The sequence below is a fragment of the Micrasema longulum genome, unplaced genomic scaffold (assembly GCF_059751315.1).
Source record: "Micrasema longulum isolate JH-2025_06_02 unplaced genomic scaffold, ASM5975131v1 h1tg000747l, whole genome shotgun sequence".
Lineage (NCBI taxonomy): Eukaryota > Metazoa > Arthropoda > Insecta > Trichoptera > Brachycentridae > Micrasema > Micrasema longulum.
In genome coordinates, this window is record NW_028277941.1 from 372,636 (window position 1) to 444,724 (window position 72,089).

At 31.1% G+C, this 72,089-nt stretch overlaps 1 protein-coding gene across 1 annotated transcript; it reads right to left on the reverse strand.

Moving 5' to 3' along the window:
- Positions 1-4,050: 4,050 nt before the first annotated feature.
- Positions 4,051-59,216, reverse strand: LOC148279172 (protein still life, isoform SIF type 1-like). Its single transcript, XM_088230334.1, has 16 exons — positions 59,106-59,216; positions 52,127-52,274; positions 49,411-49,595; positions 41,021-41,139; positions 37,539-37,666; positions 33,733-33,800; positions 32,445-32,639; positions 31,491-31,630; positions 29,474-29,683; positions 26,588-26,690; positions 23,331-23,495; positions 18,616-18,832; positions 16,857-17,022; positions 13,310-13,366; positions 7,907-8,024; positions 4,051-4,095 (listed from the first exon to the last, which is right to left on the reverse strand). Exons 2-13 carry the CDS (start codon positions 52,231-52,233, stop codon positions 16,857-16,859), a joined length of 1,803 nt encoding a protein of 600 aa, XP_088086460.1. The 5' UTR covers positions 52,234-52,274; positions 59,106-59,216; the 3' UTR covers positions 4,051-4,095; positions 7,907-8,024; positions 13,310-13,366.
- Between the last annotated feature and the right edge of the window lie 12,873 nt (positions 59,217-72,089).

Consider the following 72,089-nt stretch of genomic DNA (forward strand, 5'->3'; position numbering starts at 1 on the left):
GTTTAATAAATGGAAAAATATTTAAAATAAGATGATGAAAAAATTCATTGTACATTTTCTTGTAAATAGTTATTCACGCAGCCTACCTTGAATTATGGTCACTCATGTAACCTTGGTCACGTTCTCTCGTTCGATCCCTGTTAACAATGAAAATTAAGAATAATTATTTGCTCAACCATTATGCTAGCAAAATGTTCTCTTGAAATTAAATAAAACCGTAATGGGAATCAGTATAAATATTTTTCGAACTACAAAATAAATGACATTTAGCAATGATGTAAAAATATTTAAATCTTGAAAATACGTAACCAGCGCTACATACTCAGTAGTAGCAAAGTCAAAACCGTAGCTCAATCACAAATAACTATCGACGTGCTTAAAAATATGCTAAGCATTTGAGCGATCACAATGAACAATAATGAACGTGCTTAAGTTATCGCAGTCATAAGTTAACGCGTGTGTAATCTCTAAGTCAACGCTTGTGTCGGTTTGTTTTTTGTTTTCCTCGTAAATAAATACAGTTTATCGGTGAGAAATCGGCATTTATAAAAAATAATACAATATATTGCATTTGCAAAATAGTAAGTCTAGTACAAAAAAGTGGTAAAAAATTTAATAACAATTACAATGGCGACTGCTTTTCTTGACTTGGCTTGTCAACCGCCGGCAAAACGCAATAAATAGCATGATAAATAATTAAATAAAAATAGAAATTTTTGAATATTTTCGATATTTAGATCAGTTAAATCTAAATATGTAATTGCGCAGCAGGATTATGCGTCGCGAAACGTAAATATTTTGACATTTAATACGGATGTTCATTGTGATCGCGAATACGATAAACAACCACGGTGAGAAATTGTTAGCACGTCGCTTACTAGCACGTCAATAGTTATTTGTGATTGAGCTTCTGATGTAATTCATTGTGGTCATTCTCAAACTTTAAATTATCAGAAATATTACACCTTTATACATATAGTTCCTCTGTACGTGTGATGTCCCTGAACTTCTTCTAAGCGGTTTAACCGATTAACGTGCGGTTTTCAGGGAAATATAGATCTTTGCACTGTGCGTGTTTGTAAATATTAAAATCTTCAATCTAATTAGTAAAAAAGAAGTAAGGAGTATAAATGTTTTATTCATCGATTTACTAAGGTTGCATTCGAGGAGAATGCATTTACTAAAAAATGAAAATATTTTTTTTTGTGTGTATAGAAAAAGTTTGTTTTTGAATGTTTACAAACAACATTTGTTTTTTGTGGATCTCAATTAGATTCTTTCCTTAAATTCCTTATAATTTCAACCCATTTTTTTATTTCTATTGGATTTTTGGTAAGACTAAACTTATATTAAATTTAATACATTTTTTTAAATCGTATTCCTACATAAGTACACCCCTTTGTTGGTGAGACGACCGGAGTTTGACGTTTGCAAACATAATACCATATTTGAAAAAATATTTATTTTATGTTTTGGGATTCAACCATAAACAAGTACCTATGTAGGTATCTATTTAAATTCAATATTTGAATATAGACAAAAAATAGTTTTGGAATTTAATCACAAACAAGTACCTAGGTACCTACTTATCAATGAAAACTCTTTTGCAAACGCTAAGGCAGGACAACGTCTGTCGGGTCCGCTAGTTTAATATAATTTCAAATTGTAAAAACAGGTTTTCTGAATGTACATATATTTTATTTGTAAGATTTTTTAACATACATTGTATTACTTTAATAAAAAAAATAGTAATCGTTTAAGTTTATTTTAAACTAGTAAGTTCCCAAATGTTTTAAACAATTTTAATTAAAATATGTTTGTTGTACATGAGTGTTTATGCACTTTGTTGTTAATCTAAGTAATGTTTCTCTCTGAATCTCCAAAAATTATGTTTAATGTTAAATCTTGAATTTTAGTTTTAACAGGCGTATCTTTTCCTTTGCCAAAAACTTCTCGGGAATATAATATTGTTGGCATACCTACGTAGTAAAAGGGAATATTATACTTTGTGTAGACATATCATGTTTTTTTTTTAAAGTGGATTATGCAGAAAGATGAAATAATATGTGAATTATTTTCTTACATGCATATTCGGAATATAATGAATTGTTTTCTCTTTCGTTTCGCATTCGTGTGCGATTCGATATTATATTTATTTTGATGTAAATAATTTAATGATTATTTTGCAAATTTCTTGTTTATTTTTCAAATTAAAAAAACGTTCCCTCATGAGAGTATCCCGTGTCGAGGGAGACATCTTACATTATTTTGAAAGGTGCCCTAAATACATAAACATGATGAAATAAAATGCACAATAAAATGCCTAAAATTAATCTCACCGGCATAAATGAAGGTTTTAGCTCCTTAACTTCACAAACATCAAAAGATGAAAGAATTGAAGGAATCAAATAATTTTATTTTTTTTTAATATGGGCAGAATGCTGAATGTTAAACCAGCCAATGACGGGTCATAAGCACCGTAGATGCCTATACTTCTAGATTTCCTTCTCTACAATATTCTTTATATCTGTTGTAATATGTTAAGAAATAAAATGCATAGAGAAATTAGGAAACTGGATGGCTGAAAAAGACCAACATTAAACCCATTTAAAACGGAACGGATGGCTTCAGCCTGACGACAGAAGTTGATTCAGGATACGTCTCTACCCGACGTAAGGAGTACCGCTTTATCCACAGTGAAACTACGGGGAGTATTTCTTAACTCTGACCTTAGTAGAACGATAAGTTTATGTTCTACTTGCTAAGACAAATTAAATGCATTCGCAAAAATTTGGCGGTTGATATCGCCGTCAATTTTTTTTACAAAGTAAAAAAAAACATTTGCGTTCTTAAGATTTGCTCAAATTTTTAGGGCCATTTCCAACGATTTGTAAACAACCCACTATTAGAAAATAAGAATCAAGTTATGGTAACGTGGGGTTTGATCTACAAACCTCTGATCCGTGATTCCGAGATACTAGCCACGGAACCACAACCCGTTTCAAATTAACAAATGCGTTTGGAGTGTCTAGAGCCGTAATATCTAAGAGAATTATGCATTCCAGATGAACTAGCTGACATAATTCTTACGCTTAGATCAGCTACATCTACGGTGAGAGGAAAAGTTATTTTACCTCTACGCCACCAGCGCAATAAATTCAGTGAACGCGGATTTGCGTTCGCAGACCCTATGGCATGGGATGGTCTCCGTGTAGAAGTGCGAAGCTATGAGAGTTAAGTGATGTTTCAAAATATCTAAAAATCCACTCGTTCTCTAAATCATTTGAATAAATGCGAAGCATGCGATAACAAAGTAAATTGTTTTACTTGCATTACAAATTAAAAATTATTTTTATTATTAATTTGTAGAATTACTTATGTAACCACTTTGTAAAGCGCCCCAGAGGTAATACTCTCGCGTCCGATAATACCATTCTCTCTTCGCAGCTACTACTACAACCATAGACAGAGTGGTTTAAAGTGTAGAACCTGCCGGCGGAACACTGTATATTTATGTTTTAATGGCGGAAAGCCTATATGGGTTTGTAATATAAATTTAATAGTCATTAAGTAAACATTATGTACAGGTATCTTTCATTTCATGGAACCTCTTTTAAAACGTGGGATGCGTTACACACAGTAGCTTGTAAAAAAAGCATATTAAAAATATAGATTGCTGGGTAGGTTTCGTTGTAATTTATAGGGATTAAAAAAAAACCTTTCTTGTAAATTGTACCATATTTTTTCTCATAAATATAACTTGACATCAAAATACTTTCAAAATGGTTATTCAGTAGCGCATATTATACGCCAAGGAAAATAGCGATGCAAGGTTTCAATGACAAATTAATAATATAATAATTATATTACCATTTGGTATATTAAAATTACTGTTTAATTTTTTATATTATTAAAACTTTTAGAGAGTGTTATTTCGAAACCGTGTAAAACGTAATTTCAATATATATTGCATATTTTGTTTTATTAAAATATTTGAATATTTACCTGGTATTGTGATCGCTTAAATATCCCCTCTCCCTCTCTCTTTCCTTTTCTCGTTCTCTTTCTCTATCTCTCATCAATTCGTTTCGATCGCTGAAAAAAATATTTCACAATATTTAGCGAAAAATTATTCACGGTTAATTACTACATTGTTTAATAAAGTACATCACATAGATATTATGTACTTATTTAATTAAAATATGAATATTAGGTTCATTTCATATTTTTCAAAAATTAAAAAACTAAAATGAAATTTATTGAATGACGGATAGATAAAAGTATGTGCATGAGATGTACGTTGTACAAATATTTTATGATAGTATGGTTTTGTACTTTCTTAGAACGTTGTGTAAATCCATAGGCCGCTTTTACAGTAAATGTCCACCCAACCCGATAAAATAACAAAGAATGGATTGTCTTTTATCGTATAAAAATCCATTTTTTAGATATATGTATTAATTAATTGGCAAGTAAACGCATGAACCAGTACACCATAAGGCCGACTAATCACCATTTGATTTACTTTAGTAAAATTTCACCCGCGAGCAGAAACTAAAGAAATGAAACGAAAAAATAAAATAATGAATAAATTTATACTTATAATTATAAAAATCAAACACTGATTTGAGAAACTTCATTTTATTTTTACAATTATAAAAATATAAAAATAAAAACTTTGTGACAATTGTTTATTCGTTTATTCTTATTTTGTTATTTGTTTATTCTTCACTTTGTTCCTTTTTGTACACGCTTATATGACGCGTAATTAAAATATGAATCATGTTACAGTTGCATTTATATATTTTGATAAGAAATTCTTAAAAATAGAAATATTGTATGATGATACATTTATGTTTATATAAATTTCTTCGTAATATTTCAATCATGTTTTAAATGAACAGCAACCTATTATAATATTTTTGATATTTTTTTGACAGCCATTATCTAACTTTACAAAACTATAAAGCTTCATTAATCATCTCACAATACATACTTGTATGTCAGTAAATACTTACTTTGTTATATTTTTCCCGAAATTCAAATATAAATACTTAAATTCCCCATTACCTATTAAACACTTAGCCTCGCCCTTAACCATTGGTTTTTCCCTCAATTATGATTAATATACATGCTATAGTTCATAAGATTATTTTTATTTTCTACTTCAGTATCTTGAATTATATAACTATATAAGAACATTCAATCCATATAATCTTCACATTAGTTGGAAAATGCCCTAACAAGGCGAAACAATAGTCACGAAGTTTTTATATTTATATTTTTATATTTGTAAAAATAAAATAAAGTGTTCAGTAGACTCAAATCAGTGTTTGATTTCTAGTATTGTAAGTTAAAATATGGATTTCTACAAAATAAACACCAAATCAATCAATAATACATAAGTATCCACCCACTGTGATTTTACCGATACGATACGTATTGTGAAATGGGCCATATAGTACTTTATTTCCAAAATGTTCGCCTAAGAATTCTGAGGTATGTGCTGTTTTTCAAATTGAATTGAATTTGCATATGTGAAAATATTGAGCAATATGTGTATTTAGGTTCAACAATAGATTGTAACTTTAAATAGGATGTGCACATAAGAAAATTTGGTAAGCGATTTAGAGAAATAAAGAAAATAATGTACATAATTAAATGTTATATCCCTGTTAATACTTTACGAATTATTTATTTATCTCTCTCAGAATTAATTTAACGATATGCTTTAACTTCTTGGAGGTTACCAAGCAAAACTAATATTAATTTTATTCAAAATTTGCGAAATTCAATGATCAAATTGTAACTACATAAATATGTATACCGCTAGAGACAAAAACTCAATTTCATTTATATGCAAAAAAAATATCTACTTTGGTACAACTTTATTTGTCGCACTCTGAATATAAACACAAATTAATACACAATGACGAGACCAGCGGTGCTATTCTGAACCGCTCTTGCGTCCGTAGATAACACTTTTAACTCACGTATTTTGAATGTAAAATGGTGAGATAAAAGCTTTTTCTACGGCTGCGAGAGCGTTTGGAAAATCACTCCAGGGGTTGTATTTTGAACCCAAAAGCGCGCGTAGAAAACGCATTTTTAACGCGTATTTACGTACTAATACAAGCTAACAGAGCGATCTTTTTTCCAGCCCAGGTTTACAAGTGTGAAAGAGCTAGCTGTTCTTAGACATTGTAATAAATGTGGCAAAAATGACACTGCAATTAATACAATATATCTACAACATGTAACATGATACCAAACAATATTATGAATATTGGGTTGAATACAGAAGTGAGACGTATACTCAAATAATGGTTAATGGAAAAAAGTTTTTTGTATGAATGATAGTTTTAATTCTGTTACTCAGAGGCAGACGGATGCAAATCCAAACGCAAAATGTTCAACTATAGCCTAAAGAACCTACTTTCTCTAAGTGATTTCTATTTATTCAGAACATTAATTAAAATTTTTAGAATCTTAATACATTGGTTCGTTCATTATAAGACTAACATATTTTTAAAATCAATGGACAAGATCATAAATTGGATACGAAAATCGAAACCTCATTTCATCAAATTCTGTATTTGCATCCGTCTGCCTCTGAGGTATAGAATTTATTTGAATTAAATAAAATATGGTATAGTGGGTAATGTTTTTAAAATTAAATAATTATTAATTCAGGTTAAGTATGAAACAATCGAAGCCATATATAATATAAAAACCTGATGACGAGTGTTATGCTTACAATTTAGCGAGACTTAAATTTAAAGATAATTGTGTAAATAATTTGAGTCGAGTTGTGGTCTCACGAATCAGAGGTCCGAGGTTCGAGCCCCACTCTACCCCAACTTGATTTCCACTTTTAAATAGTGAGTTATTTACTACTCGTTGAAAATGGCCACCAAAATTGATTTATTTGGATAAATTATAAGAGCGCGTATATTTATACATTTTTTTTTTAAAAGAAAATATTAAAATAAAAAATATTTCTAAACAAATAAAACAGAGGTTCAAATGTAAACATATAACTATATTTTGATTAATGTAACAACAAAAATGTTTATATTATTGACAACCATAGAAATTTTGGAATTACTTTGTTCGACATTAAAATTTAAAAAATATCTTAACCAAAAATATATAATCAAATCGATGTCCATATTTTGTCTCCTTTATAATCTCTTTTTTTGTTAACATTTATTCATAACATTTTTTTAATGTTTACATCAACGTGTCTGGCGTGGCGTTATCAGTCATAATTACTTTCTTTGTTCATATTCAACTTTTCTATTTCTGTCATATTTTCTTTCCCTGCGTATTAATTGTACCTTTTTATTTAATTTGTTGATTTCTGCTATAATGTTGTAAAAGTCGTAACGGGCGGCGCGGCGCAGTGTTCAAACAAATAAATCATTTTACCTTAGCGTTAATATTATTTTGCGGTTTAACTAGCGCTAAGTGACCCGTGCATGTGTGTGAGTAGTAAGTTGTCATATTATTCGTTTATTTAATATCATAATTTCACCCACTAAATAAAAAAATGATGGGTTTTAAAGGCTATATACCCAAATATTATTCATACGAAATACGTCTTTAGCTTTAATCGTCTATTTTCAGGATATATGGCGTATGACTAGTCGAGATATGATATCTAGTTTCAAGATTAATAAATTAAATCACTTTAATGACTTATTTCATAGCGAAATTCCAGTAAACAGTTTATTCAATGAATGTTAAGATAACTAAACTTGAATTTTTTAAGAATAAATGGATATGTGTGTTTTAAATATAATAAATAGATATAAATATATATTTTTATATAGTTTGTAAAACTCAAGTTAGCTAATATTATTAATCATAAAAGTAATTAGCCAATAGTTTATTTTTGTATAACCTGTAATAGCCGTCTCTTTCCGACCTCTCTCTGCCAACACTGGGTGGTCTTTCGATGCTGATTCGATGAGGCAAAGGAAGAGTAGATGATTTCGGACCTCCTTGTTGTTGTACTGGGCCTATACAATAACATCTTCAATTAAAATATCAAATTTTCTCAAGTCAAAGTCAAAGTCACAATAACCCAGAAAAATATCGCAAGGTTTAATTAGAGTAATGTATGCTATTGTTTCCAACGGAAGTAATATCTAACAGGAGTTGAGCTGTTTATTTCAATGCTGTATATTTGGGTTGTTTTATTTATTACGATTTGACTTAATTTTATTACACGAATTTCTATAATTTTTATAAATATGTATATGCATATTTATAATTTTATTCTGATTTTTATACATTATTTATAACGTTTAAGATTTATTTTTACTAACATATTGATGATCCATGGTATGATTTTTTTTGTGAGAGCTTTTTCTGACGTTATACGTTTCTTAATATATTTAATCAATGTTTTAATGAATTCATACATCACTCATTTAACATATATTTTCATAAAAAACGTTTTCCCATGTTTTGCTTTTTAAATCATTTTCTGAATTCACTGTGTACTATTATTTGTAAATCACAATATTCTTCCCAAATCAAGAAACTCAGAATTGTAACATAAGGCAACGGCGCACAGTGTTTTGACCCATACAAGCTACAAGATAAAAAGTCACTTTTGAATTCTTAAACGATGACGTCATGGGGGCATTACCAGATAGTTAGTTTGACGATTGTAAGCCTAATTGGGGTGATTAATGCTTAGGGTGATTCATAGCAGAATATGAAAGTCGGATAATTGGTTTTTGAAAGCCTAATTACATTTATTTGCATTTTGGCGTCCGACGTGTAAAGGTTGTTTATTAAGTTTAAAGTGTTTTATTTCGATTTAAAAAAAAATGGAAGCTATTTTGGAAGGTATGTTGTATGTTTTTTTTTCTAATATTTTAATGTATTTCATTTAGGTATTTAAAAAAATAATAATTTAACTTATGTATTTTTTAGTAGTTAAAAAAATATCAATTTCTAACTTCTCGAGAATTTATCTCGGAGAGTATATCAAAGTAGCAAAATATTTTTTTTATTTTTCAATAGACCAATTTATTGTTAATTCATTACAGTTTCGATATTTTACCGCACGAAGTTGCATCTATCTTATTTTGTTATTTTACAGGTACCAGATACGAGATTTCCAGGCAAGAATTGTACGTGATGTGGAAGAGTTTGACGAAGAAAGAAAGGCTTCAAGGAATGTTAAATAATATTGTTAGTAAATTTGAAGTCAGTGAACTTGGTGCAAGTGGTGAAAAACTGTTAAAAAATCAAATTAAGCTTATTTGTTTAAATATAAACAGAAAATGGACCGAATCTGGCTGTAAACTAGATAGATTTGTTAAAAAAAATTTTGAGTGGCTTAACGGTAGTGAAAATATTTTGATATGTGAAAACTTTCGACAAAGTCCTTCAGTAGACATGAATGAACCATCTACGTCTACTGGAAGGCCCGCAAAGGATTTTGGGGCATGCAGTGATCAGTGCAAAAGGACAAAAGTGCGTGATTTAGTGAGTACGAAGACATCTGAAGAACTTTCGTTTGCCACGCAGGTATCTATTCGAGCATCAGGAAAACGCACAGTTGCCGATCTCCTAAAGGAAATTTTGGAAGCTACTCCCAATGAAGTAGCAAAAATACGTAGGGAACGTCAACAAGTAAACAAACAACGGGCATTGACAATTGAGGAAGCGCTAAGTTTATACGTTGACTGTAAATTATCTTCGCATTCCTACAAAGTTATGCGTAAAAATGCCATAAAAGCCGGCCACAACATATATCCGGCATTTTATAGTTTAAGAAAAGCAAAAGAAGCATGTTGCCCGAGCGAAGAATTTGTTAAAATAACGGAAACTAGTGCAGAAATCCAGCTACAAGCAATTTTAAATCATACGGTGGAACGATTGCTAAATGTACAATCAGAAGTCTTAAAAGAAAGAGTTCCTTCAGGTTCTGTACTGACTCTTATATGCAAGTGGGGTGGAGATGGAAGCTCGGGACATAGTAATTATAAACAGAAATTTCACACAGAGCATGCAACAGATGAATTCTTATTTATTATGTCATTTGTTCCAATACAACTTAGGCTTAATGATGACCCTAATATAGTAATTTGGCAAAATTTAAGCCCTTCCTCAACCTCTTATTGTCGTCCTATTAAATTTATTTTCGCCAAAGAAACTGATATTCTTACTAAGTCTGAAATCGAAAAACTTCAAGATGCAATTGAAAAACTTGAAAATTTTAATGTTAATATTGGAGGTGTAGTGTTGTCCATAAAATTCAAAATGCTTTTAACAATGGTAGATGGCAAAATTTGCAACGTTTTGGCTGAAAATAAGTCAACCATGTCCTGTTATATTTGTGGCGCCAAACCCAGTGAAATGAACTCTATTAGTATTAATAGAGTTTCTCGACAAGAATTTTATTCCTTTGGCTTATCTACATTACATGCTTGGATAAAAATTTTTGAATGCTTTTTGCATATTGCTTATCGAATTCAACTCAAATGCTGGCAAGTCAAAGGAGAAGAAAATAAAATCATTTTAAACAACAGAAAAAAAAAATTACAGGAACTTTTTAAAGCTGAAATGGGATTAATTGTAGATAAGCCAAAGCCTGGGTTTGGCAACTCAAATGACGGTAATACGGCAAGGCGGTTTTTCCAACAGCACGAAAAGAGCGCAGAAATAACGGGTATAGATGCAGGGTTGATTAATAGATTTCACGTAATTTTATGTACATTAGCTTCAGGACATAATATAAATTTAGAAAAATTTGAACATTATGTGCGTGTGACCAAAGAGCAATATCTTAACCTTTATGGGTGGTACACAATGCCACCAACTGTTCATAAAATATTACATCATTCAGTTGATGTTATTCGATCTTGTATTGTACCGATAGGTCAGCTCTCTGAAGAAGCTCAAGAGGCGCGTAATAAAGATTGTCGACGATTCAGGCAACTACATACCCGAAAATGCGATCGATCATCCACAAACAGAGATTTATTGACCATGTTATTAATAACATCGGATCCTTTAATAAATCGTTTTAGAGAGGTTCCGAAAAAAAAAATTGGCTCACTTCCTTCTGAAGTGCTAAATTTAATTGTTTCTTTCTCTTCAGAGATAAGGACACAAAACTTGCATCCTAATTATTCCGAAGACTCATCTGAATATGACTCAGATACGATCTAAGTTTTTCTTTAGACTCTTTTGGGTTTATTTTATTTATTTATTTACTATTATGTTAATACTTACTCCGATTATTTATTTTTATGTAACTTCTTCTTTGGGGTACTAGTTTTTGACATAAAAAATTACTCATTTAATGTGCATATATTATTGTATTGTAGAAGTTTTAGTAAAAGTAATCATTATTTTATCGATTTTTGTGTACTGCTTTATTGTCTTGGAAATTTGTTGATTTAATGCTATTTGTACTTTTTGACCAAACGTAAATTGTTCGTTGTTAATCTGTGTAATTTATAATGTTTTTTTGAAATTCACTAATACCAATTTTATTTAGGCGATAATATTATTTTGTCAAATTTTATGCATTTTATTTTCTTGTAAAAAAGTTAATTACATGCTGTTTGTACTTTTAACTTAACCTTAATTATTCATATTAATTTGTATTTTATAATGTTTTGACTCTAAAATTTACTAATATCCATTTAAAGGAAATAATATTCTTTTGTCAATTTTTGCATATTTTATTTTCTTTGAACTCTGTTCATTGTATACTATTTGTACTTTCTTGTTAATGCCTAAGTTATTCCTATTAATGTGTTTTTTATTAGCATGCCATTTACTTTTTCATTGAATTATATAAATATTAAAATTAAGTTATAATTACTTTGCTGAATTTCGTACTTTGTTTTCTCTCGTATGTTGATTTTATTTTGTATTCTGATTGCACTTTCCCCTTATGACGCTCTTTTTATATTTCTCAAAATACATATATTTGAAAATTACTTAAAACAAATGTTTTATTTAAAGACCTTCAAGTTTTATCATCATCATACCATATCCGCTCCCTATGTGGAGCATATGGATTCCATAATCTGCCTCCGGCCAATCGATCGACCTCCCGTACATCCTCCCAAGTCAAGTCCACATACCGCAACTCTGACGCAAACTGTCGACAAATTGTCAACAGTGGACGACCAGGACGCCGAGAACCTGATGCTTTGTAACATAGACAAGCATGGTTAAAGCTCTCAGAAGGCATAGGTAGTATATGGCCTTGCCAGCCAAAACGCCTTCGCTGGATGACAGTAGATACCAAGGGTTGCTGTGTCCGTTGCCTCACTTCTGTGTTCCTTACAATGTCAAACTTTTAAATTTATTTAAACCCTTTAAGTTTTCGCGTTTAACATAATAAAATCAGCTGTAAAATGGATATTCTGACAAAACAAGTGAAGGCAGATTAGTTCTCTCGGGTGAAATCTTTATTTTATGCCTAAGTATCTAATATCATTTTCAATGATTTATTTTATAGGTTGACCGATTTATCAGTCAATAGAATTAAAGTAATAATTTCAATTATTTATGATCATTAAATACATTATTGGATGCAGATATCAATTTTCAGAAAATTTATTTCGTTTATTAAATAACAAAATGTGACATATTTTTTATAAAACGAATTATTATTACATATTTACTAAAAAAAAACTCTTTTTAGGATTAAGTGAATCGCATACATGAGTTAAAAGTACATTCAGAATTTTTAGTTTCTAGCTTGTATGAAACGAAACACTGTGCGGCGCGGCGTGATGGTCTGTTTACTAGAGTGAAAAGTAAACGAATCAAAACTAGTCATTCCTTTTGTTATAACATTATGTGATTATGACTCGAGAGCAAAGTTGTGTTTTTTCCCATTCAAACGATAAAACATTCGATAATTGGCTCTAGTTGGCTCTAGTTGGGGTAGGTATCTGAAATTGAGTTTAATCCCTGTTCTTAGAGAAAATAAGTCATTTAATTTTATTAATGGAGTTTATTGATCGTAATCATGTAGATATCTCCAATAATGATCCGTCCCCTGTCATCTCTTATTTCAAAGTATTGTCTTAAAGGTGTCAAAAAATAGAAAATATGGTGTCGTGTAAATAATCAGGATTGTCAGTATTGTCAGCAGGCAATTTTAAGGAAATCACGTCAAACATTCTTTCCAAAGCGATAAGAATCTTTTCTTAAAAGTTCAATATTCTGCTTCAATTCATAGACTTATTTGAACGACGATCAATGTAGTTATTGTTGGTTTTAAATTAATAAAATTATTTAATTTAGTTGGTAAACTTACGTCTGCGAGGTGGATATGGACTTCGTTGATTTGATCCGGGAATACTTTCTGCAAATTCTGGAAAAAATACATAAATAATATTTTCAGACTAGACAGAAAAAGACAAATTAAGATTAAAATAAAGTCTTATCTCAAAATTTTATCAGAAAATAAGAAAATAACATATCTATTATTATTTATGCTTAAAACATAAACTTTGTGAATACAGCCATTTACAGATTTTTTATGTCTACCGGTTTCGGAACGAACCAGTTTCTTCGTCAGGACACTCACCACACCAACGTGCAAATACTAAAATACACTTTCACCTTTACCACCACCGTAGTATTATACTTGATTACTAATACAATGAACAATTTAAAGGTTTTTCTAATGGCCTAAATTCACTATCAAATACGCACTAGAACTAGTAAACTCTCAAAGGTCAGGTTATCCCCGAAGATGCCAAACTAATATTTTTTTGACGTCGTAAACCTTTTCACAAATGTTAATGTAGATGCATTGAAAATAATTATTATAGAGGTTTTAAATTCTTTGGATTTACCGGGATCCATGTCGAATGATTTAAGTAAACTATTTAATATATAGCTAGCACGATTGCATTCAATGGCATGAAATCATTCTTCTGCAGTGAGAGTCTTAATTAAAAACTGAGACAGAGGATGGTCAATCGCTATGTGTGGTCAATATTGGTCTATGGGGTCGAAACATGGAATCTCAAGGTGAACTCCATGAACCGATTAGAGGTTTTTGAAATGTGGCTTCACCGGAAAATGCTGAGAATACCGTGGACAGATTTAGGGACCAACGTGGGGGTGCTGAGATCAGCCAGTGCCGAAAAAGAACTACTGTCCTCAATAAAACAGAGAAAACTCGTATATCTGGGCCATGTCATGCGCGGAAGCAAATATGCGCTTCTACAGCTAATCATGATGGGGAATATCGAGGGAAAGCGTGGAGTTGGAAAGCGACAGATGTCCTGACTGGGAAACATCCGCGACTGGACGGGAGTGCGCGGGGTTGAGGCGCTGTTTGGCGCAGGACTGGAATGCCTACTCTAGAGTGATCGCCAACGTCGGGGAGACCTGATATGGCACAGAAAGAAGAGGATTTAATATATGTTTACACCGAAATGACTTTTGATTTAACAATAAATATTATATACAGACCTCTGGTTTGGTCATAAGCCAACCCGCAAGTCCTTTGGTGGTGAATATATACATATATACGAGTATAAAGGAAACTAAAACAAAAGTCAGCCAATAAATTCTTTTGTCCTCCTCTAAATACCATAAAAGATACTTGTAAACGGAGAAAATTTTTATACGTAAATAATACCTCAACTGAAATTTCAAAATTCTTGCCAAACAATAAAAAACCTGATTTTCACACTAAAATGAACATTGGTAACTTACTAATGAATTGTAAAGATAAACGTGATATATTTGAAAAGTCAGAAGTGTAGTAACTATAATGCAATACGTGTTTATCAAGGTTTATTAAAATAACGTCACGTATCTTTAATATTTTGCCTTTAAAAAACACACAAAATGTTCAAATAATTATATTTTATCAGTTTGCACATCATTTCATAAATTTAAAAAACGATTCTAATAAGATACAGAAGTTAAAAATGCACATTTAAATACTAAAACAGGTGTTTCACATAAAAAAGGTTTGATAAATAATATTCCGTTTAGAAATAATCAAATATCTTTTCAATATAGGGCACTTTTTATTTACAAATGATTTAATCGTTTAACTTTTAACCCCCAAACCCCTACCACCACCCACTCTCCAACACACCACTAAATATTATTAACCTTATTTTAGCGCATGTTCTGACATGGTGGTGTTTGCATCTCCTGTAACTCTGCATGTAATTTTTGTATATTTTCGTAAATATTAAGTATACTACGGTGATGGTAAAGGTTAAAGTGTATTTTAGTATTTAGTGTGTCCTGACGAAGAATGGGTACGTCTCAAAACTGGTACACATAAAAATCAGCAAATGGTTAAATACTAATATTCACTAACATAAGTAACTATATTTATTGTTGAACTTTTAGTTCGCGAGATGTTTTTATAAGAAAAGCAATAAAAAAAATTGATAGACTTGTCTGAAAAAAAAATTATCTTTAACATTAACGGCATTAATTGACTTTCGAGTAAAAAATAATTTTTAGTGGCAATGCAATGAGCATTGGCCACGCCCCTAATAGGTCACGATTCGGTTAAATTTCGAACTTTGTTCAAATTTAAATGGAACAACGTCAGGAATCTTGACATCACATTTGTCAAGGTCAAACAGGTCGCGTTTTTGTAGACATATATTTTAATTATTATTGTTATGTCTGAAAACAGTTCTCCAAAATATCAATATTGCTTTACAAAATACAATTAATTTTCCTAAATCTTATTCATATTTTGATCAATATTCGTAGTAGGTATGTGCTATTTTCTTATTAAATTGAAAACACAAATAACAGATTCAAACTTAATGTGAGAATTTTATTGAAAACCAAAAAATGCGTTCGGGATCGATTTATAGCTTTAAATATAAATAGTGATTTAAAGGGCGGCCTCCGTGGTGTAGTGGTCAAGACGCTTGACTCACGCACGGAAGGTTCCGGGTTCGATTTCCGGTGAGAACACAAAAATTAAAATGTGATTTTTCTCAAGCCTGGGTGCTCTGCGATGTAATTTACCACTGTAAATAGGCCTCCTGGCCTGTTGTGGTGCAAAAAATAATAATAATAATAAATAAAAGTATATAACTCCCCTAAATAGTAAAATAAAACTTATATTTATCCATTTGTTTTATGATTAATGTTATTTTCTAGATATTTTATTTTTGGTTCATTTTCCAAAATTGATTTTTAAGCTTGAATGATTTGGTAAAAAAAAACAATGATTCGTTGTATTGTTTTTTTTTTTTCAATATTATATTTTTGAGTAAAAAGTAGCTTGGTTAGATTTTTGTATTTACTCTTGTACATAATCCTATTTTGCATCATGAACTTGTTAATATTTCAATAAGTAAATAAAATAAATGAAAATTTATTACAAGTTCTTACAATTTGTGTGTTTTTTTCGTTCCAAGAAACGAGAAATAAATAGGCTTTAATTAGACAATTTTATTGGATATTTAAGCTTTTTAAGTAAAGCTATGTTCAACTAAAGTTATGTGATAATATATTTAATAACAAATGTGCAATTACTGGCATATACGAGTATAGGGCCCTATTCATAAATTTGTTTAAAGTTACGCCTAGGAATAGTCGTAGAATACGGATGGGAATACCATCTCTATTATAGTTGTAGAATAATGATAGTTTTTCTATTCTTATTCTACTACTATGCTTAGGCGTAACTTTGTACCAATTTTTTTAAGTAAGGCCCATAGTGTAGTATTCACTGCGACCTGTAAATATATATTGTAACGGGTCCCCGTATTATTTTAATTTGATATTTTATTCTAGTTCGATTGGGTTGTTGTTGATATAATAATAAGTGTTAATAAGGAAAAAAAATCGTAATAAGTTACCTAAATTTTCCATGCTCTGTGATAAGAGGGCCTCAAACGTATGTAAGCTGTAGCTCTCAGCATCCATTCCTTTGGCGAGAGTGTTTCTAAGGTGCATTTCATATTCAAGTAGAAGACGAGAAGTTGGAGAACCTGGTGTTGGAGTTGTGCCAGATTGTTGCATGGGCTGTAATTTAACATAAAATATTTTACCCAATTGTTATAAAACCCACACAAAATTTTAACGTTTTATTTGTAAAATTCCGTCAGAGTCAATTAGATAAACGAGATAGTCATTTTTTGACTCAATTTGAAACTTGATGGAAATCAATTGAATATGAAAGCTCAGCGTTTATGTTAATAATGTAAAATGTCCAAACATCTAAAATTCTCTTCTCTGTCTGTGAAATTTACAAAATTTTACGGCAGCACCACATTTCCAACTGGTTCCCTAGCTCTCTTTCTCTCGAGAGCCACGTTTTTTCAGTGCAAAGGTTAGAAAATACGATTAAGAGGAAAAGCGATGTCTAGTAATTTTAATGAATAGGTATTCCACTATTGTTTTACTGTTACTCTCTCGCAAATGCCACCTCGATACTGTGGAAAATGACAATTGAACGTCAGACGGATTTTGCTTTACTCATTTATTTATTTTTATTTTAATCAACGAAATAGACGTTTTATTTTCCATACCACAAAACTGAGCCTATTATATTATTTTTTTTATTAAAAGAGTATCAAAATGAAATTTCCTGTGTAAGTACCTTTTCTGTTTATCAAAATTATTTATCATATCTGTTTACCATAGTCCGAAGACTGCAGATAAAACTAGGGTTTTTGGATGGTCTTAGGTCCCAAATGCAACAATTTAACCAAAAAGCAAAACCACAGAGACACGCTTATGGAAAATATCTATAGTGTGTATAAAAATCACCGCTCTAGTGATATAATCCAGGGAAAAATTACGGGAATACGTTTGTATAAAGAAAAGTCAGACCGATTTTCCACTTAATTTTAATTTCGTTTGATTTGTTGATGTTTCTCCAGTGCAATATTTTTTTCAATTTTTCTATTGCAGAGCCTATACTCATTTATTCTACATAACCTACGACATTGTATGATTGTAGTAATTTTAAGTAAAGTACATATAATTTCGAGTATTAAATTATCATCGTCCCCTTTATCTGCACCTAGTGGTGCAAAGGACACCGCATTGATATGTCAATCACGGGGTATCTCAACATATTTTTAAACTATAATTATATTCCTTTACCTTTAGGTAAAATCAGTCTTATGGCTTAGTCCAGAGACTATTTATTTATTTATATTTAAGAAACAAACAGTCGACAATGAAATAATAACATAAAAAAAACGGTTTAAAGACAGACCAGCAAAGTTTCTAAATAAGAATCATACATATTATTAAATTGTGTTACAACAAAAGGGAGTGTTTATGTTTATTTATATGAAATAATTGAGTTTAAAAATCCTTTCCTACGCAAATATATCATTCATGTCAACCTTGCTAGGAATCTCACCCGAGGTTCATTACACGTTAGGCAATCGTCTTGAACAATTAACCACATGGCGGACAAAACGAGTATTTTAACAGTAGTTCCAATAGACGTGTTTATAATAATATTTCTCATATATAGGTAATAAATAAAGAAGCCTTAAAACGAAAGTAATCAATAATTTTAAATTTAATAAACCATTTTAAATTTTTTAAATGCAAAAAACCACAAATTACGCGTGATTTAAATATCTCGACCATACTGACTTGGTGATGGTGCTGTCTCCTGGGCTGGAAATGATGCGGCTGATCCTGGTCGGAGTTGCCGTTGGAAGAACTGGGCGTGGTGGCGTAGCACTGGTTGTCGAACATGACGTTGTCCGAGGGCGGGGATGGCTCCCGCTCCAGCTCAAGGTACAGACCCCGCCCCGGGTAGCCCCCAGACCCGCCAACCGACTGCTGGCGCCCGATCTCGTGGGACGATCTGAACACAATATAGTGGCACTTTATTAATAAATTCTATATCACATTTATGTACTTATGCAATAGTTATTTATGTCGCCCTACGTCGATCATCCGGTTCTTTTGTATTATTTTTTAATTGAAATTGAATTGGGTGTACAAAACAAAATTAACATCAAAGGCAGGTATGTATACGTCAAGTATCAAAAATATTGCGTTTATAAGTACACCCACATAGTTTACTATCCAATTTGTTGGACAATCGAAAATGTTAAATTCTCAGATAATAAGATAAATTTTTAAAAATTTACATGCGGTGAAAACCTTAAAAGGGGATTGGATAAATTTTAGTGGACATTGATAAATTTTAAAACATATTGGGATTATTATTCAATTGGCTAACGTATTGTGTTTTTATAACAAAGATAAGTATTTAAATAGTTCCGTATAGCGAAAATATCTCAGGTGACTTTTTTTTCCTTTATTCAGGGCCAGTTGCATTGAAAAAGGTTAGTTAAATAAAGTTAAAAGGTAAATAGTTTTTGTCAAAATGGATAAAAGAGTTCTCACAAAAAAGTTAAATAAAATTACGTATTTTGCACATTTTGACAAAAAAGCAACAATTATTTAACTTAACTTTTTCGATGCAACTGTATTGATTTCATTACTAGACATCTTCAAAATACAAATTCTGTATCCCATTCATCTTTTGCTGCGATAGTTAAATATGTACTCGTATATTGATAGTGCAGTTTATTACTGAGACATCTTCAAAAGACAAGTTCAGAGATAATGGAAAAATAACTAAATCTTACCTCTTTTCAACAATAGAAATGGCTAATTTTTTTTATACTTTCATTATTTATACCAAGCCTGCACAAGAAGATAATCGAAAAAAATGGAATACATAAATACGAAATTCAAAAACGTTATCCTTATACCTTGTTTTTTTACTCGTATGGTAAGTTAACAAATATCTTCAAATAATTGATCATTAAAAAAATAACAATATTTACAGTAGAAAAGTCGAATAGCAAATCAAAAAGTATCGCAACTAAAAAATATGACTCAAATCTTTTTGATAGTGACAGTTATTACTGTTATTTATATAGATAGTGTATAATACTGTATTTTGTGTTTCTTAAATTATGTTTTAGTACTGTTATGGATTATATTTTACTGATATTATTGATATTATTATCACCCAAATGTTTTATTTTATGTCCCAATCGAGTTTTTTTTATACCTTCTGAGTGTATAATATCTTGTTCATGCATTATCCGTTTTATAAAAAAAATGAAAATTGATGGAATAATAATTGCAGTTTTGAACTCAATAAAAAAGACACAATTAATTTATACTCATTAGTGTCGTCTACTTCGGCGGTTCTCGGAATTTCTACTATTTTTTTTTACTGGACTTTTGGTAATGTTAAAATAATATGAACCAAAACATATTGTAATCGTATTCCTACATTACGTGCACCCCTGTTGACAAAAAGAGCAGAGTTCCGTATTTTCTACCTGAATTAGGGCACAAGAGCAGTGATTTTATTAAACACTATGGATATTTACCATTAAAGTATCCCTATTGTTATAGTTTTTTAATAAACGGTTTATTTTGGGAACTAAAACCATAAAAAAACAGCAAAAACGGCCAGTTTTATCTGCTGTCTTCGATCACACGCTATACTGATATAATAAATAATTTTAAAAACGTGTCAATACAGAAAACTTTATTCTGATACTGTCAAAATAATGACAAAATTAGTTTAATTTCAAAGTGTGGAAAACAGGACAAGAAAACGTCGATTTTGTATATTTGAATTAAAAATAAAAATCCGAAATGCAGTTGTCTTTTTCGCGCAGTATCGGGGAGGCATCTGCAAGACCGTGACAGAAAAACAAAACCTACTTATCAAATTCCCTGTCACCGCATACCCTCACAGTTTATGCAATCCGAAACACAAAAATAATAATAAATATGTACATCAGGAGCTTTCTGTTCATAGATACTGTGGATGCGGCGCATCCCTTGAAAAACATGTAGAATAATATACATTATTACCTGTTTTAAAATAAATAAGAATGAAATGGGAAAAATCCACAAAATATTCTAGATATAAATTTTTACGAAGAACTTTCGATCGCGAACGATTCCCAAACTCGAACAATAATTTCACTATTTATATCTACTTAGGTATGTATTTCTATACCCACATAATGCTTTGTATTTTAAGATAAGCTGTGGATTCTGCTGTTAAAATTGAGTCTGATCTATTCTTTAAAATGCAATCCCGCGCATGCGCATTAAGTTAAATATATTTTTTATTTAATCTACGAGACTCGCCAGGAATGATAGCATCCAATTTTGCGTAACGCAATGAAAACTCGACTCTATTATCATATGGAATAAAGTGAAAAATTGCTAATTATTTAAATTTGGTCAGTTATCTTGGACATCGTATGTTTTGTTTTGTTATATTATGTACCAAGTTATTTACAGTTCCGCTGTACGCCGGTTGTCTTGTCCTTGTCACTTATCAGTAATTCAGTCTAAGATAAATCTTTAACGGTTGTGTTTTTAATAATGTCTTTTTAATACTATTGTGATTCTATACCATATTCTTTGTGTCAGGGTTTTCTCATTATTTTGTTAAGTAGTTATAAAATGAGCGAAAAGAGGTTCTCCCCGAAGTGGTTTGTTAAATCTTGTTCTAATCATTCCCGCAACTGAGCGTTCATTTTCAGCAATGAAATGAGTGAAAACATACAATCGCAAGACAGTTGGTGAGGACAGGCTTTCATCTCTCGGTATTATTTCTATTGAGAAGGAATTTATGTTACCTTGAAGGAAAAATATTTTTTTTATGATCGACGATTTTTCGAAAGAAGAACGTCGGATCGATCTGAAGTTCAAATAGATGGATTAACTTACAGGTAATTAAAATACAACTTTTATTTATTTTGATGACTTTTTAATTTCACGATGACAAGTTTTTAAATAAGAAACACGTAAATTAATAAAAATTTTAATATTTAAAAAATACATAATGTAAGTAACCCTCCCAGCATCCATCCTAGCAATAGTCACCGCACGCTCCTGATGTACATATCCAACTTTAACTAAACACAATAATTAATATCAAACTTTCGATTGTGTTCATTTAATCTATAAACGAGTATATACTCAAATCTAGCAATAGCAAAGCATTACCGGGTTCAGCTCGTACTATATATGGATTTCGCGGGGTAATTACTACAACTAGGTAACTTCAAAATCAGCATTCGTGAGTTACCCACTAAAAACACATTTTTATCCTCCTCCATAAATGCTATAAATAGACAAGTCATGCATTCAAATCATCATAATATTATTTAATTGTATCACGACTTGTCTAATTGTAGCATTTATGGAGTAAGATACAAATATGTGTTTTTAGTGGTTAATGATGAGATCCGTACATTATGTAAGGCTGAGATAAGCACTATCGACGAAATCAAGAAAAGTCCTCTGCATTGGTTTGGACATGTAGAGCGAATGGACAGCGAAAGGACGGCTTAAAATATTTACGATGCGAATGTTGATGGATGCAGAAACAGAGGAAGACCGAGAAAGACATGCCATGACCAAATCCATCCAATACTTAAAGATGGACAATAGTCGGAATAATCGGCGCGCGCGTATGAGAAGATGTATGAATGTAGAGGAAGCGAGATCTGTATGCAAAGATAGAGTGATGTGGCGTTCTATCCTCTCTGCCTACCCTTCCGGAGAAACGGCGTGATGGTTTGTTCGTTTAATTTTGAAGTTAACTTGTAGCGATAACCCCAACATATTTAATTTAATTTTGGCTGTGTCATCATGTTCATTTATTTTTTCAATAAATATCTGCATATGTTTAGTTTTATTTCTGTCCTGAAAGCTCCTTGTAAAATAATACATAGCGTATAATATTCAGTGATATTATTTTTTTAATATTTCATTTTCAATTTCTTCAACTCTGATTCTAATTGAATTAAATTCCACTGCTTTCATTTTGAGTTTGACAAATTATATGGAAGGTAATGTCGGATGTTACTGTTCTACCATATTACCAAATTAAAAGCAATTACATGACAGTAGCAAAAGCTGTTTATTCCCTTATATAATCTAGTTGCTTAAATCTATTGGCATTCTTAGATTATTATCATCATTATTTTGGGATTACCTAACTCTACCGACGCCCTTCATACAAATTACCAAAAGGATAGTTCCGTAATCATGCAAATAACACTGCTTATATCAATGTCATTAGGTGTTTCAATATAATCTTGATATTATAACAAAATATATGGAAATTACTTAGGCATCGGTGGTTATGTGGTAAAATACTCGCTTACCATTCTTTTGAAGCAATAATGTGGTGTCTAATAATGATTTTCGCTACATCTCACAACGTCCTCATTTCAAAGTCGGCTGTTTTTCATAAATTATAGCATTTTGAAAATAATACCTATCTAGAGATGAAAAATACGTACCTTGATCCCATAAAACGTCCCGACTGTGAGCTTTGCCGTCCTGTGTTGTTGTTGCTAGGCTGGTGGTGGTAGGGCGCTCCGTAGCGCCTGCGGCCGCCTCCGGTGACGTCACGGGACTCTCTGTCGAAGGCATTGGCTTTAACATCCTCTTCAGAGTTCCTGAATCTAAAGACATTCCGATCTGATTACCTGGAAATAAATCCTTTTTCCGACATACTGCCATGATACATCATACATGGGTAATGTAACACTGGTAAGAATTTTTTAATGTTATTTATAATACAAACAGATGTACAGGTAAAATTTATATACAAAGAGACTATTGAAAAGTCGGCCCCATGGTGTAATGGTCAGCGCGTCTGCTTACCATGCAAAAGGTCTCGGGTTCGTTTCCAGACATACGAGTACTTGATATGAAATGTTTATTTTAAAGGGTGTTTTAACACTAGAATATTTCATAGTCCCTAGACTGGTACCTGAAGTGCAAGACTGATCATATTACCGTCATGTTACAAAAATTATTAACATACGCTACAATTGGTGTACCAATGCAGTGCTTTCTGAACCAATTGGTGCAGAAAAGGAATGATGTTGATGATTGAAAATACATATTTCTAAAAATAGTAGCGCTTGTAATCCAATAAAATGTAATTATTAAATTGTAATAAAGTAAAGCGACGGTTTAAACTATGTAAAAAAAATATATATGCTATTGAAACAATGGTATTTGTATAAATAAAAAAAATAAAAAAAGGTAAGAAACAACAAAATAGTAGAAAGGACAACAGAAAGAAAGTGATAGCAGTGGTGGAAGATGAATGAAGGGAAGTAGTAGTGTAAAATTGCATTCGATTTGATGACGAGAAACAAAAAGCAAAAAAGACAAAACGTGTATTCTGTAATTCTTAATCAATCTTGTTAGTTAAATGAATCAAATTTAATATTTTTAATTTTGTAAATCAAAATCTGGTCGAAGATATCTCTTCTCTGTGTGAGTGAGACAAGGTTGTAAAATTTTAAAAAAGCTATATAATTTGGAAAATTCAAATGAAAATCGCATTCTGCTTGTTTTAGGATATTTTTTTGTTCACTCTTAATTCTATTAATATTTCATTTTAAAAACAGGGGACCAAAAAGCAGTGCTATATTAAAAATGGGAGCGTACGTATTTAATGTATAACGTTACAAATTTTCGGCATCATCGATAAGTTTATAAATTAATTCAGGTATTTAAACGAAAAAAAATCGATCTTAAAATCACCTTACAAACCGAAAGACAAGAAAGATTGTGGCAAAATTCCATTCTAAAACGAGATGTTCGACTTTGTGGACAAAATGACAATTCTGAACAAAATTTCCATGGCTGAAACAAATAGTCACATAAAAACTTGTCTCAACGTGTGATCTCGATATTTTCAAAGCGTACACTTTAACTATAATAATTTCAATATGGGTATGTGATATTTAATAACATCCATGGAAATGGATTCATGCAACAGAATTTAAAACAAGTTAACACAGATTCGTATAATTGGAAAATGTTAAAAAAAAAAACACAATATTTGACGACTTTAATTTAATTTGCCAAACTCACAGTGACAAGGGCAATGTCAAATTCTGTTAAAGTCGAGACTAACGAAATTGACATTGATGAATAATAAATTAATACGACTTTTTTCACCACCATTCCTCTTCCGGACTTAATGGTGAATAGGGCACTGTATTAGTATACCAATCGTAACGTGTCTTAATCATTTTTGTTACATAAAAGTATGATGATTAGTCTTAAGCCGGGTATCTATTATGTTTGCGCACCTACTGCGCTCTGCGCTCCTGTAACTCCTCTAATGGAGACGCTATGCTTACTTTTACATGCAACACGCCTGCTCCTCTTTGTGTTCGCGCTAAAAACCGACAGAACTTGGATCGCTTGCCGCGGAGCGCAGTAGGTGCGCGAACATAGTGGATAACCACCTTTACGCTTGGGTTCCAGTCCACGGACTATGAAATATTCTAGTGTAATAATATATTTTTAAATAAATATTTCATAGCAATCATGTCGGAAAATTGAACCCCATATCTTTTCCATGGTAGGCAAAGGCGATGACTACTACACATACGAGGCCGATAATTCAACAAACTGGATATCTTTACTATGAACTAACCCGATAGGAAGACCCTTGATCTTCAAACCAGTTTTCTGGTATGTGGATAGAGTGCTTTCACAGGAATATGATATGCGTAACTCTCTACTCTCTATCTTTTTCCAATACTTCATGATCTTCAGTAATTCATATATTAAACTGCATATTAAGATAACCAAAGAAAGGTGAAATCAACACTATAACATTTTTGGTTATATTTCAAAAATATTTATTTATTCATTTTATACATAACATACAGTACAAGTTCTAAGCACTAAAAAAAAAAAATACATCGTAGGTTACACTGATTGACGAGCATTGATTTTATAGATTGAAAGGCAGTGGAGTTATTGTTTTACGACACAGGGGTTGATTTGTGGTTCCGGGTGGCCAACACAAAGTGATACGCGTTACTTCGGTCCGCAGAGTTTTTTGTATCTTTAGTACCCGATGTCTCGCTCTGTACTTAGAAGTTGGCGAAAGGGCCAAAAAGCCAGCATTCGTACTTAACTGAGTAGGTACTAGGAATCGATTACTATGATCTGGGTTAATCAAATTAGAGGTATATATCTGGCTGAAGCACAAGATTGTACCAAATAAGGTAAGCGACTGGGTAAGCAGGGGCAGACAATTTAACATGATCGTACGGTATGAGAGCCAAAGCGGAGCCTAGTACCAAAGAGTTCCTAGTACCAAAGCTGGTACGCTAGGAGAGCCCCAAGTAGGTGTCTTTATTAAAAAGTACCAAGAAAATAGGCAAGCGGAATGGTTAGAAGATTATCTATATTTCTCCGACTTCTGGAGCTAGAAAGTTGCTTTATAAAGGTTAAAATAAAGGGGGGGGGGTGACAAATTTGGGGGTCTCATGGATTGAGCGCGTGTGACTGAAAGGATGTTCGAAGTCGTTAATACTTAACTATGTTGTAAGAGTAAGATGACAATATGCCAAAAAATGTATTGTGATTAAAGCAGGTGCTATAACATTAAATTTTATATCTGTTTCAATAATTTGTTTACCCTCTTTTGTAGTAACAATATGAAATCCTTTTTTCATTGACATAAAAAAATATAACCCAGTTACAATAATTTGTAAGGTAATGAAATTAGACTTACCCATATTCATGTCTTCAGTACTTTTTGATTTGTTTCGTCTAGCGGCGCTTGTATTATTGTTCATTACATTGTGGTGATGAGCTCTCATTTCAGCTTCTCGAACCTGCAAAAAAACGCTTTTAGATTAAATCCACTAAATTTACCCCTCCTACGTATAATATCGTAACCCACAAATTGTATTTATTTTTTTTGGTCTGTTTAGCATTATATCTTTAGTTCCAAAGCAGAAAAAAATATTTTGCTATTAGTCACGTTTTTTACTATTTTATAATGTAAAATAATATTGTAATGAAATAAATGTAATTTTTTGAAATAATATTTTTTTCTGCTTTCGATATTTACCCTATATTACATCAACATCATTATTCTCTTTCCGCACCTAATGGTGCCCAGGGCACTGCATTGGTACACTAATCGCAGTGTATCTTGGTTATTTTAGTTTTACAAAGGTAAGCTGATCAATCTTACGCTTCAAGTGCCAGTCCAGGGACTATGAAATAATATTCTAGTGTAAAAACACCCCTTTAAATAAGTATTTTATGTCTACCATGCCAGAAAGTAAACCCGAGACCTCTTGCATGGTAGGCAAATGCGCTGACCACTTCACCACGTGGCCTATATTTTTTTTATATGGGAGTTGCTTTATTATTTACCTTGTTTATAATATACAAGGAAAACGTGGCCTATATTACACAGTATGTATATGAAAAATTATTGTTACGCAAACATAAGGCAGAATTTGTTAATGAGTTTGAATGGACTGTACGTCTGGATTTACAAAAAATATATTTGAATATGGAATAAATTAACTTTGTGGTCAAACGTTTTACTAATTTTAGTAAATAATTGTATATAACCACTTACTAACTTATTATATGACTACTGTACCCGTCTCTTCGTTAGGACATTAATTACGCTTGCGAGTTCCATTATACATATTGTATTCCATTATACATATTGTCCATGTATATATAATTTTCTCAAACTGAACGGTTTGGGTAGGTAGGAAGAAACTGCCTTAAGGCAATATGCCCGCCCTTATATGTATATGTATATTGTATATGTAGTGTTAAATAAATAAATATAAAACCTACATCATACAATACTTAATGTTCACTGTTGATATATATTATATATTATTGATAGGTTTAAACTTTTCGAAAAAATAGCTGGAAAGAGGGAAAAGAAGAAGGGAAGAGCATAAATTTTCGAGATATAGGTTGACCATTACAATGAATGATGAAATCAGACAAAATCTGACACAGGCTTAATAAATTGATAAGATTGAGAGTCACTGAAATGGTTTGGTCATGTAGAACGATTTGATGACGAAATAATGATAACATAGATATATATGGTGCGAATAAATATTTAATCAATAAAAATGCTTACTATTTACCGACGCGTGTACATAATGAAAGGTTGTTGACATAATCTCAAAGTAATGAATACGTGATCTCCCAAATATACATGTTGAATAAGGGCGAAAGGCGCTAGGCGCATGTGACCGAAATCCCAGATTGATTTAGCACTATCAATCAGCATACTATGTTGTTTTCAGCAATATTTCAAGCATGCATAAATGTTTGTCGATAAAAACTAGATTTAACTCCCTCAGGAATTTATCAAGATTAACAGGCATTTACGGGTATAGTGACATGTTTTATACCTATTGGTTTACCGAATAACTTTACACACTACATTCCTTCAAGTCCGGGATATTAAATGAATTTTTTTTTAGCCTTTGAAAATGGTGGAGCTTTGAAATCAGACAAAATAACAAAAGGTTACTGAATGCGAATAAAGATTGAAAACAGCTATAAGTTTAGGATCCGCACTAAGCAGAATTGGCACGACAACGAAAAACGTTATGATGTTCGGGGCTCTTTTTATTCAATAATAAAAAATATATACTATCACTGAATTATCCGACTGGACACCAAATCATGTTACATTCGTATGATAAGTTATAACGTAATACCTTATACGTACTTATACCCGTATGCAGAGACAAAACTTAAGGTGAGGAAAGTACATTCTATTGTCTTCACCTTCGGGTTATTCTCCGCATTTGAAATTAGAATGTACTTTCCTCACCTTAAGTTTTGTCTCTGCATACAGGTATTAATGTCCAATGAGCGGGGGTGAAGCGGGACGGGCGCCGGTGAGGCGGTAGTTCGATTGACAAAATTCAGTAGATAGCACGTATTTGTAGGCTGTTAACTTCGCTTCGATATTTTTATTTTTAATTGTAAAAAACGTGAAAAATCTGACATAAAAACTTAGGACATGTCATCTCATTGCTTTAAAGTACATTTCAGTTTTTTTTTAAAGAAAAAAACCACGAAACAGGCCCAAAAAGCGATTTTTTAAAAATTTGTCCATTTTGTCTCACTTCGCCATCCGCGCTATTTTTTAACCACCGGGCTTTATAAACCAGTATCGCCGACGCAGGATCAAGCGGTTCAAGGTTCAAGCCCCGCTCTATCATAATTTGTTTCCCATTTTCTAACACGATTATTTACTACTAAAATAAAATAGAAAGAGCATTTCTTTGAAAAAAAATACTAAAGCTTACATCACTAACAGAAGGCTCCAGGTTCGATTCCCGGACAGGTCCCAAAAAAATGCAAATTTTCTTGAGCCAAGCGTTTCTGTGCTGTAATTATGTAGTAAAATACAAAATGTGCAGGTTGGTTTTCAATTTATGCACTCTTATTTTACTTGGAAAATGTTTACATTTTTAACGTGTTCCGTATTATTATGTCGTGAGCTTCCTAAAACGAGCATCTATTTGTACCAATAATACAGGGCCTGCTATTACTTATACTTCTTATTTAATTGTTTTTAATAAAGATGAAAAAGTAGGCAAAAACTTTTTTTTACCATTTCGATGTCTCCGTAGTCGATGCTCTTGGCTTGTGTCAAAACATGGTGCATGTGATCCTTTCCGGGTCTGGTGCTGGTACTGGAAGACTTGATTCCCGTGGTAAGGGTCCCACCAGCTTGGACACCTTCAGACTTGTGTTCCTGCTGACCTCCTACTGGTCCTTGCGGTCCTAATGCTCCGGTCTGAGCTTCTTCACTCACTCCAATCTGATAAATACATTTTTATAGTAAGCGGTAGGAAAAGTTGTTATACATGTGTGCAACCAGCACAAGAAGTGCAAAATTGTGAGAGTGAAGTGATTTTTCTGTAAAAAACTTAAAATTTACCAGTTCTCTAAGTCATTTGAATAAATTAGCAGAATGAGATGACAAAATAAATAATTTTATTAAAACAATTAGTTGAACTTAAGGTCGAACTTAAGATCAGTATTTACAAAATCCCAATAAATCACCGCTGTAGATTATCACATTGCAAAATACTAGTATTACGAAAATGGGGCTGTATTAGTTATCCAGAATAATAACTATATTTGACTCAATCAATTATTTCTGAAATTTGAAAGAATTATCTTCTTTATAAACAATCATTATTTTTCTTTGTCCGTTTAACGCCGCCCAATGGTGCATAGGCCATTTAACAAATTATATATATAGAAGCGCAACGCATATATGGTAGCGCAGAATCTCAAAATCTCTGTTCGGATTTGATCGTATAAAATTATTCAATAACAAAAATTATCCAGATGTACTAGTTAAAGCAAAAACAAATAATATGAAACCGTAGAAATAATAAAATCATTATTATCGAATTCAAAATTAAAGCAGATTTTTCATAATAAAGTAAATTTGTAAATGTAGATTTACTACGGAAATGATTATGAGTAGTGTTTTCAGCCAAAAAAAGGAGCAATTGGTGGATTTATTTTGTATTCAAATACTTGAATAATGCATTGCGTATTTTGTTAAGATATTCATTGAATATAATTTGGTACTGTATCATATTGTACAACAAATAAATTAAGATCTTTAAAGGGTTATATCGGGAAAATAGAAAACAAACCTAACATAAGATCACCTATGTACTCTGATTTAGGAGCTGAGCGAGAATATTACTTAAAATAGTAAACGTAATTGGGATTTTTTGGTTCAAGTTGCAAAAACTTGGCTGATTCAAAATTGCTTTCAAGTAGGCACCATGTATCTGGCTTATTAAATTTATCCAGACCCACGAGCTAAATTAAAGACAAATAATGGGAACTTGCAGAAATAATAAAATTATTCTTATAGAATTTTATATAAAAGTTTGTTTTATGTACTAAAAGTAGTATAAATAAATAGATAACATTAACACAGACAAAACCAGATTTCTGAAAATCAGTCGACTGTCTTATGACAACATTTCCCTGGAGCTTCAAAGTAAAACAATAGAGAGAGTGATGATCTTCAAAAATCTTCTCCTCAAAACAGTCTACTCTCAAAAGACCCAGACCCATACGAGGAACTGAAATGCCGTATTGAAACAGTTCATGCAATTTTTATCTAAATTAGAACATGTTTTGCGATTGAAACATGGACCTTAAAGGTCAATATGTTGAACAAGTTGGAAGCCTTTAAAATGTGGTAACCACGACGCATGCTAAAAATCTCATTGATGGAAAGGGTAACAAATGTACAGGTAATCAGCAGAGCAAGAGTAGATCGCTAGTTGATTGGTATAGTAAGAGGCGTAAAATTGCATACCTGCGGCACATCTTGCATGGGAACTAGTATGGACTTCTCCAATATATTATGAAAGGCAAAATAGAGGGACACCGAGGAATAGATAAGGGCATGGTTTCGTAACATACGGAAGTGGACTGGCATCAGGAGCGTCGGGGAATTGTTCCGATCGGCGCAAGAAAGAGATGCCTACTCCACGGTGATCATCAACATTAGGAGGACATAATAGGGCACATGAAGAAAAATAATAATGAAATAATAATTGATGCAGTAGTAAATGCCTGAAAAAACTTACATTATTCTGAGTTCCAACGGAAGCAGTAACTGTCTTAGTAACAGTTGGTGTATTGGTTGTCATAGTAGCTGTATCCTGGGACTTGTTAATCCTACTTCCAGTTCCCGTTTGCCCTCCAGCTTCTGCTGATCGAGACACCCCTATTAAAAATAAATAATTAACCACAAGTGCTTAATAATTGAACCGGCATACACTTTGTAACACCTCATGATAAATAATAATAAAGCGATACACGTAATAAAGTTTTATATCACCCGTTAATTGAAAGAGTCTCCCAAAACTATGGTTGTGTAATTTTAATAGAATAAACTTATGTGTGCATCAGAATAAATATTTGGGATGCTGGCTTAATGATCAGTGGGATTACTCTCAGAAAATCAAAGTTAGGCTAGAGATGGCAAGGAACTGATTTTTCAAAATGCGTGACCTCTTTAGTAATATAGACATTTCCATGTAATGCCGACCACTTAAAAAAGGAGATAAAAATAAAAACTTGCTAAGGAATACCAGTTACTAAAAAAAAGGCCTCTTTTATTAAGTTGCCTACGTAAGTTAATCAATCTTAATTCCTAGCTAGTATGTACGAGTATATAAAAGTAAAATTGAAAATAAGTTTTTGATTTTTTTTTTTAATCATAGTTTATTAACAAAATAAAAATTACTTTATCAACTACATATTTACTTAGGTATTAGATTTCTCTGGATCATGTCTAGTCTGCCTAGCTGGGTACAACCTGTTTAAGGCAGACATTTTTATGCAAAAATAAACAATAACATTACTACCTACTGGTTAATTTACTTTACAGTTATACGATAATTATTCATACCATTTATTATTTAAGAAAGTATTTTGAGTAGATTTTCCGATTTTTCTCGACCTAAACCCAATAACCATTTATACTTTGAATCTTAATTGCAGACAATGCGTAGGGCTTTAACAAACAACTTTACTACCTTTGGTTGGAAGAGTATGAGCATTGGCCGGCGCTGGAGGGGCAGAGCCGCTAACGTTATCATATAAGGAAGTGCTGGATGTGGCCGCAGCCACCTTGTCCCCTAGAGTGGTGGCGCCTGGGCCTGCGCCCCCTGCGCCCCGCGCCCCCTCAGTCTCAGTAGCGCGAGTCGTAGCGCGGGGTAAGGTCGAAGAACCTGGTAAGAAGAAAACAAATTTAGTCCAAAACATTCGAAATAATTTGAATTTCATAAAAATAAAAAAAAACATTTAATGCCTTCTGAACTGGAACCAAATAAATATACGATCGTGTAGATTTAACCTTATTTATTAGATTGACGCAGATATTAAGCGGATCCGAAATATTATTTTTACAATCATTCTTTCACCAATTTTTATTTCACTTTAATATTCACGAAACAATGTAAGTAATACTTTTTATAATTCTTTATATATGTATATTAATTCTTAACCCTATTTAAAATTAATTCACTAGTAATGTTTTTATTATAACTTTAAAAATATTTTTAAAATTGAAATACGTATTGAAGAATTCACTATAATTGAACTGTCATCATCTGCATATTTACATTTTATAATTTATGTATATTTTATGTTTGTTTAGTGAATCTTTGTTTTTGAAAACCCACCAAAGGAATTATACTAATGTTAAGAATTAAAATGTCCTTTTTTAATATTATATTTAATATTGACTTTTAAGTATGTGAACCACGTGTTGCTATTTTCGCGAAGACATTTTTTTAATTTGCTTGAAAAAACTGCATAATTTAGAAATCGCATGAAAAAAGCGCACAAAAATATAGGGAATTTAAGGGCTTAGAAGAATAAAAAAAAACAACATGTTAATACAATGACAGATTTATCACAATTTATAAATTAAATATATTTGCAATGTTATCATTAGATCACACATAACAATATGTATGATATGTGTGCCCTACTTTAAGATTTAAATAAATAAATAAATAGGGGAATGATACACAGTACGTAAAGTGATGACTTGAACCAGCCAATGTCAGATCATCAGCCCAAAATTCCGTATTTTCTTCCAAAAATATTATCCATATATGTTTGTAATATATACAAATTTTATTAATTTGTGTCACATTCCTACAATACTAATTATTTTAATTTCATTGGTTCACTTTTGCATTTAAATCTGGAATTCCTTATAAAATTCTGATTTGAATTAATTGTATCCTTAATTTTATCACATTTAAATAAGAGGGTAACTATCAGGTTTTATGAATGATTTAAAAATTGACTTACGATACCGCGGATCTTGAGAACGAAGGCGATTGTACTGGTCTGCTGTCATACATGTGCACTGTGGTTCCCTAAAATAAGAGCATTTGTTAAATAATGAGAAAAAAAAACATTATTTATAAAAGAAAATGAGACCCACAAATATAATTATGGTCTATTAATGCATATTTTGTAGGAGAGATTAAAAAAAAATATATTTTCACCGCTGTTAATTTTAAAAAATAAAATTGTTTTGAGAATTTTTTGTTTGTTCATCATGCTCGTCAACAAAAGATTTTGGGTTAGAATGTTAATGTTGTTTTATTATTATTGTGATAAAAAAAAAAATAATACCACGATTTTTTTGCGGCCTCCGTGGTGTAATAGCAAAACATTTGACTCTCGCACAGAAGGTTCCGGGTTCCATACCCTACCCGATGAAAAAAAAAAAAAAATCTCAAGCCAGGGTGTTTTGTTGAGCTTGCCATATATTTATTTATTTAACTTTTTGAACATAATTTTATTTGTACATTGTCGGGCTCTTTGTCAAATGGTTATTTCTTCCAACTAACCAATAAAATTAAAGTTTTATTTTTATAATTCAAGTTAAAGAACATATTCAATAGAAAAAAACATTAAAAAGCTAAAGATATATAAAAATATAAAAAGACCTATTTGTTTAAAAATTACCTTAAATCGAAACAATTGCTCAACGGAAAAAAGGAAAAAAGAGAAAAAAATAAAGGAAGAGAGATTAAGGAAGAGAAAGGAGATGTTTCTTCAGACGTGATTTAAACAGAGATAATGCAGTAACATATTTGATGGAGGATGGGAGATGATTCCACAGTCACACGTATTTCAATTATATTTATTTTGTTCAATATACCAATATAGGTTGATTTGTTTAAATTATATATAAATATACTATTTGTATATTAATTCAATAAAAAGGACGAACTATTATTTTATTTCGTACACGCTGGTTAACAACTCAATTGTGTATTTACTTGTACAATTTCGGGTTTATTGAAGGAATCATACTTATATAAAATCGACAGGTTTTAAATTTCTGCATGCATATCTAATAAAATTGGTTTCTTTTGTATGTAGTCGGCCTCGTGGTGTAATGGTCAGCGCGTTTGCCTGCCATGCAGAGGTCTCGGGTTCGATTCCTGACATGGTTGATATAAAATATTTATTTGAAAAGGTGTTTTTACTCTAGAATATTTCACAGTCCCTAGACTGGTATCTAAAGCGTTAAACTGATCATCTTATTTTCATGGAAAAACAATAATTAAGATACGCTGCGATTGGTGTACCAATGCAGTGCCCTATGTGGAAGGGAGTGATGATGATAAATACGTAAAAAAATATTAAGTTTTCTTTTATTAAATCCAGATCATGCACAGGAATGCCAGTGTTATGATGTGCAGAATATTGTGTTGGCGAATTTCTAAACGGAATTAATATATACGGCCTTTTTGGTAGTGGTATTGTCACTGTATAAAAACATTTCTCACCAATACATGAGTCCATTATTTTTAAAGTGTTTTTTAATTTAGACCTCTATGTTTCAATTTTTGATATACACGAAAGTTTAACTCAAACTAAGACTGTTCTCCGCAGTACAGACCAATATTTTTTATTAAGTTCAGTGTAATTTTCAAGGTGCATAAATCGATTCATTCGATGATTAATAAAAAAAAAACCCATTTCGACTAATTTTACTTTTAATGTAAATGACTTATGTTTATTTAATCCCATACTATAATTGTTGTACACCATTTTTGTTCATATTGAAATAATGTAACATAATTTTTCATTCTTCATCAGGTAGGTATGCTTCGCGTTTCACTATTTGCTTCAAACCAGGCGTAAAGGCAGTCTACAAATGTAATTTACTGATAAATAATAACTGTAAAACCACACCCACAACCATCTGTCAAAACATGTATTTAAATCTGTTCCTACGACTTATTTACAGTAATTACTAGATATTAAATTACAAATATTATTCCTTTTAGTATAATTATAAGGTGTTTCAGCTCACGCGTAATTCTGTATTTTTGCATTATTTTTCACTGACAGAAACATAAAATTATTAATATTAAATACCTGTTTTTCTTTTAAAGTGACAAATGTAGAGGAGGAAAAATTAACTTAATATTGAAATAGAGCATTTTCATTTTATTTTTAGACAATAACATACGATAATAATAGACTGGTAAATAAAAATGACTTTTTTTTGAAAATTTACAAACAAAAAGAAATTATCGTAATAGTTGAATTTTATACAGCAAATTTAAACAAGATATACATTTTTTTTTGTCATTCGTTTATTTATATGCCTAACTCTAGGAGGCCAAGATCCCTGTGTTAAGTAGGGATGCAACATAATGAAAAGTGGAAGCATGCATATTATTAAATATATTATGCATGCATATTGTCTTTATTGAATCGGTTACCGCGTCCTCTGTATGGTAATACCTACGGTTAAAAATTAAAATAATAATATCTTTCACGCGACGAAAAAATCCTATACAATTCAACTACAAACAAAAACTTACTTCCCTTTCAATGGTTTCGTCAGTAAAGGATCTTGACATTACTTTAGATAGTAAACTCTCCTATCGTGAACACATTGATAATATTGTATGCAAATCTCTCAAACTTCTTGTTTTTATCAATAGAGTGACGACGACTTCAAAAATATTAATACCATCAAAACTCTTTATTGCCCACTAGTTCGACCCCATCTAGAATACGCTTCTCCTATTTGGTTTCCATTCTACAGGACTCATATAGACCATATTGAGTTTTTCCAACACCGTTTTCTAAGAAAAGTGGCATGGTTGCTCGGATTACAAAGGGGTAATTATTCCTATTTTGAAATAGAGCAATCTCTTAATCTATCTTCATTGGAGAGACGTAGAACTGAGATGGACTTTATATGCATTTTCAAAATACTTAATGCTATAAGTGGTGTCCCGTCTCTGTTGCAATCAATTTCTTTTCATGTTCCGTAGCATGCCACTAGAAGTCAAAATCTGCTATTTATAAAATCTTCTAAGAGAAACTTTGGTTTTTATGCCCCAATGTCCAAAATGTGTAGATTAGTCAATACATCACACGACTTGGAATTATTTGGGATAGATCTTCCAGCTTTTCGTAGATCTCTTCGCGACTAAACAGTGTGGGATGAAATTGGATTGGCATGGTTTAGCTCGAAGTCTTATGTTTTTCGTTTTTATAAATATATAGTTTACCATTATTAGCTTGCCCTTGTTCGTCTTTGCCAAATAGTTTTATGTTCTTTTGGTTCAGTTTCTTGCATTTATGTTTCTTCATGTAACTGTTGTAATTGGCTTAGGCCGTATATATAATAAATAAATAAATATATTTTAGTTTTACTGTATTACATTATCGTAAAATATTTTTAAAATGCATTGTTTTCTTTTTTTTTTAATTTTTGGAAATGTAAACTAAACATTTTTAAGCTATTTTGTGGGTTGTCCAAGTTATTGGTTTTAGTATTCACACCTCTTCCCCAAGAGCTCCAAAGCTCAAGAAGTCACCTGTTAATATTAAGGGCGGTGTTTAAATTACCTTGCGGGTAAGATATCTCTTGGGTACTCTCGCGTTTAATGCATGTAAATGTAGACAGAGTAATAAGAAACTCTTGAAATCGCAATTAATAAAATATTGGGTTCAGGTTCTAGTTTTGCACGTACCCTGCTGACGGTTTTTTGGTAGTTCTATCAATGTCTGAATTAAGGGACACGACATACAGGTATTTGATAAAGAAATAATTATTCGTATGGAAGACTTACCTGGCTCTGTTAGGACTGGCAGGGGTAGAAACAGGCTTCCTCTTGGCCTTGGGTTTCTGTTTTCCATTGGGGACATCCTTCAAGCTGTAGCTGGAGGAAGCCTTGCGCGCGAACTTAAACTGCGGCGACTGCAATTCGTCACGCTGACGTTTGAATGCAACACCAATCATTTTACATACAAACAGTGGCTAGGGGTGCGGAGGTTTGGGTGTGCAAAAAAGGGGTTTAGACTAATGTTTCACTCGGATGACGAGAATATGCCTCTGACCGTATTTATATTTTATAAATAATATTTTTTTTAAATAATAAGTAAAACCACATAAAAAGTTGTCAATCGCTGAAAATCAGTATTCGTGTATTTTTTTACTACGACTTACATTTTAATATGGTTTATACATTTTATGTATTCCGAAACGTGTTCATATTTATCGTTTTTTAAATCCCATCTGATCAAATAATGTATTGCATAATACAACTTTCTTTGTTGAAGAAAAGTATTTGAGTTCTTACAATTAAGCCAAAAAATTTAATTTTGGGGGGCTTTTACTACTGGTGGTAAATAACTCACTCTTAGAAAATGGGAATCAAGTTGTTGTAGAGTGGGGTTTGAACATCGTACATCTGATCCGTGAGTCTGCGACACTATAACTAGGGTTTCCTAGGACAGCGGCGCCCGTATCTTAACGGCCGTAGTGAACGGTGATGCGGTAGACAGCAGTTGTAACGGGGACTAGAGAGTGGTTTCGTAGGAAAACGGTGTTATCAACACCATTTAATACTGTTTTCCTCGGAAATCACTTTTTAGTCACCGGCCGTTAAGATACGGGCACCGCTGTCCTAGCTAGGAAACCTTAGCTTAACCACGGTACCGACCCGGTTTGAAATTGCGTTTTTTTTTTTTTTAAGGCCGTTTACCAGAACATAATAACATCGGCCACATGTGATTCATAGTATTTTTTTTCTGTTAAGAGTTTTATAATAAAAAAAGAACATTGTAACGAGTTTTCGCATAAGTCGCTAACATCACCGCAGATATGAATTTAAGTGCTTTAAAATAAAATAAAAATGGTATTTATCTCGGAAATATGTAAGTAACCGTAAAGATTATTCCATATCGCTCTCATAACGCGTCCAAGATTTTTTTTCTCAAGAAAGAGTGACAAATACGTATTAAAACTGAAGGGGCCGGTACACGTCACGCATAACGCGTAACCGTCAAGTATTTTAGTGCCTTATGCACCCTGTAAAAGAACGAGCACAACACTATTCCTTCTTTCTTATCTGATATCGTTCTAAGTAAAGTGTACATTGTGTTGAGAAAACTTAGTTCATCAATCAACTTTGTTCTCAAGAACGGTACGTACTTTAACCAACTCGCGTTTCATTAAAATGTAGGTAATTTAGTTGAATTTGTGAGTATGTAACAAGTTTTTGGGTAATCGTTAGTTGGTTGATAAGGTTTTTCTAACACACCTTTAACTAAATTTGTAATAAACGTCTACACAGTACAGATACCTTTAAATTTTGATTTGGGAAATATTTGGAAGATTTATTTATGGATGAAAAAAAACTGTTTTTAAGAAAGGAGCAGAATCAAATATTATTATTAAAAAAACATATTCAATGCGATAAGTGGGGAATATTCTCGTCATTCAAGTTACAAAATAAAATCAGAAAATTTTGATTGAACATTCTAATATGTATTTACTTTGTAAGTTTTCGTCTTACATTCATATTAACATAAGTACCTATACATCATTCTCGACACGGGCCAGCCCATGCTCAATGGGGGAACAATGGTATTCTTTTCAAAATAAAAATCTGTATTTTATATGAATTTGTCAGGCGAAAGTTTGAATTAGAAATTACTAACGAAACATGATTATTGAAATTAAAGTGAATCTCACCTCCTTTTTTTATACAATATTATGAAAATGTAATTTAAATTAATTGATAACTTTTGAATAATAATTTCATTTATATTATTCTAGGTTGATATATTCATTTTTCAATTTGAATTTATTATTTAATCATTCTGACTCACAAATTTGCATTTTACCTCTACACGAGTAACTCCAGTGAGGACACATTATTTTTAATTTTTCATATTTCTTTAATGGGTAAACATAAGAGTATTATTGCAAATGTGCAACTTTTCAGGAGAGCAAAAAAACGTCATTATGAACCCAATTATTTAGCTTTAGAACTCATATTTTGCAAAATGGGTTATTATTTAAAGATAATTTCGTTTGTGTTAAAACATTTAAGTAATTTGTACAAATAACAGAAATATTACAAATATACTACTTGAACCATTAAAGATGGCACAGAAATGAGTCTATTCATACAAGTAGAACTAACTAATACTATTTCTACTACTCAATGAATGATAGAAATGAGTCTACTTATATTATTAAGACCATCTTGTACGTTTTGTGCCACTGAAAATATGTCACAAATGTGCATACTTATTTCAATAAATCGAAGTTTAATAAGCACAGAGTTGTTTATTTATGTTTTGAGTAGTCGTATCAGTGTACTGTTAATACAATACTTTGAGTTTGTCCAAATTTTTGTAGACAAGGACTGGATTCAATTCCTTGGGAGCTGTTAACATTAACATATTACAACAGAGATGAAGAACATTTTGGAGAAGCTAATATAGAAGTCTAGGCATCTACAGGGCTTACATACTATCAACAGATGAAAGAATTGAAGGAATATAAATGTTCAAATATGGGTAAAATGATGAATGTTACACAGTGTGTAATGTGGCCACTGAAACCAGCCAATGACAGGTCATAAGACTTGTAGATGCCTAGACTTCTATATTACCTTCTCTATAATGTTTTTCATCTCTGTTGTAATACGTTAATATAAAATATTAATAGCACATGAATCACACATTATCATCATCATCGTCTTCTTGCTTTCGACATGCTGCGCTGTGTGGGTCATTGGCTAGTTTAAGTGGCTACTTTACAATGACAGGTCATAAGCCCTGTAGATGCCTAGACTGCTATAAAACCTTCTCTAAAATGTTCTTCATATCTGTTGTAATATGTTTCTCTTAATACCATTGATGCAGGCATGTACTAGGAACGTTTTCGCAAATAAATCACAAAATGAACAAAAAATCAGTTACACTCTTATGTCGGCCCATCAAAGATTTTATATAACGCAAAAATAATTTAACTTGATATGGACAAAAATTGAATTCTTAATATTTCTTCATCTTAACTCACGATTTTACCACATTTCTAATGTTTTATGTAAGTATTTTGATATGTGTTCAAAACCATGGAAAGGAATCACGGGAGCTAGGTATACTAAAAATATATTTGAAATAAAACATCGGTGCATTAATAGTGAACAAGTCAACGTATTTTTTTTGTTCATACTTGGAAGCAAATATTCAAATCATTATATTTGAACTTGGTGGGAATCTACTGATATAAAGTATGTATGTGTATTCAACTTACGCAACATTCTCGAAACTGTTTGGCATCTATTGGAGAAGTAAAGTTAAGCCCCCAAGTATCGTTAGTCATGGGGTCCTTCCAATACACGAAGCATTCAGATGCTTGGCCGATACGAGTTCCTGTGAACATTAAATATTTCAGATTACAAACAACAGAAAAAGAAATTTTTACATGTATACATATATGTCAGCATACAAAGAGACGGTATATAAAATAAGTTAAAAGTAGTTCGTTAACATAAGTGTTTTTTACAAATAATTCGTTAGTGTAGTAGTTTTACATATCATAAAATATTTATACAGAGATGATTAAAATTGACGGTTATTACTAGTGATAAAAACTGGAATCAATTTTATTGATTTTTGCCGTTTTTTTTTTGGTTTCTCCAGACAGTAACTGATGCTTTCTTAGCTATTTTTACAATCCGTGTAGCTCGAATGCGACAGGGAAACCCCTTGGTGGAAGGTAGGATGGCCTCCCGAATAATTGACGTGTCTCCTATTGCTTCTGAAATCATCCTGGAAGTTCAGTCATTCGAGACTCTGTCAGATTATCTTACTTAATCAAATCCACATAATCTGTTGCCTAAATACCACATTCTGGTTATGAGAATATTCGGATACTTGTAATTGCAGTCCGTTTTATTTTGCAGGCTCTCGGAATTCTTCTAAAAACCATTTTTTTCTCTCGTTAGGTAGCACTGCTAAAATAACATTTTGAGGATATGAATTTTTATTTTTTTAATAATTGGGTTATAATAATTACTCATTTTCTTTCACTGGATAAATGACAAGATAAAGCAATTAACTCATATAAATTCTGCGCATCATAAAAATTTGATGGTTCTGTTTTTATGTTGAACGACGTATAACTTTAATAATGAAAGTCATTAATGCCACTTTTTAGTCTCAGGTGGATTATTGTAAGACACATTCAGATTATGAATCCTGTTTGCGGTTGAAGGCTACTTCGAGTGCCATATTTTTCTAGGGGTTCTCTTTAACATATTTTATTTTCAATGTCCAAAGTTGAGAGCTTCACAATGTCTAAGTATAGCTGATCAGTATTTAAGTCTTTTTTATTAGTGACTTCAGGTGGCTGTCTTTTTATTGAGGTGAATAAAACTATAGGCAGCTTCTCGCCATCCAACAATTATAATTTATCCTATTTATCTCGTGAAGTTTCACTTTCTATATTTATAGATACTTGACCAATATACTCATATTCCAGTTCTTTTACCAGACTTATGTGATTTTCATTTTGATTTTTCTTCGGGTTTTTGAAAGATACTGTGGTTTTGCCTTTACGTTTATCAGAATATGAATTAATCTGATCAGCATCTGCTGTAATTGGCTGAGATTGTAAAGTGGTTCTTGTTTTTGTTCTCTCACGCCGAATTAAAAATTCAATCAAATGTGTTTGATATGTTGCTTCGTGATATAAGGCCAACATCGTGAAGTGCAGCGGACACGATAGCTGTCCCTGTTCGATCGAAAATGCCATACTGATCTAATGTTCTAGCTATAGCTGAAAATTTGGTAACTTTAAGTGTGGGGTCTGAGATTTGGGATGCGCTTTCAACAATGTCCGTTTGTATTGGAAAGTCAGTACTCTCGTTTACACGCTCCTTCAGTTTGTTCGTATTTTTGTTCAAAATGATATTGTGCTTAATTATGGACATTTATTCTCATTTTTCAATATCTCAGCAATTTCTTTATACGCAGTGTAGATTTTTTTTGTTTTATGTCGCATGTCAGTTTAAATGCCAAAATACATACCATATTACGTTTTCATAGGTAGAAAGCCAATTTGGCTAATCATGTATTTTTTTAATATGAGTATAGTACAAAACTAGTTCAAGTCACACAATTTACACAATATATTAGCAATTCATTTAGCGGGAACAGCGGTCTATAATGCTTTTCTGACGGCCGCTCGCTAAGTTTTATGCAGTTTTACCAACTGATTTGAGAGGATGCGGGGAAGGAGGTTATTTATAAAAGCCATTATTGTGTATTATTTAATTGATGAAAATTGTTTTTACATTTTTTTGTTGCTGAATAACAATTATTAAGTATCCAAAATCATTTTACCAAAACGTGTTTTTTTTTTTTTTAAATCTAAAATTCAACCTCTCGTGGCAAATTTTATTACCACTTCAATAATATTTTTTATTTTATTTTTCACTGATTCAATATACCATGGACAATCTTTTCCGCATAAAGTAATTTCGATTATTTCATTTTTTATTTCTCCCTACAAGATCGACCCACTCTTATAAATACGTAGTGTTTTTAAAGTAGTATGGGGGTATGTTTATGTCAGGTATATCTTGGTCGTAAACATCTCTGAAAAAGTCAGCAAAAAGATTAATATTTTTTCCGTGCTAGAGATAATTTGACCATCTAAATGCATTTGGGGTGGATTTTAGTTACTATCGTGATTTCATTTTTTTATACATTTTCAAAGATTTTTAGAATTCGGGGCGTTATTTTATAAGTTACTAATGTGAGATCTAGAGATTTATAGCAAAATCTTACAATCTTTTCTAGTTTTAACGAAGTGAACGTAGCCCTATGCTAAATGCCGTATCTTATTTTTTTTTGTCCCGTCATTTATTTTTGCGAATTAGCTTCAGAAGATCGTAAGTAAACCATATTGGATAAGTTTTATTCTTGGATGTAAAAAATAGGATGTAAGAATTTAAACTTCGAAAAAATACGGAACACAGTTTTTCTATAGATTGCTCAATGTTGACATAATAACGATTAATTTGTATTGGCTCATCGGTTATCTATAGATTCAAAATCCCCTTTTTGCTTATAAAAATTTCCTATTTCCCAACCAAATACATTCACCAATACTTCTCCTCTCCTCCAATATTAAAATACGTATAGTTTTATTTTACAAACAAAAAACTTCTGATATTTATTTGATTAACGTGATGTATAAATTAACTGCATTTCATCATCGTCTAAATCTTTAAAGACGAACAAGGGCATGTAATAAACCCTGTAAATGTCTGGATTTTCATATTTTTTCTTAAATAATATATGAGTTAAAAATCTTTGCGCTGTGTTTCGTTTTAGAAAAACAAGCTGGCGAATCATTTTTTATAAATTAAAATTATAAAACATCAAACAAACATTTCCCCAATTTAACACGAATTATATCAAAGGCCTATACTTTGAAAATTGTATATAATAAAAGGAATGCTAATTGATTTGCACGGAAATTTTTACTATCCAATATTGGATCTATTGAACCATATATATTTACAAAAAATAATTAACAGATCAAACAGTTTATGCGGTTGAAAGAAACCCTATTAATTAATACCCAACGAAAAGCAAAATATTTTAATTCCTGGTAATGTTTTTGTTATATTAATCCCAATGCTTTTAGAAATTGATATTGATAACACGTACACATTTTAGGAAGTTTATGGCAAAATAATAGATTAAAGATTTTATTCAAAAATATATTTTTAACATTCTGTTACGTGTACTTGAATAAATTTACGATGGGTTCAAAAATGAATCATAATTAGAAAGTAAGGGAACGCAATCTCAGGCATCGAAAACAATGTATTAGGTATATAAAAAAAACAGATTATTTATTTATTTATTTTGTTCATTAACGCCCAAAAGGCATTTACAAAAAATAAAAATGAAATACATGCTAACATACTAAATAATAAACAGAATATACAGAAAAAAATGTGAAATTAGTTAAAAAGGATATGATAAAAAGTTTTTCAAAGTTAAAAAAAAAAAAAAACGATAATAACAAAGGTATGCAAGAAAAAACAGTAAGCATATAAACAAAAAATGCAAAGATATAAGCTTATGAAATAAATTCTGTAAATCAAACAATAAATAAAGTGTTACGGTAAGCAAGAAAGACATTTTTAAGTAAAATTAATAAACAAGCAAGCATATATTATCACGAAAAAATAAGAAATAAAAATATGTATCTATGAAATGCGTATTTGCCAATACTACAGTGCAATTCGATATAATTGTAAAAAATAAAAAACAAGTATAAAGTAATTAAAATAAACAAGAAAGTATTTTTTTTTAATTTATGAAATTGAATTGTCAATAATAGTTTGACGAGCAGCTACAAATAAACTTGATATCGTGGACTTATAAGATGGTGAAGAATTGGACAGAATGTCTGCAGCCGTTCCATAAGTGTTACCTAACCTATGCAGTCTCGGTATCAATGAATTGTTTTGTTGGTTGGAAGAAGTACTGGAGCAATGAAACAATAAAGTACTCCTAGTGTTGACAGCAGGTACTCTAAAATTAATCAATTCAAGTATTTTTGGTGCGTCAAAAAGAGAGTTTACAATTTTATACAGTACAATGAGATCATTAATAGTTCTTTTTTCATAAGTGTTGTTAGGTTAAGCAGTGTTAATAAATAGTCATAATTCACATTTTGTATTGGAATGTTTAGTTTGTAGTTTATCGTAGAAATTTATGTTGAAGGTTTTCTATATTATAAACATGAACATTATAGCAGGGTGACCATATTGATGAATTAAAATCTAAATTACTTCTTTCAAGAGAACAGTATAATATTTTCAATGATCGGATGGACTTGAAATTTTTTGTATTTCTCAAAATAAAGCCCAACATTTTTAATGCCTTGCTTTAAATTTCATTGGCATGATATACAAAAGACAATTTTTCATCAAAAAATACCCCGAGATCCTTTATCACAGATACTGTAGAAAGATTGACAATGATAAAAAACACTTATTATTGTATTGGCTGGTTGAAATAAAATGCTATTTGGCAATGCACAAATATGCAAGCACAAAAAGTTAAATAAATGAAATTAAATATAATAATATGTACTGCGGTCAATGGCATTCAATTAAACAGGCATGTTAGTAGCGCATGTTTCAGCGCATTTCAGTCGGTGGGTTACGTTCACTTCAATCGAATGTCAGGAATTTTAACGACGACTTATTCAATCGTCTTTCTATTATGACCATATTATTATTTATTTGTTTTTATTTAATTAGATGATAAATTCACAGGTTAACGTAAATTTACTTACAAGTAAAACAATATGATTAATAAGGAAGTAAACTTAATATGCATCAATTCAAAATATCTAAAAATTACACACATATTAATTATCTCTATCCGTAATATACGAATAATATTTCGCTCGTGATGCTTCCAGTTCCCTTAAACATTCAGACAACTTATTACAAATTTTTAACCTTTATAGTAAAGTCTGTTTTGAGTTTCAGTCAGTTTCACCTTAGGAAACCTCAAATCACCTCCATTTCTCGTTTCATAACTGTAGAAATCTTTATTGTATTATATACTTTCATCGTGTACCCAGGAAGTAGTCTTTTTTTCAACTATTAAATGAATGCCTGAGTATTGAACAGAATTCTATTTTAAATATCTAGGATATTTTATTTCTCTAACTTAAATTTAATCCTAGTGCCTATATGGACCACACCTTAATACCACTCTCAATGCTCTGTTCTATGAAAAAAAAATTCAATTTTTTATCGTTTCTAAGAAACAGAACAGTAGAGCAATAATTCAAGTGTGGCATTAAAATAGACTGTTATATCAATTTACTTGAATTCATATTGAGTTTTTTTCTAATTCATCCTAAGAATTCTACTTTTTTGGCATAGTTTTTTGTTATGTTATCAATATGAGGCCTAAAATTTAGTCTTCTATTAATAGTTATATCATTTTGTTCAACCAGTTCGTCTATCTTCCTCAAAACCTTCGATAATCACGAATTTACTTTTTGAATCGTTTAATTTAAGTTTATTTATTTTATTAAATTAAGCCAGGAGGAAGTGGAACGTTTAACGATAGCAATACCTATCGCAAAAAAATATATTATTGTGATTTCGTCAAAAATAACAGACTTTGATAAAAATTTAATTAAAAGGTGTGCCACCATTTTACTGACTCTATCTGATTTGTTTGGTCCTTTTAAACTGCTAGGCAAATGGTTGAACCTCTATTGTTTTTTATCTGTAATATAAACATTTTTTTCAATTTGTCAGTAAAAAGTTTTATAATTATTATTCATTAGACTTCGGTGCTTCTGTCTCGAGGAAGTTTTTAGACATTTTGGAAAAATGGTTAGACTTAAATTGTCTAACACTAAATCATTCGAAAACAATGAACCTGTTACTGTGATTAAAAAAAAAGAATTAATTTTTCATTCAAAATATGCAGGCTTTTTGATACGGGAAAATCTTTTTTTTAGGTTTATAGGACTATCACTAATATTTGCCTTAAATTTCATGTTAATATTTGCATTTTTCGAATCGTTGCACACGTGTTTTGTGAACAACAAAAAGTTAATTCAGTGATTTTTGCAATGGCTGATTTTATTGAAAAGTTAAGCTTACAACAACAAGCGGAATAAAAGTTCTACTGCAGCAACATACAAAAATTTGCAGAATTCAAAAATATACGCAGGTATTGCGTCCGAAATTGTTGAAGATCGGTAAGTAAAAGATGTGTTGTGTGTAATGTCAAAACTCGATTCAACTCTTTAGGAATGTTTTTGAGTATGACAGCTATTTCAACAGAGATGGAAATCTTCCTTAAGAAGGAAAATAACGACCTTTAAACAAACTCAGAGTGCTGAATTTAACACTTCATGAAAAACGATAACGTAGGCAAACGACATGTCATAAGTCCTCGAAATGCTTGGGCATCTATATTTTCTCATAATTTATTCGTCTCTGCTGAGATGTTTGTTTATTCACGGAATAGGTTTTGGTTATCTTCTAATATACCTGTCTATTTATGTAATGATTTCTTTGGGCCTGTTGAGATGTCAATCAATTTTTTTTTTTACTACCCAACTGCCTAACTAGGGATAGCTTTCCCGTTTCAATGCAGTAAATTTATATTTATTTTAAATGAATGTAATATAATAAATAAATATAGTTTTTTTCCGAATAATTAGGTTTTGATACCTGTCTAGCCATGGAAAGATTCCTTGGTCCGTTAATATGTATATATACCGAATAGTTTTTGGTATCTGTTGAGATACCTATTGATTTATGTAATGATTCCTTCAACTCTGTTAATATGTCTGTCTATCTATCGAAAAGTTTTTAGTATCTGTTGAGATAACTGCCTTATTAAATAATAGTGGATTATATTATTATAAAAATTATTTAAAGCATTAACATTGTGGTCAAACATTTTACTAAATGTTATTTAATATTTGTACATTACCACTTACCGACTTTTCTGTCTACCAGTTTCAAGACGTACTCGTCTCTTCCAAACCAACATGCAAAACCCACTATAAACCTTCACCATAGTTGTTGCACAAAAATATAAAACCAACACGACATGCATTCTAATAAGTAGGTGCACTGATTAGGACAAACATGCACTGATAAAATTATGAAAAAATTCTATGTTGTTTGAGAAATAGTTGAAAAAAGGTAGAAGGGAGAGAGAGAGGGGGTGAGCTTAATAGGTTTAATAGAGTGACTATTACAGTCGAACATCATATAAAGGACTATATTGAAAGGTTGTTTGATTATTGATCAAAGTAACATTATTTTTTAAAGCTTTCCAAATGTGAAATATTTTCAAATTATTAACTTTTAAACCTTTATTATTTGTATGTAAGATTTTAACTCCTGTATTTTTATTAAAGTCACGATTTAAATTGATTAGGTGATTTGCGTTTTTATTGTGAAGGCACCTCATATGTTCTTTAACACGAATATAAAAATTTCTTGATATTCTTCCAACCTAAACTGAAGGACAAGAATTGCATTGTAATTGGTAAACAGCACAACAAACAAACACCTGCATTTTTTAATACACTTTCATTATCTTTATTACTAAGCAATCATTTACCGATATTGTTATTTGTATAAAAAGCAGGTTTGATATTTTTTGGTAAAAATTTGCATACATTTGTGGATATAGTATTTACTGAAATAATTATTTACAAAGAAGAATATTTTCATGAATAATCAGCATATGTTTGTTCTAATCAATGCATGTGCTTATTAAAATGCATGTCGTGTTGGTATTATATTTTTGTGCAACAACTATGGTGAAGGTGTATCGTGGGTTTTGCATGTTGGTTCGCATGTTGGTCTAATTGGTGCCCTGACGAAGAGACGGGTACGTCTCGAAACCGGTAGACATAAAAAAGTCGGTAAGTGGTTATATACAAAATTTTAATAACATTTAGTAATGATAGATTCTGATGGAATGTCGGTCTATTTACTAAATAAATCCTTAGTATTTGTTTATTTGAGATATCTTCGTTAACATCTCAACAGGGACGAAGAAATCATTTTGTAGATAATCAAGGATACTAAATATTTAAGTAAAGATTGAAGCTCTTACCAGGTTGTAGTAATCGCACGTCCAGGATCTTGTCCACCTGCGAGTTGTAGGCCGTGATGTGGAAGACGCACTCGGGGGAGTCTTGTATGCAGGTGATGTTGACGGGGACAAGATCCTCGGATACCTGCTGCCATTTCACGGTGCCGGCACCGCTGGCCGACACGTGAAACACCTCAGCCCATAGCCTAGACATCATACAATATATATATATATACAAAGAAATATTTACAAAAAACATGAATATTTAATGCGAAAATGAAGGCACGCGCTTAATCTTTAGGGTAATCTCTTACAACATAAGTTTTGATACATAAATTAAAAAAATATAAAAAAATAAAATAAAGTAACAAATGCATTACCTACTTAAAAATTGGATTATTTTTCCATCCGTCAGATTGTCAAAGAAAACAAAATAAAATTTTTGTAAGTGTTGCCAGGGTAGTCAATTTTTTTACGCTACTTTGCCTATCTAATGAGAAAACTAATGAAAATTAGACTTCTCGGATTAAACAACGCCGTGGTGGACATTTGACCAACATTATCTTCAAAACATCAAATATTATTTACACGACATAAAAAAATACATTTTATGTAAAATAAATTTTGTTTTATTTTTTAAGTTCAATGTTCATTAATTAAATAATTCTCATTAAATGACCCTTTATTAAACTACTCTGTTGTGTCAATGAATGTTTCCACGTGTATAATGAAATTTTAGAGCAATTAACAAATTGCTTTTTTTTTTAAATATAATTATCTTACATTTGTGTTTTGATTATATTCTTCGTGATCTGGCAACATTACGCGGTGACTTCACGCATGCTCGCAGTGAAAGTGGGGCGAAGTGGGAGTTTTTTTGGACAAAGCCCGATGTGTTCGAATATGATTCTACGCTCCTTCTGGACCATTCATAATTTTATGACTAGCATACAGAAAACAGTTTTTTCCCGCGAAGCCAAAGCTTGTTTGCGGGTGACAATTTAAAGTAAAAAAATGTTATAATAATTAATGATGCGATGGGGAGGCGCAAACGTTATTATTTTAAAAGATAGAGAGCCCATATACGAATTAAAGTAGGTCCAACAATGTCAGCTAACACACAGGTTATTAAGGATGTTTACTGCCACTTAATATACCATGAAAATCAACTCACCTATTTAAAGTGTTCCCCCTCGCTTAACTAGATATTATATACGCGAATAATGTGATTTTTGTCTTTTTGATTATTATAACTGAACAAATAAATGCGGTTGTCATAGAGCTGACTATCTTTAATCATAATTATTTCAATGCGGTAGGTACTGCCAGAATGTTCGGCGCATTCACGCAAAACCAATAATAACATTATATCGACGCTGGAAAGGAAAAAGTGAACAAGTGACATGAAGCAACTGTGCAAAAGAGCGAATTAAAGTTTTTTGTTTACATACGTATTTTTGGGGTTGATTCCTAAACAATTTAAATAAATACTTAAAATACGAAATTCTTTGTTAATTAAAAAAAATATATAAATAATAATTGGCTCTTTTGTAAAGTTACTACATGTCCCTTGGTAATTTATTACTTTCCAGCGTCGAGACGATCATGTTATTTACATAGTTACTAATTGCAACAGGGATGGAGAACGTTTTATAGAAGGATATGGAAGTTTAGGCATTTACAGGGCCTGTTATTGGATGGTTCAAGTGGCATACCGTATTACTCACAAAAAAGTTCTCTTTATGATTAAATAATTTGTTTTGTAAAACTGTAGTGAGTATGAGTGAATAACTTTAAAAATATCGATTTAGACATTAGTGATTACTATTTTTACATGGTTTCTTGCATAGATTTTTTGCTTCACATGCCAGAAACCACAGACTTGAATAAATTACCATAAATCGTTTTCCTACCATATTAAAAGTATAAAATGTCTACTAGATCTTCTCCTTCTTGACAACAAAAAACTTTTACAGAACGAAAACTTATATAAATACGATTATTAAAAAATTTAGAGAAGGGAATATGGAAGTCTAGGCATTTACAAGACTTTTAACCTGTCGTTGGCTGGTTTAAGTGATCACTTTACACACTATGTAATATTTACCATTTTTCCTAAGTTCGAACATCCATATATTAACATCCAGAGAATAATATGTTAAAAAGGTAAAAGAATCTTGTAATGAAAAATTCCCTCAGAGACGTGAAAAATGTCAATGTCCAAAGTAATATTGTTCAATACAGAGATAGCCTTTCCAACAAGCATTACCATTGTCAGGTTGGTCCTGTATATTGGAATGTGAAACAGTCTATGCTGACGCTGTCTAAGGTTATTATCCGGAACATAAAAGCTAATGCTTCGCATAATTTCAGGTTTGTCAATAATACCGCGCTACAACCGAAAGAAGTGCGTAGTTAAATACACATTCCTTCTGGTCTTCAAACTGCTGTAACCAAGCATACCCTGGAGGAACTCAGTAGGACAAAGCTATGGATTATATCCGCACTCCCTCGTGTAGAGAAATCGAAGAAATTTCTTCTGAACCCTCTCCACCATAAGAGAGTCATTCAACTCACACGGTCCCCAAATCATCGAGCCACTCTCGAGTATACTTCGCATCAACGAGTTATAAAGAATTCTCAGTACTCGGGTATTACCAAAAACCCTGGCAGAACGCAAGACGAATCCTAACATCTTCAACAAACTACTACAAACTGTTTCGATGACGCTGTTTACCTCAGTAAGTGTCCATCTCGCCGCCGGGAACCTTGAAAGGGGCCATCCTCGTAGCGGTAGGCCTTGCGGATCAAAGGGGCGCAGGAGCAGGACAATTTGTTGCCCATAACGCCGCGCTGCCCACACTCGCCGCAGGTCACTATACCACCTGCAAAAAAAATCTCAATTTAATTTTCGTCATAATATTGTCATCGCATTGTCACTTCATACCATACCAAAAAATCTTACCAATGGCTTTTACAATATTATTAATTTAATTTATATTAAGAAACGTCTTACAGCTTCTTACAAAACATATTAAACTGTATCCATCATTGATAGAATTTCGAAATAAACAAACCAGTAGCAGGGGTCGTATTGACATGGACCATTAAAGCAGGCAACGTCCGACCCCCCCAGCTGGTGGGGCTGGGGGTGGGGGGGTCAAAAACACATCCGCCGCGCCTTAGTCTGAGCTTTAAAACTTGGTCAGTTTAGCTTCTAGGTCAAGTTTGGTATCATTTTCATATGAAGAACATTTATGAAGAACAAAAAATTTATTTCAGGAACCATTTTTTAACCTGTCATAGTAAAAAACTAGAGAAAATTAAAAAAACAAAAATCTTTTTTTGCATATCCTCCTATATTTTATATTCCGATATTTATAAAATAAAAAATAACTGTAGGTATTCCCATTTTTTTGTTTTTAAAAATATGATTTTTTAAAAGATTTTTGAAATATAAATTGACTTAAAAAATAGATAAAGCCGCGCGGCGGCAGCGGAGTGACGCGCTGAGAGTGACGGCGGGCTGCGGCTGCAGGTCATATTGACATGGACCTTGCATGACGTTATGGAAGCATTCCTCTTAGAATAGTTGTTCCTTCCAAGTGTGCTGATTTAGACCGGTAGGCAACGTCCTCGTCCGGCCCCCGCTGGTGGGTTTAAGGGGAGGAGGAGGAGGGTCAAACTCTCCATCTACTGCGCCTCAGTCTGTCTGAGCTTAAAAATTTAGTCAGTTTAGCTAATAGGTCAGGTTTAGCATTGTTTTTGTATAAACCAAAGACTAGGAACTCATTTTTATAGTAAATGAACATTACCAAAATAAGCCTTTATTTTGCCAGAATAGAAGTTGCGGTAAGGGGGTGAGAAAACCAAACTCCGCGGTACAAATCGTGCTCCAGCCATTTAACTGAATGCTTGCATTTAGGCATATCACCGAGAAGTAATTAAATTTTAAAAGTAGAGAAAGTGACATAAACATGTGATTTCAAATATTTTATTTGACGTTATTGATAATATTTTCTTAATTATGGTTATTTATAATAAATGCACGAGTTTGCATTCATATTCATGTCCCGACTTGCTACAAATGAAATTCGTGCGAAAGTATAATTTACATGTGGACAATACAAGAGATATGACAAAATTGTATTGCCTCTGTGAACAGCCTCAACACAACGCTACGACAAGATGAAAATTTGGCCACGGTTCACACGTGAGTGCTGGGAAAAGGAATACACGACAGTGTTTATTACAAGCTTATACGAAAAATATGATTTATTTTATACAAAGATGTATTGAGTTTGTTAAAGAGCGAACTTAAAAATAAAAAAGGACATTTTTCTGCTTCCATTTTTGCTGGAAAAAATACGCGGAAGCGTAAAGCAAATCGCTACTGTCATAAGGCCCTGTTCCAGCGCGTTTACACAAGGATATTGCGGCCGCGCGCGGTGATGGGTACTTATTGTTCCGCGGAGTAAGCCTGCCTGTCTATCTCAGTGACAATGAATTTGAACAATGTTTTGTCCTATAACTGTTTACACGTGGATAATGGCCAAATCTTGGGATAAAACAGTATTATATAGTCCACGCGTAAACAGCCCTTAAGTCAGGTTCATTTTATTCGAATGCTTTATAAGCCCATGTCAATGCGTTAGTGCCAGTCTGCGAACCAAGAAAACAAATAATTGTTATACTTATGCACGCACATTAGAATGATTTACATTTCAAAAAAATAGTACGCACACAAAGGCAAACTGATTGTACCTAACAATTTTTAGAATGGGGAAATATTTCATACTAACTATATCGATAAAAATATATAAAAAGGATTTGGAATTTTTTTTTGTATTTTCAAAATCAATGTGGATATTGTGGAGAAATGTTTTCATGTATATATTTACAATTTTTTTTTTTTAAACGTCTAGAAAAACTCGGTGGCATGTTTGGCCTTGGTAATTGTGACGTTAAGATTTGTGATAATGTTCTTAACAAATTTTAATGGTCAGAACAAATAAACATGAATCGTGACGTATTACGTGCGTGGCCAATGGAATGAATATTTTTTATGCTACTAATAAGTAACAAAAAAAAGTTTATGACAATTTACGTATATTTATGATCACTAAATACACTTTTTAAAAAAAAAGTAGATTTAAGATGATCAATAATAAAATATAGTAATTCAACAAAAATAACATAAATGTTTTGTAACATCGCCCTTCTCTCGAATCACAATGTTTATTATGTAAGGCATGCTTCCTTTGCATTTATTATTTGTTTGTGGGTTTCTATGTCACCTTTCTGTCAGTCTTTACAAATCGCTTGTTTGTAATCACAGTTTTTGTAATCTGCAGTTTTACGAGGTCCCATAGATTTTCTATGGGATTTTAGATTTGATTGTTTCCAGGCCAATCAAACACGTTTATATTATGTTTTTTAAAAAGTTGTGTGATCCTTTTGGATTAGCATAGAACTAAATCTAGCATGAATATAACATGTCTATTTGGAAACCATTCCCGGACCTGAGGCAAAATTTTTGTATCCTGTACCTGAATGTACCGATTTTACCTGATTGTATTATCTGCAATATGAAGTCGATCAGTACCTTATCCACTTATTATGAACAGTATATATTCGTAATGGACGTTCATCCTTCTATTTATGCAGTTCTTGTTGTATTTTTTTTCTGCTTATCTCCTAACCATGGTTGATTTACCTTTGATTTTTTTTATAATTCACCCAAAAAGCTCACCTACAGAAAATGTTTATACGTTAGATGTCAGAATAAATAATTAATGTGTTAAAAAATCTGCGGTTCTTAAATATTCCACCAATAAGGTTTCAGTCGCTTTTTTTTCATAGCTGATAAAGTAGTGGCTTTTTTGTAGGTCAGCAATAAGAAAAGCATAATTCTTTTATTCTACGCTAAGCTGTTGAGATATTTGAATTCCAGCATCTTGAATATTTTTTTAACAACTTTATATGGCATTTTTCTACTGTTTACGCACAAATCTCTAATTTCTCTAATTATATAAATATAAATAATATAAAAATTACAAAAACTTTAATAAAAAAGTAAAACCAAGTTTCGCAATTCTTTAATAATACAATTTAATGAATAAAAATGTGAAACTATCATTTCAACTTCGACAAATTTCGATTTCAACGCAACGTTCGAGTCTTCTACATGGCGACCAGATATCAAATGGACACCATTTAACAAGAAAGCGTCTGTAATATTAAAAAAAAAAAAAGATTTCATCTAACTTTTATAGGTAAATGATAATCAATGGTGTAAAATAAATGTTTATTGTCATAAACTTAAAGTAAGACTTTCATTATATTTTAAACATAATAAATACGTTTATTCTGAGACATCTCTTAGAATTTTAACAAGAATTATCCATTCTCTTTTTGTTCGTTTTATTACAGTTTTATGTTTTAAATGAAAACTTTACCTTAATTATATAAAAATATACTAATAACGATTTCAGTTGGTTACAATGATAGATATATTGTAAATTATAATGTGTTAATACGAAACTTACAAGTAAACTTGACACTGGCAAAAACATCCAGCTTATTTGGATTTGGCCATTTGCCATTTTAAAACAAACAAGATTTGAATGGACTTAAAAATAATTTACGTAAATAAACAGTAAATAAGTTTATTAGCTTATAAAAAATCTTCTATTTGTGCTCTCTGCCTCAAATTTATTATCAAGTGATTTTTTTAAAATAAGGGTATTCCAGTACCGCATATGTAGTTACGTAAATATTTCGGCTGTCATAGAAAATCATTTCATAACTGAAATACCTGATAATTTAGGTATTGTAATCTGTATTTATCAGCACCTGTCAACACCTGTCGAAGAAAAATTTTTTGTTTTAGATTACAAATTTAATGTTTTTTTCAGAGTTTTTTTATTTTAAAAAACGCGAACTGCGTCGCGAACGTGGGACCTGAGCCACGTTATTTATGTTAAACATATTTTTTTAATAAGCTCTTTCAAGTTAACTAGAGTTATCTCAAAGAAAAATGTCATGTTTTACCGGAAAAAGTATTTCAATTTTGAAACAGGAAAAAATATCGCCCCCAAAGAAACCGTTTATTTACTTTCAATTTTTGAGTTTTAAAGTAAAATCACAGCTTCCTGAAAAACTATGAGATTGAGCCAGAACTTCGGACGATTGTTTTTGACGCGATTACTGCTCTCAGTTAAAAATCTTGGAAAAAATAGAGAAAACGAGTTAAGATAAATCCACCTCGTTATGTAGTGGTTGCCGCTTTCACCTACCATTCTTGACATTCGGGGTTTGATTCCCAGTAAAGTGAACAAGCGATATAATTTTATAAGATTTTTGTAACTTTAATATTTTGTTTTTCAGAGACTGACACCCGAAGAGTAAGACTGATCACCTCACCTTTGTCTAACAGCTGATTTAACTACGCTACATTCGGTTTACTAATTCATTGTCCTTTGCACCACTGAGTGTGGAAAGGGGGGTGACGACTGTAAAAGTAATTTTCGATAATACAGTTTTTATTTAAAAACTGACTACTAAATATTAAATATACGTCGTTTGCAAAAAAAAACCTTATTTTAGTTGTTTAATGCAAAATTCTAAAAACAGTTAGGAATGTTGTACTTTTTTTTATAGAAATATAGATAAGTTATTATCGTAAAGAAAAAAACTTGACATTTAACAAATTATTCGTAATAGTTGAACGATTGCGCTTTTAGAAACGAAGACAAATAAATTATTATGGATTTTTTAAAGTAATTATTCGTCTCGTAAGCATTTTCAGGAAGTGGGTTTCTAAATCGTTGTAGCCATAGACAATTTGTTGCATATACCTACATGTCTATTGCTTTCATTTCCATTTTTTTTTTTGAATTAACGGTACAAGTACCTTTTACATTACATATATACATAAGTATTTACAGTGGAGTATATACAGTAACAACTTTTTCAATGCTTACTTAGAAAGAACATAATTAAAATATTGATTCCACACTAAAATTTTTTACAAGTAATTGTTTACAAGCTGGAAATTTTATTAAAAATATGTCACCTTAATCCGAATGTTTATTACCCAGCGCATGTAGACGATTCAGTACTGAATTGCTAGAATATATTGAGATATGATTGTTGCAGTGATAAAATTGAACTAGCCTAGTCACTCTAATTTAAAAAAAATCCTTTTGATATTTGTAACTCGCGTGTTGGCTGGCTGTAAATATCAGGTTTCACAATTAAGAAAAGAGAAAAAAGATAATAAAGTCAAAAACTAATGTACAATTCATAAAACAAATTATTGCAGATGGAACCAAAATGTTCATAAATTACGCAAAAACTAAGTATAACAAGGAACTTTTCTGGAAATCGAAAATAGCGGCAAAAAGATAAAAACTATGCATTTGTTTGGTTTGAAAACGGGAAAATACTAGCGAGAAAAACAAATGACTCTCAAATCATACATATTAAGACGCTAACGACACAGATAAAAATATAAAGACATTGTTTAAAATATCTAGAACATCCTTCAAGCATCAGTAATTATTATTTCATCTTTTACTATGGAGCCACAATACATAGATTCTTCCTAAATTTTAAATTAAAAATTATACTGAATTGATCATTGATTATATCGGTAAATTCCCTGCGCATTTTAACAAACTAGTATACTGTTCCAAAAATATTAGAAGCGCCAGCAAGAACTTTGATGAATTGTCTATACTTCGGCATAATCTCAAAACAAACTTTCATTTTATTATTTAACTGTATGTTGGCTAGACTTATATAAAATTAAATAAAAATGACTGAATTATTACATAATATGTTAAAGAATCACTAACATAAGCCATTGGACATGCAAACACACTGTACATTTGTACATTCCTTACTTACACTCTACACTTATCACACTGTATTTGTGGAATTATTAAAATTGAACGATAAATAAAATGTTATTTCGAATAAAATAAAATTTAATCTATCGATTTTTCAAAAATAAAAATAAAATTTTATTACATCTATACATTTTTGGGAAGTAGTCTTTTTTCTAGAAATATGTTTTTTTTTTAAATTTGCTCAAGTATGCGAACTATTTAATTTACGTTTCTTAATTAAAACTTATTACTTACAATAAAAATCATAATATCCAACTTTTGGCAAAATTCGCTAGTAACTAAAATTTTAGTGAAAGTATATTTTTCAAAATATAACAAGTTATGTGTTTAATAATTTTTAATCAAAAATTTTTTAGCTGCATTTAAGAAAAAGTGTTTTAATATAGAAAAAAAAATTATTTAGTGCAAACAAGAAAAAAAATTATTTATATTAAAAAAGCATTACAAGAGGGTTTGAAATTTCACTTAAAATTAATTATTTAAAAACATCCAACTTTAAGGTGTCACGATTAATTCATGGAGCAATCTACAAAGTCGTCAATTTTTTCATTGATAAATAAAGTTTTGGCATTATGAATTAATACTTATTTCAATTCCACTGTATATTTGATAAAATATAATTTTTGGACGATTCTGGTCCGGCCACCCGATAGTGCATCGCCTGTCGTCGGTTAAAGCGAGACGCTGATATTGCCATCGATATTTTTAAAGACAACGTTTCAATGCCGACATTCTTCATTTCGAATCTTGGAGAACACTCAACCCCTTTAATTAAAATATTGTTGAAATGAAACAACTCACTTGAGGTCCCGTGGTGTCACCACATCCCCTCCGCCCTAGAGAGTGAGTGTCCCCGGTTGAGGCTCTGCGAGCGTTGCGTCCCGTGTCGGTGGTGATGATGATGCTTCGAGCCGTGCTGGAACAAAACAAACCACTAATATAATCACAACTCCACAAACTCTCAGTTTAAGTATTTAACCCAACAGGTATACTAAAACGGAACACTTGAGATTTACCAATTTAAGCAGAAAGTTAGATGAGTTTCAGACATACCTACTCGAATTTGCGTTTATACTTATTATCTACACTCGTTCGGATAAAAATTCCTCGCCATAATAACGAAAATCTGACTGAATTCACTTATCTTCTGTATTATTTTTTAGCCTGTGTTAACGTATCAGACATTATATTTTTATAGGGTCAATTATTGTGACGAATCGTCGGCCTAACTTGGATAACTCGTAAATCCAAAACTTACTTTTTCAGCGGAGACTGGGAGGGTGAGAACAGTTTAAACTTCTGTAATGCAGTTTTCAAAAGTATTTTTCTTTTTCAAAATGCAATACTGTACGGACATACAAGTTTTACACACATATATATTATTTGAAGTCCCAACAGAAAACGTCAAAATACCGTTTTTGACCATTTATGGATTTGCGAGATTTACAAGTTAGGGTGAGGATATCAAAAATAACTAATAATAATAATAATAAAAATAATAATAAGTAAAATTAAACATAAGAGCTGTTTTGCGGTTCAGTTCGTTATTTTGATTTTTTTCGATCTCGATACCTCTTTCTGACTTACTTTATCAATCATAGGGAGGTACCTTTTTTTATTATATGCACAACAAACTAATACTTTTCAAGAATATTTTGAAATTATCAAACTTTTTATTGACAAGAATTGGATTCAACCCCCTTGGGAGTTATGTATTATTAGCTATATAAATATAATATTTAAATACAGATACTGATATTTTTCATGACATTGTATGTAAAGGCAAAAGTCATAGAAATATTAAGAGAAGCAGATATTTAAATAATTTTATTATCACATACACCTATTTCATTTCTTACCTCTTACATTTGTTATATTTAACATAATTTAAATTATTGTCTTAAGTATAAAAAATTTTTTAGTGTGTGCATGGGCGTCCTACACTAATATACAAAAAAATGTGAATATGTTTTGGGCATACTGTTTATTTATCCAACAAAATAAAATAAAATAACATTCTATTTTCCCTTCTTTGAAATATTCTTCATCTCTGTTGTTTTTATACAAATACTTTTCAGATTATGAAATGCTGTTCTGATATTTAAAATTTGAGGTCATACGTTTCGAGAAATTTATGTATCTAGTTAAAACAATTTATTATTCCAAATGTAAAAATGTTTAACTTTCCGTTTGTCTAAATAAAATATAATCTCAAAACATTATTACTATAAGTTATTGAGATTACGAGATATACTAAGCATAAAAACACTAGGAAAAGCGTATTAAAATTGATTCAAATTAATCAATGCATTTTAATTACGTAGACTTTGTTAATATTATTAACCTCTTTTAGAAGTATAAAAATTCGTTCTCAAACTATTTATTCATGAACTGTTAAAGATCATGTACGGAGATTAATCTGCGTGGATAGAAAATATTTTTAATATGTAATAGGGAAATACCACGGCTTTTTGTTACATTTATAAAGTCAAAAAAGGTCTATGAAAGACTGTGTAGTAAAAAAATAAAATTTTGGTACCTAGTGGCATAAAAACTATTTTTAAAATTGTAAATTTGAATTCCCGCAAAAACGGTCATTGCATTGGCCACGCCCCTAATACGTCACGAGTCATGTACATTTTCAACATAGTTTCAAATTATTCAAATTTTTATAGAACATCGTCACGAATCTTGATGTCACAACTATCAACGCCAAGCATGTCGCGTTTTTGTAATGACATATTATTTAAGTATTCTTTTTTAAAGTTATGTATGAAAACATTTCTCAAAAACACCTATTTAGATTTTGAAAATACAATTAATTATTCTCAATCCATATCATATATTTTTATCGATATTCGTAGTTGTGGTATTTCCCTATTGTCAGAAGGGATACAATAACTTGCTAGCTGAAAACTAAATTCAGACACGAGATAAGTCTTCAGAGGCAATTTCTGTACGAAAACCATGCATTGTTTCAAAATAACTATAACATTAAATACATTAATTACTTTTGATATAAGGGTGATTCAAAATAAAAATACATATTATATGCACCTACATAATATATGAATAGGAATAACATATAAATTTTATATAATACGAATGACAAAAATTAGGTGTCATAAACACTTGGCCCGCAGTACGGGATCAATTCTTAATTATATTAAAATATCTTTTTACTATAAAACTGATATTTATGTACGGATAGAGAGGAACAAAAAGGAGGAAGCGGGCAATGGCAATGAGGAAGTTCAGTGTCTTTTTTATCTTTTTTTATTTGTTAATAGTATTTAACTGAGCCAATTTTTTTTTTTTTATATATCGTGCTATCAACGCTATGATTTTTTTAAGTTTTGTATTTCTAAAATAACTCCGCGTGTGACGTCAGAGGATGTTCTATGACAGTTCTTCCGATTGGTTCGTTTGCGGTGACCAAACCGGATATCCTTTAAAAGTCTCATATCAGGATGGTTTATATGAACAGTAACCAACATTTTTTGTATCCAATTTCCCGAAGGCGTGATTTTACTCATTCATTACCTATGGCTGTTTTGATAGATTTAATATTTTTTCCAAATTTACCTATGTGGTTAAATTTCCTGTTATTGATAATAATATTGTTTTTTTGTAAAATTTGTTCTTTATTTAGGTACATAAAAAGTTGAGTATAACATTTTTGCCTCTGTGGTAGGTACCTCAAGATGAATTGAACGTAGTTAAACAGAAAGGAGTCAGCCATAGAAAAGTGAAACTGAGATAATAGCCATTTTGTGAAAAGAGTGAATTATAAAATCTACACAAAAGTTTGAATGTTTTTGACTTTAAAAAACGGTAAACAATGAATACATAAGTTTTTTTTAAATATTACAAACAAGAATCTTGTTGTGTATTTGACCAGTTTAAAAGATTTTTAAAGTACCATAAGATTTTTCTAGTTTTGTGGGTGTTTTCTGCAAATTGAGAAATGTCGTTTTTGTGATCGGCACCTTTTTTCGGAAGTGATTAATACAGTTTTTTTATATGAAGGCAGTCTGGTTTTAAGCAGAACATAGAATCGAACTTACTGCACCCGATAACATCAATATCTCATTTTTCCGAAATTGTGGACTGGCTGCTTTCTGCATAACTACGTTCAATTGGTTACCAATTCAGTAGCTCAATCACAAGTAACTTTTAATGTGCTTATAAGCAACGTGATAACAATTTCTCACCATGTTTGTTTATAGTATTCGCGATCACAATGCAACATCCATGAACACCTAATATTAAATGTCAAAATATTTACGTTTCGCGATATACAATCCTACTGCGCATCATATATTTGAATTTCACCCGTGTAAATATGGAAAATATTCCAAAACTGATATTTTTATTTATTTATTTATTATTTGTCGTGCTATTTATTGCATTTAGCCGGTGGTTGGCAAGCCAAATGTCAAGAAAAGCAGTCGCCAAATTAATTGTTTAATAGTTATAATTTGATTTCTTACTTTTTTTATTAGATACTTCTTACTATTTTGCAAATGCAATATATTGTATTATTTTATACAGTAAACGCTGATTTTTTGCCAGTGAACTGTATTAATTTAGGTACGAGGAAAACAAAAAACAAACCGACACGAGCGTTGACTTAGAGATTACACACACGTTGACTTATGACTGCGATAACTTAAGCATGTTCATTATTGTTCATTGTGACCGCTCAAATATAGATAGTAGTTATTGGTGATTGAGCTACAGGGGGAATCTATTTTATCAGAAATCAGTAGTAACACTTTATTAGCCGTGGTACGTCTATCAGCAAAAGTTTGAGTGTTTTGAAAAGTGCAAGCTTGGCGGTAATCTGTGAAATTGAGATGTAGTCTACGGTTAAGTTATTAATAAACATTTTTTTAATTCTTTCAATTTTGGAGGAATAAATTTTATAAAGGAGACCAGACAGGGGAATAAAATTCAATTAAGTGTATTAGTGTTTTGAAGTGATTTACCTGTGCGTAATAAAAATCCTAGTTTTCAATTATTTATCATTATAATCCCACCTCAGAAATGATATTGTTTCTTCGCTATCGAATGTACCAAAACTAGGAACTTTATCGCTGCATCCAAACACAAATTATTAGACATTCCATTTTTGTACAACATAAACTATTTATACGTGATTTCGGATTTATTTCATTCAAAATCTTCCGTTTGTTCAGTCTCCGCGGTAATAGGGATATATCACCATTTTATTTACATTTTTTGAGTAATAAAGGTATATAAATAATGCTTAGTAAAAAAATAAAAATATATTATTAGTAAGTAGTATAAAAAATACTTTTAAATTTGTGATTTTGAATTCCAGCAAAAACCGTGATTCCATTGGCCACGCCCCTTATACATAACGATTTAAGTTTATTTGCTCCTGCTATTGAAATTTGTGTCAAACAATATCACAAGTCTTGACGTAACCACATCCAAGGCCAAACACGTCGCGTTTTTATACGAACGTATTTTTATTCAGTTTCTTTTTTTACAATAATGTATGAAAACAGTTCTCCACAATATCCATATTGATTTTGAAAGTACAATTAATTATTCTAAGTCCATTTCATATATTTTTATCGGTATTCGTAGTATGTGATATTTTCCTATTCAATGTTTGCATGCATTTGGCGTACACAAGTGACCCTTTCATTTACATCCAGATTAAGAACCCAAAATTGACATTGTTTACATAAACACAATATAAATAAATACATAATTAAAATACAAGTTGCTTATTTTGTTAAAAAAATTCTAGAAAAAACCGTTATTTTCTCATGGAAAAGATATAAGTTAAAAAAAAAAATGTCACGATTTTCTGCTTGCCAACAGTCATTCATGACATTTTGAATTTGAAAATGTAGCAAATATATAAAAAATAAAAATGTGTGCACAAGATTTACATAATAACTGAGAAATTATTCTCATTTTCAGTCGTAAAAAATAAACGGTAAAAAAATGATAATTGAATAAACTGTCATTTTTATTTGGGAAATTTTAATGTAAGTATTGAACCCTTTGTAAAAAAGATATTGTTTTGTAAATTTTGTCTGCTAATGTCCACATTTTGATCAAAAAAGGCATCAACTGACCTTTAGGAATACTAATGGTAATTAGACATTTTAAAAACGAAATCGTATTTTCCGAAAACGATTTTGGTTTTTTTAGCGGTAAAACTACTATTTGATACGTTATTGTTTTCTACGCGGTTCGCGAACGAGAACCATCGCCGAACGATATAGTAGAAGAACGACCCGAAAATGCGCGCGTGGGCAGAATACATGGAAAAACCGTCTTCATGAATTGTAATAAGACGGAAACCCATGGACATTTACTTTTCAACATATAAAATAGTCTCTAACTGCCAAAATTTTAGCAATACCAATATTGACTATTCCATTCAACAACTTTGTAATGAAAAATCCGATTTTCAAAGTAGCTTTTAGACAATTTGCTGAAGATATTTGAAATCTGGGATAAGGGACATGAATGGTAATTAAATTTTCGATGGTTTTTAAAAAAATTATTAATCTTTGTAGTTAAATAAATAAAAACAATATTTTTACCGTGTAGAGTAGTATAATATGCTTGTAAATTTTTTAGCGATGCTAAAATTCATATGTTTTTTGGCATCCGCCATGCGATATGCACATTCGAAATTATCACAATTAATTATTCAATATCATAAATATTGCAACTTTAGGTCTGATTAAAATGACGTGGCTGGCTAAAACACTGGTGGTATATAAATAGCTATATGAACTGAAAATATCCTATGAACCTTTCATCTTTCGAAAAAAAATCCAACGTTTATTATCCATTTCATTAACTTCAGTATTTTTTTCATTTATTTATTAATTTGCCTTTTTACACAATTACGTTTTCAAATTGGCGGGCTTATCTCCAAATGACAATTTTATACAAACAATTTTTAGTTTTAACCAGTGGACCCGACAAACGTTGGCTTGTCTGCTATTCGCTGATTGAATAAACGTTTTTCCGCAAATAGGGGACACGTTATTTATTTTAGATTTTTTGAGGTATTTATATATTCGTAATAAGAGTTAGTTTTCGTTTTATCTCCTCATGTGATTGACTTAGAGTCCTCGTCGTGATCAAATCGAAATTGTGCACAAATTACTGCCATAATCCAGGGGAAAAATACGGGAATACGTGATAATGAAGAAAAGACAGATTGTATTTTACCCTGAGCCTTCTAAAATAATGTCACTCAACTCATGCCCAACGCAAATTTAGTCATTCTTTAACCGCCCGCCGTGTTGACGTGTGCTCGATATTTTATTCAAACCCAAAATAAATGAAAAGTAAAATCTTTGATTGTGTTGTGACAGCGTTCGAAAAATGTTCGGGTGTGTGACTGTGTTATAAAAGGAAAAAGACTTTTCATTGAAAAGTAGGTACCTAGGTAATCAAACAAGCATGCGTGTTAAATGTCAATTTTTACTTTACACTTATTGTATATTGGAAAACTACAATTGAAGAGACAACAGACTGCATTAAATTATAAAATAATTTTTCCAATTTCACTCAATAACCAGAAAGAATAATTCAACGCTTAAAGCGAATGGCAGTATTAGCTGCAAAAATTTAGATACGAATTTCATTATTATCAGCATTTAACAAATGTTACCAGGAGAAATAGTTACTTACAAATATACGGTTATAGGTCAAAATAAAGCCGTTTATTATCGTACTGAATTCTTGAATTCACTTGATTTTATCTATTACTACCACGAAACATTCATCTGAAGTTTGGTGTTCCTATCCTTCTTCTTAGAAACATTGACTAACCCCGTTTTAGCAATAGTACCAGATTGACAGTCAAATGATTATTAAACAATGTCATTGCAGCAACAATAATAATTGGCAAATTCGAAGGAGAAGATTTGCTTATACCAGGTTTTTTTTTTTACATTTTTTTTTTTTGCACCACAACAGGCCAGGAGGCCTAATTACAGTGGTGAATTACATCACAGAGCACCCAGGTTTGAGAAAAATTACATTTTAGTTTTTGTGTTCTCACCAGGAATCGAACCCGGAACCGTGCGTGAATCAAGCGTCTTGACCACTACACCACGGTATACTAATGGCAGTGATACCATCATGTATGCCATTCCAATTCAAACGTTTGCAATTTCCAATTAAACTTGCTTTTGCAATAACGATAAACAAATCATAAGGTCAAACGTTGTATGTGGATAAAATATGGAACATCCATGTTTTTCTGATGGACCATTGTGCGTTGCATGCTCCCATGTAGAATAACGAAGAGTTTTTTAAAAAAATATTTATGCCAAATGAAATCACTAAAAACATTGTAAACCCAAGAGCATTGCAATAAGCTTAAGAGGAAATGCCGTATCACTTTTCTTCTTACAAACGTATTTCTGTATTTTTGGCACTAGAGCAATGATTTTTTACAATCTATTAATATGGACTATTGGCATTTTGTAATTGTTTTTTTTTTATAACTAGTTTATTATGGGAATTGGAACCATTTAAAAACCTTTAAAATTGCCCAGTTTTATCTGTTGTCTTCGGACGCACGGTACACAAATATGATAACTATTTCTGAAAAGTGTACCGACACAGGAAATTTTCTTCTAATATTTTTTCTAAAAGAAAACAAAAGACAACAAAATCCGTTCAGTTTTGAGGTGCGGAAAACGGTACAACGAAACATTGATTTTATTTATTTTGATAAGGTTGAGTTAAGTTAGGTTAGGTTAGCATAAAAGGTCCGACGTGCGGTTGTCTTTTTTTACAGTATCGGGAGATGCATCTGCAAGACAGTGACAGAAGAACAATTTTCAAATACCTATTTATCAAAATTCCTTGTCTCCGCATATCTTTACAATTTATGTAATCCAAAACTCAAATGAATACGTAAAAATAAAATTTTTAATGAATACAATAATTTTCGATTGTATTTTTTTTTTTTTTTTTTTTTTTAGAGTCTTTATTCAATAAAATATACATATTATTACATTATAATACATTATAAAGAAAACAAAGTATTAAGATATATTTTGTCCCGATAAACTATTCAATAATAGTTTGTCATCGGGTGCTCAGACATTACTTTTAATTAATAATCAAATAAGAAGAGTACAGACATAATACTGTATACGTATAAAATAATAAACATAAAAATAGTTTAAAGATTTTTTTTTTTTTTAAGTAAGAAAATAGAGTAAAATAATACAATTAAAATTAAAGAATAGTAATTTACTTAAATATATTTTAAATATAAGAAAGAAAAAAAAAATAATAGACACATATATAAATAGTGTGTGCTCATAAATGTAATCAAAACAAGATAAGAAAATAAATTAAACAAGGTAAAGTAAATCTAGAATTTCAATTCATATCTACAGAAAAAAAAAAAAAAAAAAAAAAAAAAAAAAAAAAAAAAAAAAAAAAAAAAAAAATATAAAAAAATAGTAAGAAAATTAAAAGTACATATTAAAATTAAGATCTAACATTTTACATTTGTAAATTAAATAAGAAAGTAAGAAAGTAATAAAAGAAAAGAAAAGGTTAACCCAAGAAAATAACAAAAATGTAATTAATGAGGGATAAATTTTTTTTTTTTTCAAAAAATGTATATATGTAAAAAAATAATAATAAGTAAAGAATATTAAAAAATTTAAAAAATGTATTATATAAATACTACATAAATAATAAATCAATATAGGAACGTTTTATCTACTAACCACTTACGTAATAGAAACTTAATTTTATTTTTACTATGACATGTTTTCATGTCAAGTGGCAACAAATTAAATACTTTTGGAACAATATAATCCAACGTACGTTGTCCATATTTATTTTTAAATTTTGGTACTACTAGGCCATCAACAGATGTAAATCTTGTTAGATAGCTGTGTTCTAATTTATTTTTATATATCGAGCTGAACATCTGTTGGATAATAATTTTGCTCCATAAAATACCCTTAACTGGTAAAACATTTAATTTATCATACATAAATGGGGTATTATTCCTCTGATTGTATACATAATTGGGTGCAATCAATTTGACAAGTGCATTTTGAACATTTTGTACATATTTAATGTTTGTTGAACAAGAATGTCCCCAAGCAGTGATCCCGTATCTTATTATAGATTCTCCCAGAGACAAATATACTAATCTTAGTGTGGAGAGAGGAACTAAAAACTTTAATTTGTGTAGTTGACTAACTACAGATCTTAACCGTTTGCATGTTTTCATAACATGAATATTCCACTTAAAAAAGTTATCAATAGTTAAACCTAAATAAACATATTCATTCACAATTTTTAATCTATCGCATAAGCAAGTTCTATCAAAGGTAGAGTTATGAAGGCATTCAAAATTATGAGTTTTTACAATAGGTAACATATTTGTTTTGGCGTGTGGCGATCTAACATGCATTAATTGACTTTTTTTGGCATTTATTAAAAGACCCGCATCATGACACCAAATTTGTAAAATATTAAAGTCATCCTGCAACATTTCAGTACATTTATTAATATCACTATGCGAAACAACTAGAGCAGTATCGTCTGCATAAACAAAGTGTTTAACATGTGAAAAAATATTTTTAATGAATGATACATATATTATATACAATATGGGTCCTAATATGGAACCCTGGGGGACACCTGCTTTGATATTTCTATTACTGCTTTGTGCACTATCGATACTTACGGACATTGTTCTATTAGTTAGGTAGTTTTTGAAGAGGTTAAGTAATGGTCCTCTTATTCCGATTATATTTAAACATTTTAATAGTTTACAATGATCTATAGTATCAAAAGCCTTAGAAAAATCAATAAACAATATTAATACATGTTTTCTATTATTTAGTTCATTATTAACATAATTAGCAAAACTTTGGAGAAGAGTTTCAGTACTCTTCTTTTTTTGAAAACCGTGTTGGTTAATATCAATTATTCCAAAAAGTTCGAGATATTTTGTTAATTTTAATAATACATATTTTTCAAAGATCTTTTCAAGAGCAGGTAGAATACTAATAGGTCTATAATTTCCTAATAATGAATGATCACCTCCTTTGTATATTGGTCTAATTATACTGCATTTTAATTTCAATGGAATTTCGCCCTGAGATATAATTTTATTTATTAAATGCGTTACAATCGGTCCTAGAATATCAATATGTTTTTTAATATCAACCATTCTGATTAGATCAGCTCCTGGTGCTTTCGAGTTTTTCATTAGCCTTATGATATTAACGATTTCAAATAGTTTAGCTTGAGGTAAGTATAGACTGTGGGGGAGCTCTTCAGATATTGATTTATCAATTTTCTTGTCACAGATGTGTAACATTTGAGACACATTTTCAGAGAAATACTCGGCAAAATCATTCGAGACCTTTTCAACGTTATCATCATTGTTAACAAAGTACCTTTTAATAACTTCATCACAGTTTGTTTTAGATTTTCTGCCCAATATTCTGTTACATTCGTCCCATGTCTTTTTAACATCATTTTTAACATTCATTTAATATATATTAGTATATACTCAAATCTAGCAATAGCAAAGTAATGCCGGGTTCAGCTCGTTATGTATAAATGTTGTTCGATGAAAATCAGATTTCATGGCATTGCTCAAAATTCAATAGTCAATTTTCGATACATAGTTAAGCTTAATAAGCTGAAATATACTCCAACCATACAAAAAGCTGAGATTTAAACAGAAAACCATTCGTAATTCTACTTCTTTATTACTTTGGACTATGTTTAGTATTATATGTACTCAGAATCTTGAGAGAAAACTCGATCTGACTTTTCTTCATACAAACGTGTTTTCTCCCTAGATTATGACACTAGAGCAATGTTTTTTTTTACACACTCCAGATATTTGTCACTGCAGTTTTTGTTATTTTTATGATTATTTTTTATGGGAGCTAGAACCATCCAAAAATATGGCTTATTTGGACGTACGGTATTAAAATATTTTTTAAAAAAGCAAAAGGTACTGACACCGAAAATTTCATTTCGATACTGTTTCTTAAAAAAAAACCAAATCAGATCTTGGTTTTATAAATTTAAGCTAGGCATACTCAGTCCGATGCGCAGTTGTTTTATTTGTACAGTATTGAGGAGGCATCTGCGAGAGAGTGAAAGAAAAACTATGTTCAAATACCTATTCATCAAATTGTTCCGCCACCGCATATCCTCTTAAGGTTTGCTTACATAAATCAGTAAATATTATTTTGGTAACAAGTTGCCTTTGCCTGGTTGTTCAAATCATGCAGGGTATGAATGTTATTCACTTATATATATATATATTACATAAAATAGTAGTACATAAATAAATACCTACACATTTCAAGCAGAATGGAGGTTTAGTGATCCCTAAAATATGCAACGAATATGGAAGTGGAGCAGGGAAGTATTTGGTTCCATACATATTTAATTGTTTTCCAACGGACGTAAGAAATGGTACCTACCCAAACTATCAAAGTGACATGGGCAAATGCGGACACTTTATCAACAGTTTATATTTGAATTAGAAATGAGATCATGTCGCGGACAAGTGAATGATGTATTGTTTACTTGTTTTCTTCTATTAATTCGAAGTTTGTGAATTTTATTTTAATCAGGATTTTATCTGAATATATGAGTTTTTCCTTTCCTCTCTTTCTTTCCTTTTCTCTTTTACCCCTGCCTGTCCTAAAATGGTTCAAATATTTAATTTAATTTCTATTTCTTTAGAGAATTTCATTTTACATAATTTTGATCTGCTTTTTAAATAAAAATTAAAATGATTTTATTTTAGAATTTTCTTCAATCTAACGTCTTGGGTAAGTAAGCGGAAATTGCCTTAAGGCAATATATTCGCCCTTATATGACATGTTCACAAACGTATATTTGAGGGTTAGTTAAATGTGCATTAAGGTGACTTGCTGTATTTTTTTCTCAATAATACTCATTAAAAAAATATCTGCACCGACATTAAAACAAATTTTATTTTATTTTTTTATTTTATTCAAATGAATAAAATTTAATTGACTAAAGAAAAACTACAAGAAAACTTTCATTAAAATAGTAGAATCTTACGATCATTTTATCAAATATTGTCTGTGTTAACACTAATTGGTTTTCGAAAAAAAATAATGCTGTTTATTAAAAAAAAATGTGGGTTGTTTAATAATTGGTGTACTATGGTTTTATTTTCTATAAATTTTGCCTACACCTAAGTAGCCCAGATGTCGGTTTATTTTGCATAGAAATAATTCAAAGAGTTTTTTATAACTAGGGTGTTAGATAGAGCTCAGAGTTGTTAATAACATGTTCTGTTTGCGACCTTTAATGCTTAGTGAAAGTTTTTTAAAAATTCCAAAATATGCTCAAAATTTCAGTTTTCGAGCATATTTTGACTTTGGATAAATTATCATCCCAGATAAATATTGCTTAAACTTTTTTTTTGCTTAAAACTTGTTAATCTTAATGACTCCCAAAGGGGTGGAATCCAGTCTTTTGTCTACGAACATTTGGACAAACTCAAATATTGTAATGAAACCAACTGGTCCAAGAAGTGTGAAAATTGAAAAATTGTTTTCAGGCGTTGCCTTGAATGTGAAATAATTTAGTCAAATGAATCTCTTCACAACAATAAAGGTTTCTGCTCTTTAACTTCACTAAAATCAACAAATGGAAGAATTGAAGAAATATGGATGTTCAAACATAGGCAAAATGGTAAATGTTGCACAGTGTGTACACCAGCCAATG

Bases quoted from the DNA above. Each gene is read 5' to 3' on its own strand.
- LOC148279172 (XM_088230334.1), bottom strand. From the start codon at position 52,233: ATGGGCAACAAATTGTCCTGCTCCTGCGCCCCTTTGATCCGCAAGGCC. The intron at 37,667-41,020 runs GTAAGTTGAATA...GACGAATTGCAG, and splicing joins AACAGTTTCGAGAATGTTGC to TCGCCGCAGTTTAAGTTCGC. The intron at 31,631-32,444 runs GTAGTAAAGTTG...TATTTTTAATAG, and splicing joins TCATACTCTTCCAACCAAAG to GGGTGTCTCGATCAGCAGAA.